Source organism: Pimephales promelas, chromosome 2 (genome assembly GCF_988280905.1).
Source record: "Pimephales promelas chromosome 2, fPimPro1.hap1.1, whole genome shotgun sequence".
Lineage (NCBI taxonomy): Eukaryota > Metazoa > Chordata > Actinopteri > Cypriniformes > Leuciscidae > Pimephales > Pimephales promelas.
In genome coordinates this window covers 22,366,869-22,438,957 of record NC_142770.1, presented here as the reverse complement: position 1 = coordinate 22,438,957, position 72,089 = coordinate 22,366,869, and the positions used below count along the sequence as shown (strand labels likewise).

At 43.4% G+C, this 72,089-nt stretch overlaps 2 long non-coding RNA genes and 1 pseudogene across 2 annotated transcripts; 1 reads left to right on the top strand and 2 right to left on the bottom strand.

Moving 5' to 3' along the window:
• Positions 1-26,204: 26,204 nt before the first annotated feature.
• Positions 26,205-59,994, top strand: LOC148995852 (uncharacterized). The gene is made up of 2 exons (XR_016145784.1): positions 26,205-26,502; positions 58,606-59,994. It is a non-coding gene; the product is annotated as an uncharacterized LOC148995852 (long non-coding RNA).
• LOC148995853 (uncharacterized) lies at positions 46,965-48,134 on the bottom strand (annotated as a pseudogene).
• Positions 59,995-62,827: 2,833 nt separating the features above from the next.
• On the bottom strand, positions 62,828-68,094 carry LOC120476553 (uncharacterized). Its single transcript, XR_005622172.2, has 4 exons — positions 67,884-68,094; positions 67,218-67,318; positions 66,900-67,062; positions 62,828-64,544 (listed from the first exon to the last, which is right to left on the bottom strand). It is a non-coding gene; the product is annotated as an uncharacterized LOC120476553 (long non-coding RNA).
• Between the last annotated feature and the right edge of the window lie 3,995 nt (positions 68,095-72,089).

The window sequence follows — 72,089 nt, the reverse complement described above, 5'->3', positions numbered from 1 at the left end:
TCTAGGACACATTTGGACATGTGTGAGGAGGAGCTCAAAGAAAGTTTCAAAAATCTCTCACTACAGGCCACTAAAGTCATGGAAGCAAATGAGGACGTGGAGGCTGCCTTGATCGCAGAGGCTGAGCTGGATGAAGAGGATGAGCCAGCATTAAATCCGCAACAAAAGGCTGACCTAGAGAAGACGGCAAGTGAATGTGACCAGAGACTGAGGGAGGGAAAAGCTCTAATTTTGAAAACACTCTGGGCTAGTTTTGGGGATCCCCAAACGTCCCTGGCTTTTCAAGTGGCAGAGACGGAGTGTGACCGGGTCCTTTCTGTTCAATCTTGTGCAAACCTGGAAGCATATGACTTCATGCTCAACCACCTGGGAGAATTGGTTAAAGCTGCAAGAGAAGCGCACGTCCGGTGGAATCGTTGGGCACCTTCTGCTGAGCAAAAAGACCTTAAAAGCCGTCTGAGGGAGCTTGAGGTTTGTCTACCAAAGCTGGTTTCCAGAAAGGCTGAATTCATTCAGGCAAAAGTCGAACAGGATTCCGAGAGAGCTGGTGCAGCCCATAGTTCTCCAAGGCCAGCCATCAAGTTGAAGCCTACTTCCCTTCCCAAGTTTGCTGGAAGTAAACGGGATTTTCATCGCTGGAGAAAGGAGTGGGAAGCTCTGCAAAAGCAAGGTGAACCTACTGGATCAAAAGAGGTGAAGAAATTTCAGCTCCTGGACAGTCTCGATGATAAAGTGGCCAGAGAGTTTCGACTTGCAGCTTATAATACAGCAGAAGAAATATTCCGTGTCCTGGAGAATCGCTTTGGGAATAAAGCCACTATTGCCTTGGAAATTGCAGAAGAGTTGCAAGCAATGCCACCAGTAAGAGGTCACCAAGCCAGGAAAATAGTGGAATTGATTCAAATGATTAAAAAAAACCCTTTATGATCTAGGTGAGCTTGGAGACACTGGTGCCATGAAAAACCCCTTGGTGACAAAATCCATTGAGAGCAAACTCCCTGAGTCACTGAAGAAGGAATGGTTGGTTTATATTGCTGATGAGAAGAATGCTGGTGTACAACAAGCTCGTTTCGACAAACTTCTCGAATTCCTCAAAACCCAGGAGGCAATATATGAGCAGCTGGAACAGTTAAGAGAAGATGAGCCCAGCAGGAAGGAGTCCAGGTCTGACCCAAGGCATGCCAGGACAAGAGCCACCGAATTGAGCAGTGATCCAGCAGGTTGTATTGTCTGTGGAGACAGCAAACACAAGAAGAAACTGTATTTCTGCAAGAAATTTAGGACCCTGAAACCTTCAGAGAAAGAGAATGTGATGAGGAGGCTCAGAGCATGCAAAAGATGTCTGGAAATCCATGAAGGAGCTGCATATTGCAAATCCACTTACTTGTGCAGGAATCTGGAGTGCAAAGACCAGCAGACCCCCGAGCATCATTATTACCTGTGTCCATATGCTGAAACCAGAAGGACACCCCAAGAAAGAACAAAAACTGGTTCGGTGGGAGGTGGAAAGTGCACAGAGTCTCAGGAGGAATTCCTCTCCAAGCTGTCACCTGAGTTGGCTCAGCAGTGTCGAGATGCATTCTGCAATTCAGCATTCAGGACCCTCAACTCTGGGGCACGCGAGCAGGGGCTACTGACAGAAAGTGGTTTGCAAGAATTTCCAGTTATCATGATGCTTCAATAGGTAACGGCTAATGCTGGACAAAAGGTTGGAACCTTGATTGATCTGGCCTCAGATACAAACTACATAACTCATAGAGTAGCAAATAAATTGAACCTTCGAAGTGAAGACGTTACTCTGGTGGTCCATGGAGTCGGTGGTATGAAGGTATCAGTTAAAACCAAGAGGTACCTGCTGAAGATCAGAGTTAGTACTCCCCGAGGCACTCTTAAGTCACACCAGTTAGTGTGTTATGGACTTGACAGTATTGCAGAGATCCATCGACATGTGACGGCCAAGAAGCTGCAAAGAATATTCCCTGATGTTCCACTGCATGAGCTGGTAAGACCCAGAGAAATCCAACTCCTGATAAGTCATAGGGAAGGACAGCTGGTGCCCCAGAAGATTCGTGCAGTTGGAGACCTTGTCCTCTGGGACGGCCCGCTGGGGAAAACTATCGGAGGTAGTCACCCTGACCTTTTTGAAGAGCTTGCTGTAACTGCACATATGTCAAAAACTCATTTTGCACGCTCAATGAGGACTGCAGCAGTTAAGTACGAAGAATTCACCTGTAAAAGTCCAGCTGATCATCAGTCTCCCATGTGTTCTGTTGCTCATTCTAGCACTGCAGCCCTCAAGCGAGATATCCTGGAATGGTGGAAGTGGGACGGCATTGGGGCCGCTTGCGAGCCCAAGTGCGGTGGTTGTCGCTGCGGGAATTGCCAGCCAGGGGGCAAAGAGATGACACTTGCTGAGGAAAGAGAGGCAGAAATGGTTAAAAATGGCTTGACGTACGTGAATGGAGATGAGCACTGTGAGGAACCACACTGGCATGTTAGATATCCATGGAGAGAGGATCCGGTTTCCTTGCCAAACAACAGAGGGGCTGTTGAAGCGACATTCCTCAGGACAGAAAAACAGCTGGCAAAGGAACCAGAATGGAAAGTTGCCTACGCAGCGCAAGTGCATGACATGGTCCATCGCAAAGCTGCAGTAAAGTTGTCAAATGAGGTGTTAAAGAGCTGGACCGGGCCAGTTTGGTACATCAGTCACCTAATCGCTCCAAATCCTCACTCAGTCACAACCCCAGTAAGGCTTGTCTGGAATAGCAGCCAAAAGTTTAGAGGTTTGAGCTTGACTGATCTGCTGTTCAAAGGTCCTGACGTGCTCAACCCCATTCGTGCTGTTCTGTTGAGGTTCCGTGCTGGAGTCTTTGCCGCCTTGGGCGATATACGGAAAATGTATAACTCTGTCTGGCTGGAAGAACGAGAAGTCCATCTGCACCGATTCCTCTGGCGTGATTCTGCAGGAGATGAGATTGAAGAATATGCTATAACAAGGGTAAATATTGGAGACAAACCGGCAGGCTGCCTTGCTCAACTGGCTATGCGGGAGACCGCAAACTTAGCCATATTCAGTCACTTCAAGGAAGAGCGACGTGTGCTGCAAGAAGATGTTTATGTCGATGACATCCTGACTTCCCACAACAGCATGGACCAACTGAAACTCATCACGTCTAATGTCGAGCAGATCTTAAAAACTGGTGGATTCCACATCAAGCCCTGGCTATACTCCGATCAAAGTGGGAGGAAAGAGTCCAGAGACAAAGAGACTGAGCCACAGACTGTGTTCTTACCAAATCAGCTGACAGAAGAGGACAATAAAGCCCTTGGCCTGGGACACACAGTAAAAGATGACAAGCTTCATGTCGTGATTGCTGTAAACTTCTCAAAGAAGAAGAAAAAGATGAGACTTGGCCAAAATTTGTTGAAGGAGGAGGTAAGATCACAAACGCCAAATCCACTCACCAGAAGAGAACTTCTAAGTCAAGTCTCAGGGCTCTATGATCCACTAGGCTTGGTGACCCCTGCTAAGCAAAAAGGTGCAATTCTGGTGCGAAGAGCATTTCAAGAGGCAAAAGTTAACTATGGCCTAAGCGAGAATACCTGGGATGCAGCTTTGTCAGAAGGGCTCCGGGAGGATGCAATCAAGCTTCTGGAAGAGTATTCTGAGCTTGGGCAAGTACAATTTGTCAGATCCCTGACACCCCCAGATGCCGCCGCTGAACCCTTTGGCATCACCTTCTCCGATGGCAGTGAACAAGCATATGGAGCAGTATTGTATTTGCGTTGGAGCTGCAGTCAAGACATTACTGTGAGGCTCGTCGAATCCAAGGCCAAACTAACCCCCCTTGACCACAAGGGCGACGCCGTAAAAGCGGAGGTGTGCGGAGCTGTATTTGCTGCCCGGTTAAAGAAATATTTCCAAAGGCATTGCAGGATTCAAGTTGAGAAGTGGTACCATCTTGTTGATAGCCAGACCATCTTGGGAGCAATACAGCGTGAAAGTTATGGTTACCAAACCTTTTTTGCGAATCGAATTGGAGAGATTCAAAGCAGCACTAACGTGCAGGATTGGTGGTGGGTTCCAGGGCCAATGAATATTGCAGACATTATCACGAGAGGGGCTGGCCCAAAAGATTTGGATAATGATTCTGAGTGGCAGTCAGGTCCGAAGTTCATCAGTCAACCAGTAAACGAGTGGCCAATTAGATCGGCTAAAGATGTTGCTGCGGCAGCCAGAGAAAACCTCACCAAGAGCCAAAAGAAAGCGTTTGTTGCTGCGCTTACCAGAGCTCAGCTGAAGAAACAAGAGCCAGTGGAAAACCAGAGTTCAACCCGGATGGAGCCAAGTAGACCACCTGGTGGAATAACAGTTCAAAAGTTAATTGATGTGAAGAGATTCAGCAATCTAACACGGCCGATCAAGACAGTGGCATTGGTCTGGAGAGCTGCAAAGAAGTTCCTTCGAGTCAAGACAATGGACAAACTAAAGTGGGAGGCGGTATCTTCAGTTGGTATCATCACTCTCCAAGAGAGAAGAGATGCATTTAGGGACCTCTGCCTAGCAGTTCAAGAAGGTGTGACCTTCTCAAACACCACAATGGATCGACGGGTTGTGTACAGAGACATGGCAACTGGACTTCTGGTGTGTGGTGGCAGAGTTCAAGCCTTCCAGGAGGATCTCAAAGCTGTTCCCCTCGTACCCTTTGATGCCTGGATTTCAACCTTGTTGGCTCGTGAAGCTCATGATGAGGGGCATGATGGAGTGGCGGGCACCTTACTGAGGATGGGTAAAAGGGCATGGGTTTTGAGAGGAAGAAGGGTTGCTCAAAGAGTCGTTAACCGATGCGTCTCCTGCAAAGAGGCAAGAGTTAAAACATGTCAACAAGTAATGGGCAAGCTACCTGAAGAGAGAACGAGACCTTGTGCACCATTTGAGTTCACCGCCATCGATCTGTTTGGACCTTACCAAGTAAAGGACGATGTCAAGAGAAGAGCATCAATGAAAGTATGGGGAGTTGTCTTTTCCTGTATGGCAAGTAGAGCTATTCATACAGAGCTGGCTAATACGCTATCTACAGAGAGCTTCCTATTGGCATACCAGAGGTTTACTGCACTCAGAGGTCACCCCCGAAAGGTCTGGTCCGATCCAGGAACCAATTTCATTGGTGCAAAACCTGTACTGAAAGATCTGTATGGCTTCCTGGAAAGTCAAGACAAAGGAACCCTGGAAGAGTATGCAGTTAAGAATGGAACACAGTTTGTCTGGAAATTTCATCCAGCCGACTCACCACATCGGAACGGAGCTGCGGAAGCTGCAGTGCGTATTACAAAGAGAGCGCTCCAGAGTCTTGGAAAAGGGTCAGACCTCACTTTCAGTGAGTTTTTAACAGCACTTCAACTTGCAGCAAATCTTGCAAATGAACGTCCCATTGATGCAAGAGTTCAGAGCCGGGAGGGCTGCATACAATATGTTACGCCAAACACACTTTTGCTTGGTCGAGCCACACAGACAGGGGACTCCAAGACATTCGATTTTGCTAGCTATCCCTATAAGAGGTTACGAGAGATAACAACTCAAGTCAATTACTTTTGGAGATCCTGGAGCCAACTTGCTGGTCCAAATCTGTTTGTTCGGAACAAGTGGCATACAGCAGAGAGGAACGTCGCTGTTGGAGACATCGTCTGGCTATGCGATCAAAATGCACTAAGGGGACAGTTTAAGCTCGGGAGGGTCATTAGTGTAAACTCTGATCCAAGGGGCATCGTAAGGGATGTGAATGTTCGAGTTTCTCCAAACCATTGTGTCCCTGTCCAGAGGTCAACTGTCAGAGAATCTGCATCTTCTGATAGGAAGAGGGTCTGTCAGGGTACTGTGCTGCACAGGGACGTTAGACGACTTGTTGTTCTTCTCCCAATTGAAGAGCAGATGGAGAAAGAGTAAAGGCTACAAACAAAGCGGTTGCCTAGCTGTGCGATCTTCACAGAGAACTATGAAAGATCGAGTGGGAGGTGTTGCGGCAAACGGCGCGTCACTCCGCATTCCCTCATTAGTACCAGGTGAAGCTAATCTGAAATCAGTTGCGCGTGCACAGGCTGGATAAGGCAACACGCCGCTTCTATTGTTTGCGTGCACTGGGAACTAATGCTACGGCAGACAGCAGCGCTGGCTCAAGAAGTAGAGCTTGGTGTCTGTTTTGAACACTGTGCGGGACTGGGTACTCACCAAAAGAACTCTGGAGTGACAGCCGGTTTTTTACCTACAAGTAAATAAATGGATGGAAAAAATTCAAAGGCCTAATCATGGAGTGGAATCCAGTTTATAGCTTCAGATAGTGAGAAGAACCTATCTCTTTCAAGTGTGGGGAAAACGCACAGTCACATAAACGCTTGACAGTAAAAAACCGCCAGGATTGGAGGACCTTGAAACTCACCTGGAGGCCTGGGAGAAGAAAAGTAAACTGCTCTAGCATTATCCCAAAGTGTGCATTATTGTTCTGTTGATACAGCCGAAGGATATGGCGGAGACAAAGTCGTTAGAGCAGCTCAAAGCTGAAAGAACCAGTGCAAAAAGACTCTTTTCTCGGCTTGCCAATTCAGTTTCTAGGACACATTTGGACATGTGTGAGGAGGAGCTCAAAGAAAGTTTCAAAAATCTCTCACTACAGGCCACTAAAGTCATGGAAGCAAATGAGGACGTGGAGGCTGCCTTGATCGCAGAGGCTGAGCTGGATGAAGAGGATGAGCCAGCATTAAATCCGCAACAAAAGGCTGACCTAGAGAAGACGGCAAGTGAATGTGACCAGAGACTGAGGGAGGGAAAAGCTCTAATTTTGAAAACACTCTGGGCTAGTTTTGGGGATCCCCAAACGTCCCTGGCTTTTCAAGTGGCAGAGACGGAGTGTGACCGGGTCCTTTCTGTTCAATCTTGTGCAAACCTGGAAGCATATGACTTCATGCTCAACCACCTGGGAGAATTGGTTAAAGCTGCAAGAGAAGCGCACGTCCGGTGGAATCGTTGGGCACCTTCTGCTGAGCAAAAAGACCTTAAAAGCCGTCTGAGGGAGCTTGAGGTTTGTCTACCAAAGCTGGTTTCCAGAAAGGCTGAATTCATTCAGGCAAAAGTCGAACAGGATTCCGAGAGAGCTGGTGCAGCCCATAGTTCTCCAAGGCCAGCCATCAAGTTGAAGCCTACTTCCCTTCCCAAGTTTGCTGGAAGTAAACGGGATTTTCATCGCTGGAGAAAGGAGTGGGAAGCTCTGCAAAAGCAAGGTGAACCTACTGGATCAAAAGAGGTGAAGAAATTTCAGCTCCTGGACAGTCTCGATGATAAAGTGGCCAGAGAGTTTCGACTTGCAGCTTATAATACAGCAGAAGAAATATTCCGTGTCCTGGAGAATCGCTTTGGGAATAAAGCCACTATTGCCTTGGAAATTGCAGAAGAGTTGCAAGCAATGCCACCAGTAAGAGGTCACCAAGCCAGGAAAATAGTGTAATTGATTCAAATGATTAAAAAAAACCCTTTATGATCTAGGTGAGCTTGGAGACACTGGTGCCATGAAAAACCCCTTGGTGACAAAATCCATTGAGAGCAAACTCCCTGAGTCACTGAAGAAGGAATGGTTGGTTTATATTGCTGATGAGAAGAATGCTGGTGTACAACAAGCTCGTTTCGACAAACTTCTCGAATTCCTCAAAACCCAGGAGGCAATATATGAGCAGCTGGAACAGTTAAGAGAAGATGAGCCCAGCAGGAAGGAGTCCAGGTCTGACCCAAGGCATGCCAGGACAAGAGCCACCGAATTGAGCAGTGATCCAGCAGGTTGTATTGTCTGTGGAGACAGCAAACACAAGAAGAAACTGTATTTCTGCAAGAAATTTAGGACCCTGAAACCTTCAGAGAAAGAGAATGTGATGAGGAGGCTCAGAGCATGCAAAAGATGTCTGGAAATCCATGAAGGAGCTGCATATTGCAAATCCACTTACTTGTGCAGGAATCTGGAGTGCAAAGACCAGCAGACCCCCGAGCATCATTATTACCTGTGTCCATATGCTGAAACCAGAAGGACACCCCAAGAAAGAACAAAAACTGGTTCGGTGGGAGGTGGAAAGTGCACAGAGTCTCAGGAGGAATTCCTCTCCAAGCTGTCACCTGAGTTGGCTCAGCAGTGTCGAGATGCATTCTGCAATTCAGCATTCAGGACCCTCAACTCTGGGGCACGCGAGCAGGGGCTACTGACAGAAAGTGGTTTGCAAGAATTTCCAGTTATCATGATGCTTCAATAGGTAACGGCTAATGCTGGACAAAAGGTTGGAACCTTGATTGATCTGGCCTCAGATACAAACTACATAACTCATAGAGTAGCAAATAAATTGAACCTTCGAAGTGAAGACGTTACTCTGGTGGTCCATGGAGTCGGTGGTATGAAGGTATCAGTTAAAACCAAGAGGTACCTGCTGAAGATCAGAGTTAGTACTCCCCGAGGCACTCTTAAGTCACACCAGTTAGTGTGTTATGGACTTGACAGTATTGCAGAGATCCATCGACATGTGACGGCCAAGAAGCTGCAAAGAATATTCCCTGATGTTCCACTGCATGAGCTGGTAAGACCCAGAGAAATCCAACTCCTGATAAGTCATAGGGAAGGACAGCTGGTGCCCCAGAAGATTCGTGCAGTTGGAGACCTTGTCCTCTGGGACGGCCCGCTGGGGAAAACTATCGGAGGTAGTCACCCTGACCTTTTTGAAGAGCTTGCTGTGACTGCACATATGTCAAAAACTCATTTTGCACGCTCAATGAGGACTGCAGCAGTTAAGTACGAAGAATTCACCTGTAAAAGTCCAGCTGATCATCAGTCTCCCATGTGTTCTGTTGCTCATTCTAGCACTGCAGCCCTCAAGCGAGATATCCTGGAATGGTGGAAGTGGGACGGCATTGGGGCCGCTTGCGAGCCCAAGTGCGGTGGTTGTCGCTGCGGGAATTGCCAGCCAGGGGGCAAAGAGATGACACTTGCTGAGGAAAGAGAGGCAGAAATGGTTACAAATGGCTTGACGTATGTGAATGGAGATGAGCACTGTGAGGAACCACACTGGCATGTTAGATATCCATGGAGAGAGGATCCGGTTTCCTTGCCAAACAACAGAGGGGCTGTTGAAGCGACATTCCTCAGGACAGAAAAACAGCTGGCAAAGGAACCAGAATGGAAAGTTGCCTACGCAGCGCAAGTGCATGACATGGTCCATCGCAAAGCTGCAGTAAAGTTGTCAAATGAGGTGTTAAAGAGCTGGACCGGGCCAGTTTGGTACATCAGTCACCTAATCGCTCCAAATCCTCACTCAGTCACAACCCCAGTAAGGCTTGTCTGGAATAGCAGCCAAAAGTTTAGAGGTTTGAGCTTGAATGATCTGCTGTTCAAAGGTCCTGACGTGCTCAACCCCATTCGTGCTGTTCTGTTGAGGTTCCGTGCTGGAGTCTTTGCCGCCTTGGGCGATATACGGAAAATGTATAACTCTGTCTGGCTGGAAGAACGAGAAGTCCATCTGCACCGATTCCTCTGGCGTGATTCTGCAGGAGATGAGATTGAAGAATATGCTATAACAAGGGTAAATATTGGAGACAAACCGGCAGGCTGCATTGCTCAACTGGCTATGCGGGAGACCGCAAACGTACCCATATTCAGTCACTTCAAGGAAGAGCGACGTGTGCTGCAAGAAGATGTTTATGTCGATGACATCCTGACTTCCCACAACAGCATGGATCAACTGAAACTCATCACGTCTAATGTCGAGCAGATCTTAAAAACTGGTGGATTCCACATCAAGCCCTGGCTATACTCCGATCAAAGTGGGAGGAAAGAGTCCAGAGACAAAGAGACTGAGCCACAGACTGTGTTCTTACCAAATCAGCTGACGGAAGAGGACAATAAAGCCCTTGGCCTGGGATACACAGTAAAAGATGACAAGCTTCATGTCATGATTGCTGTAAACTTCTCAAAGAAGAAGAAAAAGATGAGACTTGGCCAAAATTTGTTGAAGGAGGAGGTAAGATCACAAACGCCAAATCCACTCACCAGAAGAGAACTTCTAAGTCAAGTCTCAGGGCTCTATGATCCACTAGGCTTGGTGACCCCTGCTAAGCAAAAAGGTGCAATTCTGGTGCGAAGAGCATTTCAAGAGGCAAAAGTTAACTATGGCCTAAGCGAGAATACCTGGGATGCAGCTTTGTCAGAAGGGCTCCGGGAGGATGCAATCAAGCTTCTGGAAGAGTATTCTGAGCTTGGGCAAGTACAATTTGTCAGATCCCTGACACCCCCAGATGCCGCCGCTGAACCCTTTGGCATCACCTTCTCCGATGGCAGTGAACAAGCATATGGAGCAGTATTGTATTTGCGTTGGAGCTGCAGTCAAGACATTACTGTGAGGCTCGTCGAATCCAAGGCCAAACTAACCCCCCTTGACCACAAGGGCGACGCCGTAAAAGCGGAGGTGTGCGGAGCTGTATTTGCTGCCCGGTTAAAGAAATATTTCCAAAGGCATTGCAGGATTCAAGTTGAGAAGTGGTACCATCTTGTTGATAGCCAGACCATCTTGGGAGCAATACAGCGTGAAAGTTATGGTTACCAAACCTTTTTTGCGAATCGAATTGGAGAGATTCAAAGCAGCACTAACGTGCAGGATTGGTGGTGGGTTCCAGGGCCAATGAATATTGCAGACATTATCACGAGAGGGGCTGGCCCAAAAGATTTGGATAATGATTCTGAGTGGCAGTCAGGTCCGAAGTTCATCAGTCAACCAGTAAACGAGTGGCCAATTAGATCGGCTAAAGATGTTGCTGCGGCAGCCAGAGAAAACCTCACCAAGAGCCAAAAGAAAGCGTTTGTTGCTGCGCTTACCAGAGCTCAGCTGAAGAAACAAGAGCCAGTGGAAAACCAGAGTTCAACCCGGATGGAGCCAAGTAGACCACCTGGTGGAATAACAGTTCAAAAGTTAATTGATGTGAAGAGATTCAGCAATCTAACACGGCCGATCAAGACAGTGGCATTGGTCTGGAGAGCTGCAAAGAAGTTCCTTCGAGTCAAGACAATGGACAAACTAAAGTGGGAGGCGGTATCTTCAGTTGGTATCATCACTCTCCAAGAGAGAAGAGATGCATTTAGGGACCTCTGCCTAGCAGTTCAAGAAGGTGTGACCTTCTCAAACACCACAATGGATCGACTAGTTGTGTACAGAGACATGGCAACTGGACTTCTGGTGTGTGGTGGTGGCAGAGTTCAAGCCTTCCAGGAGGATCTCAAAGCTGTTCCCCTCGTACCCTTTGATGCCTGGATTTCAACCTTGTTGGCTCGTGAAGCTCATGATGAGGGGCATGATGGAGTGGCGGGCACCTTACTGAGGATGGGTAAAAGGGCATGGGTTTTGAGAGGAAGAAGGGTTGCTCAAAGAGTCGTTAACCGATGCGTCTCCTGCAAAGAGGCAAGAGTTAAAACATGTCAACAAGTAATGGGCAAGCTACCTGAAGAGAGAACGAGACCTTGTGCACCATTTGAGTTCACCGCCATCGATCTGTTTGGACCTTACCAAGTAAAGGACGATGTCAAGAGAAGAGCATCAATGAAAGTATGGGGAGTTGTCTTTTCCTGTATGGCAAGTAGAGCTATTCATACAGAGCTGGCTAATACGCTATCTACAGAGAGCTTCCTATTGGCATACCAGAGGTTTACTGCACTCAGAGGTCACCCCCGAAAGGTCTGGTCCGATCCAGGAACCAATTTCATTGGTGCAAAACCTGTACTGAAAGATCTGTATGGCTTCCTGGAAAGTCAAGACAAAGGAACCCTGGAAGAGTATGCAGTTAAGAATGGAACACAGTTTGTCTGGAAATTTCATCCAGCCGACTCACCACATCGGAACGGAGCTGCGGAAGCTGCAGTGCGTATTACAAAGAGAGCGCTCCAGAGTCTTGGAAAAGGGTCAGACCTCACTTTCAGTGAGTTTTTAACAGCACTTCAACTTGCAGCAAATCTTGCAAATGAACGTCCCATCGATGCAAGAGTTCAGAGCCGGGAGGGCTGCATACAATATGTTACGCCAAACACACTTTTGCTTGGTCGAGCCACACAGACAGGGGACTCCAAGACATTCGATTTTGCTAGCTATCCCTATAAGAGGTTACGAGAGATAACAACTCAAGTCAATTACTTTTGGAGATCCTGGAGCCAACTTGCTGGTCCAAATCTGTTTGTTCGGAACAAGTGGCATACAGCAGAGAGGAACGTCGCTGTTGGAGACATCGTCTGGCTATGCGATCAAAATGCACTAAGGGGACAGTTTAAGCTCGGGAGGGTCATTAGTGTAAACTCTGATCCAAGGGGCATCGTAAGGGATGTGAATGTTCGAGTTTCTCCAAACCATTGTGTCCCTGTCCAGAGGTCAACTGTCAGAGAATCTGCATCTTCTGATAGGAAGAGGGTCTGTCAGGGTACTGTGCTGCACAGGGACGTTAGACGACTTGTTGTTCTTCTCCCAATTGAAGAGCAGATGGAGAAAGAGTAAAGGCTACAAACAAAGCGGTTGCCTAGCTGTGCGATCTTCACAGAGAACTATGAAAGATCGAGTGGGAGGTGTTGCGGCAAACGGCGCGTCACTCCGCATTCCCTCATTAGTACCAGGTGAAGCTAATCTGAAATCAGTTGCGCGTGCACAGGCTGGATAAGGCAACACGCCGCTTCTATTGTTTGCGTGCACTGGGAACTAATGCTACGGCAGACAGCAGCGCTGGCTCAAGAAGTAGAGCTTGGTGTCTGTTTTGAACACTGTGCGGGACTGGGTACTCACCAAAAGAACTCTGGAGTGACAGCCGGTTTTTTACCTACAAGTAAATAAATGGATGGAAAAAATTCAAAGGCCTAATCATGGAGTGGAATCCAGTTTATAGCTTCAGATAGTGAGAAGAACCTATCTCTTTCAAGTGTGGGGAAAACGCACAGTCACATAAACGCTTGACAGTAAAAAACCGCCAGGATTGGAGGACCTTGAAACTCACCTGGAGGCCTGGGAGAAGAAAAGTAAACTGCTCTAGCATTATCCCAAAGTGTGCATTATTGTTCTGTTGATACAGCCGAAGGATATGGCGGAGACAAAGTCGTTAGAGCAGCTCAAAGCTGAAAGAACCAGTGCAAAAAGACTCTTTTCTCGGCTTGCCAATTCAGTTTCTAGGACACATTTGGACATGTGTGAGGAGGAGCTCAAAGAAAGTTTCAAAAATCTCTCACTACAGGCCACTAAAGTCATGGAAGCAAATGAGGACGTGGAGGCTGCCTTGATCGCAGAGGCTGAGCTGGATGAAGAGGATGAGCCAGCATTAAATCCGCAACAAAAGGCTGACCTAGAGAAGACGGCAAGTGAATGTGACCAGAGACTGAGGGAGGGAAAAGCTCTAATTTTGAAAACACTCTGGGCTAGTTTTGGGGATCCCCAAACGTCCCTGGCTTTTCAAGTGGCAGAGACGGAGTGTGACCGGGTCCTTTCTGTTCAATCTTGTGCAAACCTGGAAGCATATGACTTCATGCTCAACCACCTGGGAGAATTGGTTAAAGCTGCAAGAGAAGCGCACGTCCGGTGGAATCGTTGGGCACCTTCTGCTGAGCAAAAAGACCTTAAAAGCCGTCTGAGGGAGCTTGAGGTTTGTCTACCAAAGCTGGTTTCCAGAAAGGCTGAATTCATTCAGGCAAAAGTCGAACAGGATTCCGAGAGAGCTGGTGCAGCCCATAGTTCTCCAAGGCCAGCCATCAAGTTGAAGCCTACTTCCCTTCCCAAGTTTGCTGGAAGTAAACGGGATTTTCATCGCTGGAGAAAGGAGTGGGAAGCTCTGCAAAAGCAAGGTGAACCTACTGGATCAAAAGAGGTGAAGAAATTTCAGCTCCTGGACAGTCTCGATGATAAAGTGGCCAGAGAGTTTCGACTTGCAGCTTATAATACAGCAGAAGAAATATTCCGTGTCCTGGAGAATCGCTTTGGGAATAAAGCCACTATTGCCTTGGAAATTGCAGAAGAGTTGCAAGCAATGCCACCAGTAAGAGGTCACCAAGCCAGGAAAATAGTGGAATTGATTCAAATGATTAAAAAAAACCCTTTATGATCTAGGTGAGCTTGGAGACACTGGTGCCATGAAAAACCCCTTGGTGACAAAATCCATTGAGAGCAAACTCCCTGAGTCACTGAAGAAGGAATGGTTGGTTTATATTGCTGATGAGAAGAATGCTGGTGTACAACAAGCTCGTTTCGACAAACTTCTCGAATTCCTCAAAACCCAGGAGGCAATATATGAGCAGCTGGAACAGTTAAGAGAAGATGAGCCCAGCAGGAAGGAGTCCAGGTCTGACCCAAGGCATGCCAGGACAAGAGCCACCGAATTGAGCAGTGATCCAGCAGGTTGTATTGTCTGTGGAGACAGCAAACACAAGAAGAAACTGTATTTCTGCAAGAAATTTAGGACCCTGAAACCTTCAGAGAAAGAGAATGTGATGAGGAGGCTCAGAGCATGCAAAAGATGTCTGGAAATCCATGAAGGAGCTGCATATTGCAAATCCACTTACTTGTGCAGGAATCTGGAGTGCAAAGACCAGCAGACCCCCGAGCATCATTATTACCTGTGTCCATATGCTGAAACCAGAAGGACACCCCAAGAAAGAACAAAAACTGGTTCGGTGGGAGGTGGAAAGTGCACAGAGTCTCAGGAGGAATTCCTCTCCAAGCTGTCACCTGAGTTGGCTCAGCAGTGTCGAGATGCATTCTGCAATTCAGCATTCAGGACCCTCAACTCTGGGGCACGCGAGCAGGGGCTACTGACAGAAAGTGGTTTGCAAGAATTTCCAGTTATCATGATGCTTCAATAGGTAACGGCTAATGCTGGACAAAAGGTTGGAACCTTGATTGATCTGGCCTCAGATACAAACTACATAACTCATAGAGTAGCAAATAAATTGAACCTTCGAAGTGAAGACGTTACTCTGGTGGTCCATGGAGTCGGTGGTATGAAGGTATCAGTTAAAACCAAGAGGTACCTGCTGAAGATCAGAGTTAGTACTCCCCGAGGCACTCTTAAGTCACACCAGTTAGTGTGTTATGGACTTGACAGTATTGCAGAGATCCATCGACATGTGACGGCCAAGAAGCTGCAAAGAATATTCCCTGATGTTCCACTGCATGAGCTGGTAAGACCCAGAGAAATCCAACTCCTGATAAGTCATAGGGAAGGACAGCTGGTGCCCCAGAAGATTCGTGCAGTTGGAGACCTTGTCCTCTGGGACGGCCCGCTGGGGAAAACTATCGGAGGTAGTCACCCTGACCTTTTTGAAGAGCTTGCTGTAACTGCACATATGTCAAAAACTCATTTTGCACGCTCAATGAGGACTGCAGCAGTTAAGTACGAAGAATTCACCTGTAAAAGTCCAGCTGATCATCAGTCTCCCATGTGTTCTGTTGCTCATTCTAGCACTGCAGCCCTCAAGCGAGATATCCTGGAATGGTGGAAGTGGGACGGCATTGGGGCCGCTTGCGAGCCCAAGTGCGGTGGTTGTCGCTGCGGGAATTGCCAGCCAGGGGGCAAAGAGATGACACTTGCTGAGGAAAGAGAGGCAGAAATGGTTAAAAATGGCTTGACGTACGTGAATGGAGATGAGCACTGTGAGGAACCACACTGGCATGTTAGATATCCATGGAGAGAGGATCCGGTTTCCTTGCCAAACAACAGAGGGGCTGTTGAAGCGACATTCCTCAGGACAGAAAAACAGCTGGCAAAGGAACCAGAATGGAAAGTTGCCTACGCAGCGCAAGTGCATGACATGGTCCATCGCAAAGCTGCAGTAAAGTTGTCAAATGAGGTGTTAAAGAGCTGGACCGGGCCAGTTTGGTACATCAGTCACCTAATCGCTCCAAATCCTCACTCAGTCACAACCCCAGTAAGGCTTGTCTGGAATAGCAGCCAAAAGTTTAGAGGTTTGAGCTTGACTGATCTGCTGTTCAAAGGTCCTGACGTGCTCAACCCCATTCGTGCTGTTCTGTTGAGGTTCCGTGCTGGAGTCTTTGCCGCCTTGGGCGATATACGGAAAATGTATAACTCTGTCTGGCTGGAAGAACGAGAAGTCCATCTGCACCGATTCCTCTGGCGTGATTCTGCAGGAGATGAGATTGAAGAATATGCTATAACAAGGGTAAATATTGGAGACAAACCGGCAGGCTGCCTTGCTCAACTGGCTATGCGGGAGACCGCAAACTTAGCCATATTCAGTCACTTCAAGGAAGAGCGACGTGTGCTGCAAGAAGATGTTTATGTCGATGACATCCTGACTTCCCACAACAGCATGGACCAACTGAAACTCATCACGTCTAATGTCGAGCAGATCTTAAAAACTGGTGGATTCCACATCAAGCCCTGGCTATACTCCGATCAAAGTGGGAGGAAAGAGTCCAGAGACAAAGAGACTGAGCCACAGACTGTGTTCTTACCAAATCAGCTGACAGAAGAGGACAATAAAGCCCTTGGCCTGGGACACACAGTAAAAGATGACAAGCTTCATGTCGTGATTGCTGTAAACTTCTCAAAGAAGAAGAAAAAGATGAGACTTGGCCAAAATTTGTTGAAGGAGGAGGTAAGATCACAAACGCCAAATCCACTCACCAGAAGAGAACTTCTAAGTCAAGTCTCAGGGCTCTATGATCCACTAGGCTTGGTGACCCCTGCTAAGCAAAAAGGTGCAATTCTGGTGCGAAGAGCATTTCAAGAGGCAAAAGTTAACTATGGCCTAAGCGAGAATACCTGGGATGCAGCTTTGTCAGAAGGGCTCCGGGAGGATGCAATCAAGCTTCTGGAAGAGTATTCTGAGCTTGGGCAAGTACAATTTGTCAGATCCCTGACACCCCCAGATGCCGCCGCTGAACCCTTTGGCATCACCTTCTCCGATGGCAGTGAACAAGCATATGGAGCAGTATTGTATTTGCGTTGGAGCTGCAGTCAAGACATTACTGTGAGGCTCGTCGAATCCAAGGCCAAACTAACCCCCCTTGACCACAAGGGCGACGCCGTAAAAGCGGAGGTGTGCGGAGCTGTATTTGCTGCCCGGTTAAAGAAATATTTCCAAAGGCATTGCAGGATTCAAGTTGAGAAGTGGTACCATCTTGTTGATAGCCAGACCATCTTGGGAGCAATACAGCGTGAAAGTTATGGTTACCAAACCTTTTTTGCGAATCGAATTGGAGAGATTCAAAGCAGCACTAACGTGCAGGATTGGTGGTGGGTTCCAGGGCCAATGAATATTGCAGACATTATCACGAGAGGGGCTGGCCCAAAAGATTTGGATAATGATTCTGAGTGGCAGTCAGGTCCGAAGTTCATCAGTCAACCAGTAAACGAGTGGCCAATTAGATCGGCTAAAGATGTTGCTGCGGCAGCCAGAGAAAACCTCACCAAGAGCCAAAAGAAAGCGTTTGTTGCTGCGCTTACCAGAGCTCAGCTGAAGAAACAAGAGCCAGTGGAAAACCAGAGTTCAACCCGGATGGAGCCAAGTAGACCACCTGGTGGAATAACAGTTCAAAAGTTAATTGATGTGAAGAGATTCAGCAATCTAACACGGCCGATCAAGACAGTGGCATTGGTCTGGAGAGCTGCAAAGAAGTTCCTTCGAGTCAAGACAATGGACAAACTAAAGTGGGAGGCGGTATCTTCAGTTGGTATCATCACTCTCCAAGAGAGAAGAGATGCATTTAGGGACCTCTGCCTAGCAGTTCAAGAAGGTGTGACCTTCTCAAACACCACAATGGATCGACGGGTTGTGTACAGAGACATGGCAACTGGACTTCTGGTGTGTGGTGGCAGAGTTCAAGCCTTCCAGGAGGATCTCAAAGCTGTTCCCCTCGTACCCTTTGATGCCTGGATTTCAACCTTGTTGGCTCGTGAAGCTCATGATGAGGGGCATGATGGAGTGGCGGGCACCTTACTGAGGATGGGTAAAAGGGCATGGGTTTTGAGAGGAAGAAGGGTTGCTCAAAGAGTCGTTAACCGATGCGTCTCCTGCAAAGAGGCAAGAGTTAAAACATGTCAACAAGTAATGGGCAAGCTACCTGAAGAGAGAACGAGACCTTGTGCACCATTTGAGTTCACCGCCATCGATCTGTTTGGACCTTACCAAGTAAAGGACGATGTCAAGAGAAGAGCATCAATGAAAGTATGGGGAGTTGTCTTTTCCTGTATGGCAAGTAGAGCTATTCATACAGAGCTGGCTAATACGCTATCTACAGAGAGCTTCCTATTGGCATACCAGAGGTTTACTGCACTCAGAGGTCACCCCCGAAAGGTCTGGTCCGATCCAGGAACCAATTTCATTGGTGCAAAACCTGTACTGAAAGATCTGTATGGCTTCCTGGAAAGTCAAGACAAAGGAACCCTGGAAGAGTATGCAGTTAAGAATGGAACACAGTTTGTCTGGAAATTTCATCCAGCCGACTCACCACATCGGAACGGAGCTGCGGAAGCTGCAGTGCGTATTACAAAGAGAGCGCTCCAGAGTCTTGGAAAAGGGTCAGACCTCACTTTCAGTGAGTTTTTAACAGCACTTCAACTTGCAGCAAATCTTGCAAATGAACGTCCCATTGATGCAAGAGTTCAGAGCCGGGAGGGCTGCATACAATATGTTACGCCAAACACACTTTTGCTTGGTCGAGCCACACAGACAGGGGACTCCAAGACATTCGATTTTGCTAGCTATCCCTATAAGAGGTTACGAGAGATAACAACTCAAGTCAATTACTTTTGGAGATCCTGGAGCCAACTTGCTGGTCCAAATCTGTTTGTTCGGAACAAGTGGCATACAGCAGAGAGGAACGTCGCTGTTGGAGACATCGTCTGGCTATGCGATCAAAATGCACTAAGGGGACAGTTTAAGCTCGGGAGGGTCATTAGTGTAAACTCTGATCCAAGGGGCATCGTAAGGGATGTGAATGTTCGAGTTTCTCCAAACCATTGTGTCCCTGTCCAGAGGTCAACTGTCAGAGAATCTGCATCTTCTGATAGGAAGAGGGTCTGTCAGGGTACTGTGCTGCACAGGGACGTTAGACGACTTGTTGTTCTTCTCCCAATTGAAGAGCAGATGGAGAAAGAGTAAAGGCTACAAACAAAGCGGTTGCCTAGCTGTGCGATCTTCACAGAGAACTATGAAAGATCGAGTGGGAGGTGTTGCGGCAAACGGCGCGTCACTCCGCATTCCCTCATTAGTACCAGGTGAAGCTAATCTGAAATCAGTTGCGCGTGCACAGGCTGGATAAGGCAACACGCCGCTTCTATTGTTTGCGTGCACTGGGAACTAATGCTACGGCAGACAGCAGCGCTGGCTCAAGAAGTAGAGCTTGGTGTCTGTTTTGAACACTGTGCGGGACTGGGTACTCACCAAAAGAACTCTGGAGTGACAGCCGGTTTTTTACCTACAAGTAAATAAATGGATGGAAAAAATTCAAAGGCCTAATCATGGAGTGGAATCCAGTTTATAGCTTCAGATAGTGAGAAGAACCTATCTCTTTCAAGTGTGGGGAAAACGCACAGTCACATAAACGCTTGACAGTAAAAAACCGCCAGGATTGGAGGACCTTGAAACTCACCTGGAGGCCTGGGAGAAGAAAAGTAAACTGCTCTAGCATTATCCCAAAGTGTGCATTATTGTTCTGTTGATACAGCCGAAGGATATGGCGGAGACAAAGTCGTTAGAGCAGCTCAAAGCTGAAAGAACCAGTGCAAAAAGACTCTTTTCTCGGCTTGCCAATTCAGTTTCTAGGACACATTTGGACATGTGTGAGGAGGAGCTCAAAGAAAGTTTCAAAAATCTCTCACTACAGGCCACTAAAGTCATGGAAGCAAATGAGGACGTGGAGGCTGCCTTGATCGCAGAGGCTGAGCTGGATGAAGAGGATGAGCCAGCATTAAATCCGCAACAAAAGGCTGACCTAGAGAAGACGGCAAGTGAATGTGACCAGAGACTGAGGGAGGGAAAAGCTCTAATTTTGAAAACACTCTGGGCTAGTTTTGGGGATCCCCAAACGTCCCTGGCTTTTCAAGTGGCAGAGACGGAGTGTGACCGGGTCCTTTCTGTTCAATCTTGTGCAAACCTGGAAGCATATGACTTCATGCTCAACCACCTGGGAGAATTGGTTAAAGCTGCAAGAGAAGCGCACGTCCGGTGGAATCGTTGGGCACCTTCTGCTGAGCAAAAAGACCTTAAAAGCCGTCTGAGGGAGCTTGAGGTTTGTCTACCAAAGCTGGTTTCCAGAAAGGCTGAATTCATTCAGGCAAAAGTCGAACAGGATTCCGAGAGAGCTGGTGCAGCCCATAGTTCTCCAAGGCCAGCCATCAAGTTGAAGCCTACTTCCCTTCCCAAGTTTGCTGGAAGTAAACGGGATTTTCATCGCTGGAGAAAGGAGTGGGAAGCTCTGCAAAAGCAAGGTGAACCTACTGGATCAAAAGAGGTGAAGAAATTTCAGCTCCTGGACAGTCTCGATGATAAAGTGGCCAGAGAGTTTCGACTTGCAGCTTATAATACAGCAGAAGAAATATTCCGTGTCCTGGAGAATCGCTTTGGGAATAAAGCCACTATTGCCTTGGAAATTGCAGAAGAGTTGCAAGCAATGCCACCAGTAAGAGGTCACCAAGCCAGGAAAATAGTGTAATTGATTCAAATGATTAAAAAAAACCCTTTATGATCTAGGTGAGCTTGGAGACACTGGTGCCATGAAAAACCCCTTGGTGACAAAATCCATTGAGAGCAAACTCCCTGAGTCACTGAAGAAGGAATGGTTGGTTTATATTGCTGATGAGAAGAATGCTGGTGTACAACAAGCTCGTTTCGACAAACTTCTCGAATTCCTCAAAACCCAGGAGGCAATATATGAGCAGCTGGAACAGTTAAGAGAAGATGAGCCCAGCAGGAAGGAGTCCAGGTCTGACCCAAGGCATGCCAGGACAAGAGCCACCGAATTGAGCAGTGATCCAGCAGGTTGTATTGTCTGTGGAGACAGCAAACACAAGAAGAAACTGTATTTCTGCAAGAAATTTAGGACCCTGAAACCTTCAGAGAAAGAGAATGTGATGAGGAGGCTCAGAGCATGCAAAAGATGTCTGGAAATCCATGAAGGAGCTGCATATTGCAAATCCACTTACTTGTGCAGGAATCTGGAGTGCAAAGACCAGCAGACCCCCGAGCATCATTATTACCTGTGTCCATATGCTGAAACCAGAAGGACACCCCAAGAAAGAACAAAAACTGGTTCGGTGGGAGGTGGAAAGTGCACAGAGTCTCAGGAGGAATTCCTCTCCAAGCTGTCACCTGAGTTGGCTCAGCAGTGTCGAGATGCATTCTGCAATTCAGCATTCAGGACCCTCAACTCTGGGGCACGCGAGCAGGGGCTACTGACAGAAAGTGGTTTGCAAGAATTTCCAGTTATCATGATGCTTCAATAGGTAACGGCTAATGCTGGACAAAAGGTTGGAACCTTGATTGATCTGGCCTCAGATACAAACTACATAACTCATAGAGTAGCAAATAAATTGAACCTTCGAAGTGAAGACGTTACTCTGGTGGTCCATGGAGTCGGTGGTATGAAGGTATCAGTTAAAACCAAGAGGTACCTGCTGAAGATCAGAGTTAGTACTCCCCGAGGCACTCTTAAGTCACACCAGTTAGTGTGTTATGGACTTGACAGTATTGCAGAGATCCATCGACATGTGACGGCCAAGAAGCTGCAAAGAATATTCCCTGATGTTCCACTGCATGAGCTGGTAAGACCCAGAGAAATCCAACTCCTGATAAGTCATAGGGAAGGACAGCTGGTGCCCCAGAAGATTCGTGCAGTTGGAGACCTTGTCCTCTGGGACGGCCCGCTGGGGAAAACTATCGGAGGTAGTCACCCTGACCTTTTTGAAGAGCTTGCTGTAACTGCACATATGTCAAAAACTCATTTTGCACGCTCAATGAGGACTGCAGCAGTTAAGTACGAAGAATTCACCTGTAAAAGTCCAGCTGATCATCAGTCTCCCATGTGTTCTGTTGCTCATTCTAGCACTGCAGCCCTCAAGCGAGATATCCTGGAATGGTGGAAGTGGGACGGCATTGGGGCCGCTTGCGAGCCCAAGTGCGGTGGTTGTCGCTGCGGGAATTGCCAGCCAGGGGGCAAAGAGATGACACTTGCTGAGGAAAGAGAGGCAGAAATGGTTAAAAATGGCTTGACGTACGTGAATGGAGATGAGCACTGTGAGGAACCACACTGGCATGTTAGATATCCATGGAGAGAGGATCCGGTTTCCTTGCCAAACAACAGAGGGGCTGTTGAAGCGACATTCCTCAGGACAGAAAAACAGCTGGCAAAGGAACCAGAATGGAAAGTTGCCTACGCAGCGCAAGTGCATGACATGGTCCATCGCAAAGCTGCAGTAAAGTTGTCAAATGAGGTGTTAAAGAGCTGGACCGGGCCAGTTTGGTACATCAGTCACCTAATCGCTCCAAATCCTCACTCAGTCACAACCCCAGTAAGGCTTGTCTGGAATAGCAGCCAAAAGTTTAGAGGTTTGAGCTTGAATGATCTGCTGTTCAAAGGTCCTGACGTGCTCAACCCCATTCGTGCTGTTCTGTTGAGGTTCCGTGCTGGAGTCTTTGCCGCCTTGGGCGATATACGGAAAATGTATAACTCTGTCTGGCTGGAAGAACGAGAAGTCCATCTGCACCGATTCCTCTGGCGTGATTCTGCAGGAGATGAGATTGAAGAATATGCTATAACAAGGGTAAATATTGGAGACAAACCGGCAGGCTGCATTGCTCAACTGGCTATGCGGGAGACCGCAAACTTACCCATGTTCAGTCACTTCAAGGAAGAGCGACGTGTGCTGCAAGAAGATGTTTATGTCGATGACATCCTGACTTCCCACAACAGCATGGATCAACTGAAACTCATCACGTCTAATGTCGAGCAGATCTTAAAAACTGGTGGATTCCACATCAAGCCCTGGCTATACTCCGATCAAAGTGGGAGGAAAGAGTCCAGAGACAAAGAGACTGAGCCACAGACTGTGTTCTTACCAAATCAGCTGACAGAAGAGGACAATAAAGCCCTTGGCCTGGGATACACAGTAAAAGATGACAAGCTTCATGTCATGATTGCTGTAAACTTCTCAAAGAAGAAGAAAAAAGATGAGACTTGGCCAAAATTTGTTGAAGGAGGAGGTAAGATCACAAACGCCAAATCCACTCACCAGAAGAGAACTTCTAAGTCAAGTCTCAGGGCTCTATGATCCACTAGGCTTGGTGACCCCTGCTAAGCAAAAAGGTGCAATTCTGGTGCGAAGAGCATTTCAAGAGGCAAAAGTTAACTATGGCCTAAGCGAGAATACCTGGGATGCAGCTTTGTCAGAAGGGCTCCGGGAGGATGCAATCTCCTGGAAGAGCTTCTGGAAGAGTATTCTGAGCTTGGGCAAGTACAATTTGTCAGATCCCTGACACCCCCAGATGCCGCCGCTGAACCCTTTGGCATCACCTTCTCCGATGGCAGTGAACAAGCATATGGAGCAGTATTGTATTTGCGTTGGAGCTGCAGTCAAGACATTACTGTGAGGCTCGTCGAATCCAAGGCCAAACTAACCCCCCTTGACCATAAGGGCGACGCCGTAAAAGCGGAGGTGTGCGGAGCTGTATTTGCTGCCCGGTTAAAGAAATATTTCCAAAGGCATTGCAGGATTCAAGTTGAGAAGTGGTACCATCTTGTTGATAGCCAGACCATCTTGGGAGCAATACAGCGTGAAAGTTATGGTTACCAAACCTTTTTTGCGAATCGAATTGGAGAGATTCAAAGCAGCACTAACGTGCAGGATTGGTGGTGGGTTCCAGGGCCAATGAATATTGCAGACATTATCACGAGAGGGGCTGGCCCAAAAGATTTGGATAATGATTCTGAGTGGCAGTCAGGTCCGAAGTTCATCAGTCAACCAGTAAATGAGTGGCCAATTAGATCGGCTAAAGATGTTGCTGCGGCAGCCAGAGAAAACCTCACCAAGATCCAAAAGAAAGCGTTTGTTGCTGCGCTTACCAGAGCTCAGCTGAAGAAACAAGAGCCAGTGGAAAACCAGAGTTCAACCCGGATGGAGCCAAGTAGACCACCTGGTGGAATAACAGTTCAAAAGTTAATTGATGTGAAGAGATTCAGCAATCTAACACGGCCGATCAAGACAGTGGCATTGGTCTGGAGAGCTGCAAAGAAGTTCCTTCGAGTCAAGACAATGGACAAACTAAAGTGGGAGGCGGTATCTTCAGTTGGTATCATCACTCTCCAAGAGAGAAGAGATGCATTTAGGGACCTCTGCCTAGCAGTTCAAGAAGGTGTGACCTTCTCAAACACCACAATGGATTGACTGGTTGTGTACAGAGACATGGCAACTGGACTTCTGGTGTGTGGTGGCAGAGTTCAAGCCTTCCAGGAGGATCTCAAAGCTGTTCCCCTCGTACCCTTTGATGCCTGGATTTCAACCTTGTTGGCTCGTGAAGCTCATGATGAGGGGCATGATGGAGTGGCGGGCACCTTACTGAGGATGGGTAAAAGGGCATGGGTTTTGAGAGGAAGAAGGGTTGCTCAAAGAGTCGTTAACCGATGTGTCTCCTGCAAAAAGGCAAGAGTTGAAACATGTCAACAAGTAATGGGCAAGCTACCTGAAGAGAGAACGAGACCTTGTGCACCATTTGAGTTCACCGCCATCGATCTGTTTGGACCTTACCAAGTAAAGGACGATGTCAAGAGAAGAGCATCAATGAAAGTATGGGGAGTTGTCTTTTCCTGTATGGCAAGTAGAGCTATTCATACAGAGCTGGCTAATACGCTATCTACAGAGAGCTTCCTATTGGCATACCAGAGGTTTACTGCACTCAGAGGTCACCCCCGAAAGGTCTGGTCCGATCCAGGAACCAATTTCATTGGTGCAAAACCTGTACTGAAAGATCTGTATGGCTTCCTGGAAAGTCAAGACAAAGGAACCCTGGAAGAGTATGCAGTTAAGAATGGAACACAGTTTGTCTGGAAATTTCATCCAGCCGACTCACCACATCGGAACGGAGCTGCGGAAGTCAAGTCAAGTCAAGTCACATTTATTTATATAGCGCTTTTCACAATACAGATTGTATCAAAGCAGCTTCACAGTGATAACATGTAAGTAGCACAACACAGATCAACAACATTGCTAAACACTAAATAAATAACCCCAACTGAGCAAGCTCAAAGCAAGCCAAAAGCAAGGCGACAGTGGCAAGGAACCAAAACTCCATCAGATTGGATGGAGAAAAAACCTTGGGAGAACCCAGGCTCAGTCGGGGGCCAGTTCTCCTCTGGCTTACATTCATATTGTTTAAATATAAATATTAAATATAAATATTGTTTATGAATCAAACGGCGCCATAACATATCGCAGGCGTTGAGTCGTCTCATCACAGGCGTTGAGTCGTCTCATCACAGGCGTTGGGGCATCCGAAATCCCCGTGAGAGGCTGGACACAAAACTGGACCTGACGAACGCCATTTTTCTCGGGACAAGCGTCCCGAGATAACAGCAGAAAGGCAGATGGGAAATAATTAGCATAGCTGATGTTCATAATAATTTCCGTTATAACTCACAAACTCTCCGTAACCCGAACTCTCCGCAACCCAACCATACGCGCCGACCCGTTTGTCTAAAAGGCTGTCGAGCCCCACTGGTGCGTTAAGCAGTTTCAGTGGCAAACGGTTCCGTATGGCATAACAGAGGACTAGAAGGTAAGCATTATGTGAATGCTTGACTAAAGAGATGCGTCTTTAATCTAGTTTTGAACTGTGTCAGCGAGTCAGAGGCTCGGACCGTATCGGGAAGGCCATTCCAGAGTTTTGGAGCTAAATGCGAGAACGCCCTCCCTCCTTTACTGGACTTCGATATCCTAGGAATGACCAGAAGCCTTGAATTTAGTGATCTTAAGGAACGCGGTGGATTGTAGGGCGAAAGAAGGTCCGTTAAGTACGTAGGTGCTAAACCATTTAGGGCTTTATAGGTCAGTAGTAGTATTTTGTAGTTGATGCGGAACTTAATAGGTAACCAGTGTAGAGATGATAAAATCGGTGTTATATGATCATATTTTCTTGACCTAGTAAGAACTCTAGCAGCTGCATTTTGTACTAACTGTAGCTTGTTTATTGAGGATGCAGGACAACCAGCTAATAAAGCATTACAGTAATCTAGTCTCGAGGTCATGAATGCGTGAACTAATTTTTCTGCATCAGAAATAGATAGCATGTTACGTAGCTTAGCAATGTTTCTAAGGTGGAAAAAGGCTGTTCTTGTAACATATGAAATATGATTTTCGAACGACAAGTTGCGGTCTAGTATAACACCCAGGTCTTTTACTGTTGTGGATAAAGTAACAGGACATCCGTCTATATTAAAGTTGTATTGTGAGAGGTTTTGTGAGTAGTTTTTTGGACCAATAAGTAATACCTCCGTTTTATCTGAATTTAATAGCAGGAAATTACGCGTCATCCAGCATTTTATATCTTTGAGACACTCTGTCATTTTAGATGAGTTAGTGTTTTCATCTGGTCGTGATGAAATATATAATTGAGTGTCGTCAGCGTAACAGTGGAAATTAATTCCATGTTTTCTTATAATATTACCAAGTGGCAGCATATATATTGAGAATAGCAGAGGGCCTAAAACTGATCCTTGCGGTACTCCATAGTCTACTGACGTTATCTTTGATTTTTTCCCATTTAAACAGACAAAATGAGAACGGTCCGATAAGTACGATCTAAACCAGCTTAATGCCTGTCCCTGGACACCGGTGAAGTTTTGTAGTCGATCCAAGAGTATTATATGATCTATAGTGTCGAACGCAGCGCTAAGATCAAGCAGGACTAGTATTGAGATACAGCCTTGGTCAGAAGCTAAAAGTAAATCATTTGTAATTTTAACTAGCGCAGTTTCTGTACTATGATGCGGTCTGAATCCTGACTGGAATTTTTCACAGATATCATTTTCTTGCAAAAAAGAGCATAATTGAGCGGACACTACTTTTTCAAGTATTTTGGACATAAATGGAAGATTTGAAATGGGTCTGTAATTTGCCAAGTTATTTGGATCTAATTGCGGTTTCTTAATGAGCGGTTTTATTACAGCCAGCTTGTATATTTTTGGGACATGACCTAAAGATAAAGACGAGTTAATAATATTGAGGAGACGCTCTTCCACTACAGGTAATAGTTCTTTCAGTAGTTTAGTGGGTATTGGATCTAATAAACAAGTTGTTGGTTTAGATGCAATGATAAGTTTATTTAGCTCCTCCTGTCCTATCGTTGTAAAGCGGTTTAGTTGTTCTAGAGGGTCCATAATTGAAGCTGAATCATAAGACACCATAGCGGATTGTACATTTATAATTTTGTTTCGGATGCTTTCTATTTTCGCATTGAAGTAATTCATAAAATCATTACTACTAAACTGTAAAGGTATATTTTGCTCTGGTGATGTCTGTTTATTTGTTAGTCTAGCCACGGTGTTAAATAAAAACCTTGGATTATTTTGGTTATTTTCGATTAGTTTGCGGAGATGCTCAGCCCTGGCTGTTTTTAGTGTCTTTTTATAACGTGACATACTGTCTTTCCACGCGATTCTAAAGACCTCTAAATTAGTTTGTTTCCATTTACGCTCTAAGTTGCGAGTTTCTCTCTTGATAGCATGTGTAGCACTGTTGTACCACGGTGCTTTAATTTTCTCTCGAACCTTTTTTAATCTAATTGGCGCAACAATATCTAATGTACTAGTAAGAATGGTGCTTAAACTGCTAGTCATTTCCTCTAATTCATCTGTTTGTTTGGGTTCACTTAGCAGCTTAGATAGATCAGGTAAGCTTTTTGAAAATCCATCTATAGTGGTTGGAAGGATTGTTCTGCCTGGTCTATAACGTGGCGCAACATGACATATTTCAGCAGTACGTATTATGCAAGTCACCATGTAATGATCAGTGACATCATCGCTTTGCGGTATAATATCTATATCAGTTGGATCGGTTCCATATGATATAATTAAATCTAGTGTATGATTTAGACGATGAGTGGGACCACTGACGTTTTGTTTGACCCCAAAGGAGTTTAATAAATCTGTAAACGCAGCCCCTAAAGCATCATTTGTATTATCTACGTGTATGTTAAAATCTCCAGCAATTATTGCTTTATCGACATTTACCAATAGATCCGAGAGAAAGTCTGCGAACTCTTTTAGGAATTCAGCATATGGCCCTGGAGGTCTATATACAGTAGCCAGGGCTAGAGATAATATAGATTTCCTTCTTACATCTAAGAGCGTAACATTTAGCACAAGTACTTCAAATTAATTAAACCTGTGACCTGTTTTCTGAGTAATATTAAAAATATCTTTATAGATTGTTGCAACACCGCCGCCACGACCGATCAGACGAGGCTCATGTTTATAACAGTATCCTGGCGGAGTAGATTCGTTTAGACCGAAATACTCATTTGGTTTAAGCCAGGTTTCAGTAAGGCACAGAACATCGAAGTTATTGTCTGTGACCATTTCATTTACGATAACCGCCTTAGGTGTGAGCGATCTAATGTTTAGGAGACCTAGCTTTAGAAATTGTTTTTGTTGACTGATATTTAGATTTTCTGGTTTAATTACAATACGATTTTTGCTAGATCCTACACTAGATTTATTGTTTGGCTTCACTAAACGAGGAATAGACACAGTTTCTATATAATGTTCCACACTATGCTTATTAGTTAAGTTTGGACCGCAAAGGCTGTAATTTGGACTTTGACTCATTAGTCATCTGGTGCGTAATGTCTTGGAAATGTTGTCCGACAGCACAGCCGCTCCGATTCGGCTGGGATGGAGACCATCTGTGCTGTACAGCCTCGGTCTTTCCCAAAACAGATGCCAGTTATTTACAAAGTGCAGCCCCTGTTCATTACACAATGACATTAACCATTCATTTAATGCAAAAAGTCTACTGAACCTTTCCTGTCCTTGTCTGTACGTGGGAAGCGGTCCAGACACGATGATCGCTGCTTTAGGCGCTGTGCTGCGTACCGTCTCGATCAGGCTCCTGTAGTCCTTCTTCAGAACCTCCGTCTGCCGCAGCCTAATGTCGTTCGCTCCCGCGTGCAGCACAACAGCTCCGACGCGCTCGTCCCCGTTCAGGATCTCGGGAACCTGTGCAGCAACATCAAGAACACGAGCACCAGGAAAGCAGTGAGTGCGCACTTTACCTTTATCCGAATTAGCGCGGACATGGCGGACTATGGATGTGCCGATGATCACGGCGTCATCGCGTTCCGGCTCGCGAAGAGGGGAGAAGCGGTTCCGGGTGGAGATCTCGAAGACCGGGAGGGGCGGAGAGGCAGCTCTGGCTCGAGTCTTCCGCTGTGTGATCCATGGTCCATGTTGTTTCGGTGCCGGAGTGAATGAAGCCTTAGATGATCGCATCTTCCTCGGCAGAGTAACGTACGGCGTAGATGAACTCGGAGTCAAAGAGTGATTTGATTTGTTAGCGTCGGCGCGTGATGCTTCAAGCGTTGAGCGCCTTCACCAGCAGACCGCGGATCTGTTTCTCGACGTATTCCAGCTCCTGCTTCACCGTGAAGAGCTCGAATGTGTCTTCATCTGCACTCAAAGGTAATGTTAGACACGCATCTGATATGTTCGCCATTATAACGGATGATCAGTAAATTAGTAGTGATACTACAACTATCACTACTAATTTAGGATTGAAATGTCGGAAATAACCAGGATTCAGTGAAACGGGTGTAAAATGAGACGATCAATAGGCGAGAGGGCACGCGTGGAATGCTAGCGGGCTAAAGGCTAGTAGCCAGGATTTAGGGAGGTTGGATATAAGTAGCGATATCAAAGCAATCCAATTGTTTTTTATAAGGAATACTATCGAGGATAAGTTCACATAATATAAAAATAGAAAGTGCTTGTTTATAAATAAGTGGTAAAGAAGAAAATCAAGGATTTGTGAAGAAATTCTCCGGAGCTACAAACACAAACAACTGATCGCTCGCGCACGCGCAGTGGTCTCTGTACGTTCAGTATGTTCCAATAACCAATACATTAGACCTTGCAGGTCTAATGGAAGCTGCAGTGCGTATTACAAAGAGAGCGCTCCAGAGTCTTGGAAAAGGGTCAGACCTCACTTTCAGTGAGTTTTTAACAGCACTTCAACTTGCAGCAAATCTTGCAAATGAACGTCCCATTGACGCAAGAGTTCAGAGCCGGGAGGGCTGCATACAATATGTTACGCCAAACACACTTTTGCTTGGTCGAGCCACACAGACAGGGGACTCCAAGACATTCGATTTTGCTAGCTATCCCTATAAGAGGTTACGAGAGATAACAACTCAAGTCAATTACTTTTGGAGATCCTGGAGCCAACTTGCTGGTCCAAATCTGTTTGTTCGGAACAAGTGGCATACAGCAGAGAGGAACGTCGCTGTTGGAGACATCGTCTGGCTATGCGATCAAAATGCACTAAGGGGACAGTTTAAGCTCGGGAGGGTCATTAGTGTAAACTCTGATCCAAGGGGCATCGTAAGGGATGTGAGTGTTCGAGTTTCTCCAAACCATTGTGTCCCTGTCCAGAGGTCAACTGTCAGAGAATCTGCATCTTCTGATAGGAAGAGGGTCTGTCAGGGTACTGTGCTGCACAGGGACGTTAGACGACTTGTTGTTCTTCTCCCAATTGAAGAGCAGATGGAGAAAGAGTAAAGGCTACAAACAAAGCGGTTGCCTAGCTGTGCGATCTTCACAGAGAACTATGAAAGATCGAGTGGGAGGTGTTGCGGCAAACGGCGCGTCACTCCGCATTCCCTCATTAGTACCAGGTGAAGCTAATCTGAAATCAGTTGCGCGTGCACAGGCTGGATAAGGCAACACGCCGCTTCTATTGTTTGCGTGCACTGGGAACTAATGCTACGGCAGACAGCAGCGCTGGCTCAAGAAGTAGAGCTTGGTGTCTGTTTTGAACACTGTGCGGGACTGGGTACTCACCAAAAGAACTCTGGAGTGACAGCCGGTTTTTTACCTACAAGTAAATAAATGGATGGAAAAAATTCAAAGGCCTAATCATTGAGTGGAATCCAGTTTATAGCTTCAGATAGTGAGAAGAACCTATCTCTTTCAAGTGTGGGGAAAACGCACAGTCACATAAACGCTTGACAGTAAAAAACCGCCAGGATTGGAGGACCTTGAAACTCACCTGGAGGCCTGGGAGAAGAAAAGTAAACTGCTCTAGCATTATCCCAAAGTGTGCATTATTGTTCTGTTGATACAGCCGAAGGATATGGCGGAGACAAAGTCGTTAGAGCAGCTCAAAGCTGAAAGAACCAGTGCAAAAAGACTCTTTTCTCGGCTTGCCAATTCAGTTTCTAGGACACATTTGGACATGTGTGAGGAGGAGCTCAAAGAAAGTTTCAAAAATCTCTCACTACAGGCCACTAAAGTCATGGAAGCAAATGAGGACGTGGAGGCTGCCTTGATCGCAGAGGCTGAGCTGGATGAAGAGGATGAGCCAGCATTAAATCCGCAACAAAAGGCTGACCTAGAGAAGACGGCAAGTGAATGGGACCAGAGACTGAGGGAGGGAAAAGCTCTAATTTTGAAAACACTCTGGGCTAGTTTTGGGGATCCCCAAACGTCCCTGGCTTTTCAAGTGGCAGAGACGGAGTGTGACCGGGTCCTTTCTGTTCAATCTTGTGCAAACCTGGAAGCATATGACTTCATGCTCAACCACCTGGGAGAATTGGTTAAAGCTGCAAGAGAAGCGCATGTCCGGTGGAATCGTTGGGCACCTTCTGCTGAGCAAAAAGACCTTAAAAGCCGTCTGAGGGAGCTTGAGGTTTGTCTACCAAAGCTGGTTTCCAGAAAGGCTGAATTCATTCAGGCAAAAGTCGAACAGGATTCTGAGAGAGCTGGTGCAGCCCATAGTTCTCCAAGGCCAGCCATCAAGTTGAAGCCTACTTCCCTTCCCAAGTTTGCTGGAAGTAAACGGGATTTTCATCGCTGGAGAAAGGAGTGGGAAGCTCTGCAAAAGCAAGGTGAACCTACTGGATCAAAAGAGGTGAAGAAATTTCAGCTCCTGGACAGTCTCGATGATAAAGTGGCCAGAGAGTTTCGACTTGCAGCTTATAATACAGCAGAAGAAATATTCCGTGTCCTGGAGAATCGCTTTGGGAATAAAGCCACTATTGCCTTGGAAATTGCAGAAGAGTTGCAAGCAATGCCACCAGTAAGAGGTCACCAAGCCAGGAAAATAGTGGAATTGATTCAAATGATTGAAAAAGCCCTTTATGATCTAGGTGAGCTTGGAGACACTGGTGCCATGAAAAACCCCTTGGTGACAAAATCCATTGAGAGCAAACTCCCTGAGTCACTGAAGAAGGAATGGTTGGTTTATATTGCTGATGAGAAGAATGCTGGTGTACAACAAGCTCGTTTCGACAAACTTCTCGAATTCCTCAAAACCCAGGAGGCAATATATGAGCAGCTGGAACAGTTAAGAGAAGATGAGCCCAGCAGGAAGGAGTCCAGGTCTGACCCAAGGCATGCCAGGACAAGAGCCACCGAATTGAGCAGTGATCCAGCAGGTTGTATTGTCTGTGGAGACAGCAAACACAAGAAGAAACTGTATTTCTGCAAGAAATTTAGGACCCTGAAACCTTCAGAGAAAGAGAATGTGATGAGGAGGCTCAGAGCATGCAAAAGATGTCTGGAAATCCATGAAGGAGCTGCATATTGCAAATCCACTTACTTGTGCAGGAATCTGGAGTGCAAAGACCAGCAGACCCCCGAGCATCATTATTACCTGTGTCCATATGCTGAAACCAGAAGGACACCCCAAAAAAGAACAAAAACTGGTTCGGTGGGAGGTGGAAAGTGCACAGAGTCTCAGGAGGAATTCCTCTCCAAGCTGTCACCTGAGTTGGCTCAGCAGTGTCGAGATGCATTCTGCAATTCAGCATTCAGGACCCTCAACTCTGGGGCACGCGAGCAGGGGCTACTAACAGAAAGTGGTTTGCAAGAATTTCCAGTTATCATGATGCTTCAATAGGTAACGGCTAATGCTGGACAAAAGGTTGGAACCTTGATTGATCTGGCCTCAGATACAAACTACATAACTCATAGAGTAGCAAATAAATTGAACCTTCGAAGTGAAGACGTTACTCTGGTGGTCCATGGAGTCGGTGGTATGAAGGTATCAGTTAAAACCAAGAGGTACCTGCTGAAGATCAGAGTTAGTACTCCCCGAGGCACTCTTAAGTCACACCAGTTAGTGTGTTATGGACTTGACAGTATTGCAGAGATCCATCGACATGTGACGGCCAAGAAGCTGCAAAGAATATTCCCTGATGTTCCACTGCATGAGCTGGTAAGACCCAGAGAAATCCAACTCCTGATAAGTCATAGGGAAGGACAGCTGGTGCCCCAGAAGATTCGTGCAGTTGGAGACCTTGTCCTCTGGGACGGCCCGCTGGGGAAAACTATCGGAGGTAGTCACCCTGACCTTTTTGAAGAGCTTGCTGTAACTGCACATATGTCAAAAACTCATTTTGCACGCTCAATGAGGACTGCAGCAGTTAAGTACGAAGAATTCACCTGTAAAAGTCCAGCTGATCATCAGTCTCCCATGTGTTCTGTTGCTCATTCTAGCACTGCAGCCCTCAAGCGAGATATCCTGGAATGGCGGAAGTGGGACGGCATTGGGGCCGCTTGCGAGCCCAAGTGCGGTGGTTGTCGCTGCGGGAATTGCCAGCCAGGGGGCAAAGAGATGACACTTGCTGAGGAAAGAGAGGCAGAAATGGTTAAAAATGGCTTGACGTACGTGAATGGAGATGAGCACTGTGAGGAACCACACTGGCATGTTAGATATCCATGGAGAGAGGATCCGGTTTCCTTGCCAAACAACAGAGGGGCTGTTGAAGCGACATTCCTCAGGACAGAAAAACAGCTGGCAAAGGAACCAGAATGGAAAGTTGCCTACGCAGCGCAAGTGCATGACATGGTCCATCGCAAAGCTGCAGTAAAGTTGTCAAATGAGGTGTTAAAGAGCTGGACCGGGCCAGTTTGGTACATCAGTCACCTAATCGCTCCAAATCCTCACTCAGTCACAACCCCAGTAAGGCTTGTCTGGAATAGCAGCCAAAAGTTTAGAGGTTTGAGCTTGAATGATCTGCTGTTCAAAGGTCCTGACGTGCTCAACCCCATTCGTGCTGTTCTGTTGAGGTTCCGTGCTGGAGTCTTTGCCGCCTTGGGCGATATACGGAAAATGTATAACTCTGTCTGGCTGGAAGAACGAGAAGTCCATCTGCACCGATTCCTCTGGCGTGATTCTGCAGGAGATGAGATTGAAGAATATGCTATAACAAGGGTAAATATTGGAGACAAACCGGCAGGCTGCATTGCTCAACTGGCTATGCGGGAGACCGCAAACGTACCCATATTCAGTCACTTCAAGGAAGAGCGACGTGTGCTGCAAGAAGATGTTTATGTCGATGACATCCTGACTTCCCACAACAGCATGGATCAACTGAAACTCATCACGTCTAATGTCGAGCAGATCTTAAAAACTGGTGGATTCCACATCAAGCCCTGGCTATACTCCGATCAAAGTGGGAGGAAAGAGTCCAGAGACAAAGAGACTGAGCCACAGACTGTGTTCTTACCAAATCAGCTGACGGAAGAGGACAATAAAGCCCTTGGCCTGGGATACACAGTAAAAGATGACAAGCTTCATGTCATGATTGCTGTAAACTTCTCAAAGAAGAAGAAAAAGATGAGACTTGGCCAAAATTTGTTGAAGGAGGAGGTAAGATCACAAACGCCAAATCCACTCACCAGAAGAGAACTTCTAAGTCAAGTCTCAGGGCTCTATGATCCACTAGGCTTGGTGACCCCTGCTAAGCAAAAAGGTGCAATTCTGGTGCGAAGAGCATTTCAAGAGGCAAAAGTTAACTATGGCCTAAGCGAGAATACCTGGGATGCAGCTTTGTCAGAAGGGCTCCGGGAGGATGCAATCAAGCTTCTGGAAGAGTATTCTGAGCTTGGGCAAGTACAATTTGTCAGATCCCTGACACCCCCAGATGCCGCCGCTGAACCCTTTGGCATCACCTTCTCCGATGGCAGTGAACAAGCATATGGAGCAGTATTGTATTTGCGTTGGAGCTGCAGTCAAGACATTACTGTGAGGCTCGTCGAATCCAAGGCCAAACTAACCCCCCTTGACCATAAGGGCGACGCCGTAAAAGCGGAGGTGTGCGGAGCTGTATTTGCTGCCCGGTTAAAGAAATATTTCCAAAGGCATTGCAGGATTCAAGTTGAGAAGTGGTACCATCTTGTTGATAGCCAGACCATCTTGGGAGCAATACAGCGTGAAAGTTATGGTTACCAAACCTTTTTTGCGAATCGAATTGGAGAGATTCAAAGCAGCACTAACGTGCAGGATTGGTGGTGGGTTCCAGGGCCAATGAATATTGCAGACATTATCACGAGAGGGGCTGGCCCAAAAGATTTGGATAATGATTCTGAGTGGCAGTCAGGTCCGAAGTTCATCAGTCAACCAGTAAAGGAGTGGCCAATTAGATCGGCTAAAGATGTTGCTGCGGCAGCCAGAGAAAACCTCACCAAGATCCAAAAGAAAGCGTTTGTTGCTGCGCTTACCAGAGCTCAGCTGAAGAAACAAGAGCCAGTGGAAAACCAGAGTTCAACCCGGATGGAGCCAAGTAGACCACCTGGTGGAATAACAGTTCAAAAGTTAATTGATGTGAAGAGATTCAGCAATCTAACACGGCTGATCAAGACAGTGGCATTGGTCTGGAGAGCTGCAAAGAAGTTCCTTCGAGTCAAGACAATGGACAAACTAAAGTGGGAGGCGGTATCTTCAGTTGGTATCATCACTCTCCAAGAGAGAAGAGATGCATTTAGGGACCTCTGCCTAGCAGTTCAAGAAGGTGTGACCTTCTCAAACACCACAATGGATCGACTGGTTGTGTACAGAGACATGGCAACTGGACTTCTGGTGTGTGGTGGCAGAGTTCAAGCCTTCCAGGAGGATCTCAAAGCTGTTCCCCTCGTACCCTTTGATGCCTGGATTTCAACCTTGTTGGCTCGTGAAGCTCATGATGAGGGGCATGATGGAGTGGCGGGCACCTTACTGAGGATGGGTAAAAGGGCATGGGTTTTGAGAGGAAGAAGGGTTGCTCAAAGAGTCGTTAACCGATGTGTCTCCTGCAAAAAGGCAAGAGTTAAAACATGTCAACAAGTAATGGGCAAGCTACCTGAAGAGAGAACGAGACCTTGTGCACCATTTGAGTTCACCACCATCGATCTGTTTGGACCTTACCAAGTAAAGGACGATGTCAAGAGAAGAGCATCAATGAAAGTATGGGGAGTTGTCTTTTCCTGTATGGCAAGTAGAGCTATTCATACAGAGCTGGCTAATACGCTATCTACAGAGAGCTTCCTATTGGCATACCAGAGGTTTACTGCACTCAGAGGTCACCCCCGAAAGGTCTGGTCCGATCCAGGAACCAATTTCATTGGTGCAAAACCTGTACTGAAAGATCTGTATGGCTTCCTGGAAAGTCAAGACAAAGGAACCCTGGAAGAGTATGCAGTTAAGAATGGAACACAGTTTGTCTGGAAATTTCATCCAGCCGACTCACCACATCGGAACGGAGCTGCGGAAGCTGCAGTGCGTATTACAAAGAGAGCGCTCCAGAGTCTTGGAAAAGGGTCAGACCTCACTTTCAGTGAGTTTTTAACAGCACTTCAACTTGCAGCAAATCTTGCAAATGAACGTCCCATTGATGCAAGAGTTCAGAGCCGGGAGGGCTGCATACAATATGTTACGCCAAACACACTTTTGCTTGGTCGAGCCACACAGACAGGGGACTCCAAGACATTCGATTTTGCTAGCTATCCCTATAAGAGGTTACGAGAGATAACAACTCAAGTCAATTACTTTTGGAGATCCTGGAGCCAACTTGCTGGTCCAAATCTGTTTGTTCGGAACAAGTGGCATACAGCAGAGAGGAACGTCGCTGTTGGAGACATCGTCTGGCTATGCGATCAAAATGCACTAAGGGGACAGTTTAAGCTCGGGAGGGTCATTAGTGTAAACTCTGATCCAAGGGGCATCGTAAGGGATGTGAATGTTCGAGTTTCTCCAAACCATTGTGTCCCTGTCCAGAGGTCAACTGTCAGAGAATCTGCATCTTCTGATAGGAAGAGGGTCTGTCAGGGTACTGTGCTGCACAGGGACGTTAGACGACTTGTTGTTCTTCTCCCAATTGAAGAGCAGATGGAGAAAGAGTAAAGGCTACAAACAAAGCGGTTGCCTAGCTGTGCGATCTTCACAGAGAACTATGAAAGGTCGAGTGGGAGGTGTTGCGGCAAACGGCGCGTCACTCCGCATTCCCTCATTAGTACCAGGTGAAGCTAATCTGAAATCAGTTGCGCGTGCACAGGCTGGATAAGGCAACACGCCGCTTCTATTGTTTGTGTGCACTGGGAACTAATGCTACGGCAGACAGCAGCGCTGGCTCAAGAAGTAGAGCTTGGTGTCTGTTTTGAACACTGTGCGGGACTGGGTACTCACCAAAAGAACTCTGGAGTGACAGCCGGTTTTTTACCTACAAGTAAATAAATGGATGGAAAAAATGCAAAGGCCTAATCATTGAGTGGAATCCAGTTTATAGCTTCAGATAGTGAGAAGAACCTATCTCTTTCAAGTGTGGGGAAAACGCACAGTCACATAAACGCTTGACAGTAAAAAACCGCCAGGATTGGAGGACCTTGAAACTCACCTGGAGGCCTGGGAGAAGAAAAGTAAACTGCTCTAGCATTATCCCAAAGTGTGCATTATTGTTCTGTTGATACAGCCAAAGGATATGGCGGAGACAAAGTCGTTAGAGCAGCTCAAAGCTGAAAGAACCAGTGCAAAAAGACTCTTTTCTCGGCTTGCCAATTCAGTTTCTAGGACACATTTGGACATGTGTGAGGAGGAGCTCAAAGAAAGTTTCAAAAATCTCTCACTGCAGGCCACTAAAGTCATGGAAGCAAATGAGGACGTGGAGGCTGCTTTGATCGCAGAGGCTGAGCTGGATGAAGAGGATGAGCCAGCATTAAATCCGCAACAAAAGGCTGACCTAGAGAAGACGGCAAGTGAATGTGACCAGAGACTGAGGGAGGGAAAAGCTCTAATTTTGAAAACACTCTGGGCTAGTTTTGGGGATCCCCAAACGTCCCTGGCTTTTCATGTGGCAGAGACGGAGTGTGACCGGGTCCTTTCTGTTCAATCTTGTGCAAACCTGGAAGCATATGACTTCATGCTCAACCACCTGGGAGAATTGGTTAAAGCTGCAAGAGAAGCGCACGTCCGGTGGAATCGTTGGGCACCTTCTGCTGAGCAAAAAGACCTTAAAAGCCGTCTGAGGGAGCTTGAGGTTTGTCTACCAAAGCTGGTTTCCAGAAAGGCTGAATTCATTCAGGCAAAAGTCGAACAGGATTCTGAGAGAGCTGGTGCAGCCCATAGTTCTCCAAGGCCAGCCATCAAGTTGAAGCCTACTTCCCTTCCCAAGTTTGCTGGAAGTAAACGGGATTTTCATCGCTGGAGAAAGGAGTGGGAAGCTCTGCAAAAGCAAGGTGAACCTACTGGATCAAAAGAGGTGAAGAAATTTCAGCTCCTGGACAGTCTCGGTGATAAAGTGGCCAGAGAGTTTCGACTTGCAGCTTATAATACAGCAGAAGAAATATTCCGTGTCCTGGAGAATCGCTTTGGGAATAAAGCCACTATTGCCTTGGAAATTGTAGAAGAGTTGCAAGCAATGCCACCAGTAAGAGGTCACCAAGCCAGGAAAATAGTGGAATTGATTCAAATGATTGAAAAAGCCCTTTATGATCTAGGTGAGCTTGGAGACACTGGTGCCATGAAAAACCCCTTGGTGACAAAATCCATTGAGAGCAAACTCCCTGAGTCACTGAAGAAGGAATGGTTGGTTTATATTGCTGATGAGAAGAATGCTGGTGTACAACAAGCTCGTTTCGACAAACTTCTCGAATTCCTCAAAACCCAGGAGGCAATATATGAGCAGCTGGAACAGTTAAGAGAAGATGAGCCCAGCAGGAAGGAGTCCAGGTCTGACCCAAGGCATGCCAGGACAAGAGCCACCGAATTGAGCAGTGATCCAGCAGGTTGTATTGTCTGTGGAGACAGCAAACACAAGAAGAAACTGTATTTCTGCAAGAAATTTAGGACCCTGAAACCTTCAGAGAAAGAGAATGTGATGAGGAGGCTCAGAGCATGCAAAAGATGTCTGGAAATCCATGAAGGAGCTGCATATTGCAAATCCACTTACTTGTGCAGGAATCTGGAGTGCAAAGACCAGCAGACCCCCGGGCATCATTATTACCTGTGTCCATATGCTGAAACCAGAAGGACACCCCAAAAAAGAACAAAAACTGGTTCGGTGGGAGGTGGAAAGTGCACAGAGTCTCAGGAGGAATTCCTCTCCAAGCTGTCACCTGAGTTGGCTCAGCAGTGTCGAGATGCATTCTGCAATTCAGCATTCAGGACCCTCAACTCTGGGGCACGCGAGCAGGGGCTACTGACAGAAAGTGGTTTGCAAGAATTTCCAGTTATCATGATGCTTCAATAGGTAACGGCTAATGCTGGACAAAAGGTTGGAACCTTGATTGATCTGGCCTCAGATACAAACTACATAACTCATAGAGTAGCAAATAAATTGAACCTTCGAAGTGAAGACGTTACTCTGGTGGTCCATGGAGTCGGTGGTATGAAGGTATCAGTTAAAACCAAGAGGTACCTGCTGAAGATCAGAGTTAGTACTCCCCGAGGCACTCTTAAGTCACACCAGTTAGTGTGTTATGGACTTGACAGTATTGCAGAGATCCATCGACATGTGACGGCCAAGAAGCTGCAAAGAATATTCCCTGATGTTCCACTGCATGAGCTGGTAAGACCCAGAGAAATCCAACTCCTGATAAGTCATAGGGAAGGACAGCTGGTGCCCCAGAAGATTCGTGCAGTTGGAGACCTTGTCCTCTGGGACGGCCCACTGGGGAAAACTATCGGAGGTAGTCACCCTGACCTTTTTGAAGAGCTTGCTGTAACTGCACATATGTCAAAAACTCATTTTGCACGCTCAATGAGGACTGCAGCAGTTAAGTACGAAGAATTCACCTGTAAAAGTCCAGCTGATCATCAGTCTCCCATGTGTTCTGTTGCTCATTCTAGCACTGCAGCCCTCAAGCGAGATATCCTGGAATGGTGGAAGTGGGACAGCATTGGTGCCGCTTGCGAGCCCAAGTGCGGTGGTTGTCGCTGCGGGAATTGCCAGCCAGGGGGCAAAGAGATGACACTTGCTGAGGAAAGAGAGGCAGAAATGGTTACAAATGGCTTGACGTATGTGAATGGAGATGAGCACTGTGAGGAACCACACTGGCATGTTAGATATCCATGGAGAGAGGATCCGGTTTCCTTGCCAAACAACAGAGGGGCTGTTGAAGCGACATTCCTCAGGACAGAAAAACAGCTGGCAAAGGAACCAGAATGGAAAGTTGCCTACGCAGCGCAAGTGCATGACATGGTCCATCGCAAAGCTGCAGTAAAGTTGTCAAATGAGGTGTTAAAGAGCTGGACCGGGCCAGTTTGGTACATCAGTCACCTAATCGCTCCAAATCCTCACTCAGTCACAACCCCAGTAAGGCTTGTCTGGAATAGCAGCCAAAAGTTTAGAGGTTTGAGCTTGAATGATCTGCTGTTCAAAGGTCCTGACGTGCTCAACCCCATTCGTGCTGTTCTGTTGAGGTTCCGTGCTGGAGTCTTTGCTGCCTTGGGCGATATACGGAAAATGTATAACTCTGTCTGGCTGGAAGAACGAGAAGTCCATCTGCACCGATTCCTCTGGCGTGATTCTGCAGGAGATGAGATTGAAGAATATGCTATAACAAGGGTAAATATTGGAGACAAACCGGCAGGCTGCATTGCTCAACTGGCTATGCGGGAGACCGCAAACTTACCCATATTCAGTCACTTCAAGGAAGAGCGACGTGTGCTGCAAGAAGATGTTTATGTCGATGACATCCTGACTTCCCACAACAGCATGGATCAACTGAAACTCATCACGTCTAATGTCGAGCAGATCTTAAAAACTGGTGGATTCCACATCAAGCCCTGGCTATACTCCGATCAAAGTGGGAGGAAAGAGTCCAGAGACAAAGAGACTGAGCCACAGACTGTGTTCTTACCAAATCAGCTGACAGAAGAGGACAATAAAGCCCTTGGCCTGGGATACACAGTAAAAGATGACAAGCTTCATGTCGTGATTGCTGTAAACTTCTCAAAGAAGAAGAAAAAGATGAGACTTGGCCAAAATTTGTTGAAGGAGGAGGTAAGATCACAAACGCCAAATCCACTCACCAGAAGAGAACTTCTAAGTCAAGTCTCAGGGCTCTATGATCCACTAGGCTTGGTGACCCCTGCTAAGCAAAAAGGTGCAATTCTGGTGCGAAGAGCATTTCAAGAGGCAAAAGTTAACTATGGCCTAAGCGAGAATACCTGGGATGCAGCTTTGTCAGAAGGGCTCCGGGAGGATGCAATCAAGCTTCTGGAAGAGTATTCTGAGCTTGGGCAAGTACAATTTGTCAGATCCCTGACACCCCCAGATGCCGCCGCTGAACCCTTTGGCATCACCTTCTCCGATGGCAGTGAACAAGCATATGGAGCAGTATTGTATTTGCGTTGGAGCTGCAGTCAAGACATTACTGTGAGGCTCGTCGAATCCAAGGCCAAACTAACCCCCCTTGACCATAAGGGCGACGCCGTAAAAGCGGAGGTGTGCGGAGCTGTATTTGCTGCCCGGTTAAAGAAATATTTCCAAAGGCATTGCAGGATTCAAGTTGAGAAGTGGTACCATCTTGTTGATAGCCAGACCATCTTGGGAGCAATACAGCGTGAAAGTTATGGTTACCAAACCTTTTTTGCGAATCGAATTGGAGAGATTCAAAGCAGCACTAACGTGCAGGATTGGTGGTGGGTTCCAGGGCCAATGAATATTGCAGACATTATCACGAGAGGGGCTGGCCCAAAAGATTTGGATAATGATTCTGAGTGGCAGTCAGGTCCGAAGTTCATCAGTCAACCAGTAAATGAGTGGCCAATTAGATCGGCTAAAGATGTTGCTGCGGCAGCCAGAGAAAACCTCACCAAGATCCAAAAGAAAGCGTTTGTTGCTGCGCTTACCAGAGCTCAGCTGAAGAAACAAGAGCCAGTGGAAAACCAGAGTTCAACCCGGATGGAGCCAAGTAGACCACCTGGTGGAATAACAGTTCAAAAGTTAATTGATGTGAAGAGATTCAGCAATCTAACACGGCTGATCAAGACAGTGGCATTGGTCTGGAGAGCTGCGAAGAAGTTCCTTCGAGTCAAGACAATGGACAAACTAAAGTGGGAGGCGGTATCTTCAGTTGGTATCATCACTCTCCAAGAGAGAAGAGATGCATTTAGGGACCTCTGCCTAGCAGTTCAAGAAGGTGTGACCTTCTCAAACACCACAATGGATCGACTGGTTGTGTACAGAGACATGGCAACTGGACTTCTGGTGTGTGGTGGCAGAGTTCAAGCCTTCCAGGAGGATCTCAAAGCTGTTCCCCTCGTACCCTTTGATGCCTGGATTTCAACCTTGTTGGCTCGTGAAGCTCATGATGAGGGGCATGATGGAGTGGCGGGCACCTTACTGAGGATGGGTAAAAGGGCATGGGTTTTGAGAGGAAGAAGGGTTGCTCAAAGAGTCGTTAACCGATGTGTCTCCTGCAAAAAGGCAAGAGTTAAAACATGTCAACAAGTAATGGGCAAGCTACCTGAAGAGAGAACGAGACCTTGTGCACCATTTGAGTTCACCGCCATCGATCTGTTTGGACCTTACCAAGTAAAGGACGATGTCAAGAGAAGAGCATCAATGAAAGTATGGGGAGTTGTCTTTTCCTGTATGGCAAGTAGAGCTATTCATACAGAGCTGGCTAATACGCTATCTACAGAGAGCTTCCTATTGGCATACCAGAGGTTTACTGCACTCAGAGGTCACCCCCGAAAGGTCTGGTCCGATCCAGGAACCAATTTCATTGGTGCAAAACCTGTACTGAAAGATCTGTATGGCTTCCTGGAAAGTCAAGACAAAGGAACCCTGGAAGAGTATGCAGTTAAGAATGGAACACAGTTTGTCTGGAAATTTCATCCAGCCGACTCACCACATCGGAACGGAGCTGCGGAAGCTGCAGTGCGTATTACAAAGAGAGCGCTCCAGAGTCTTGGAAAAGGGTCAGACCTCACTTTCAGTGAGTTTTTAACAGCACTTCAACTTGCAGCAAATCTTGCAAATGAACGTCCCATTGATGCAAGAGTTCAGAGCCGGGAGGGCTGCATACAATATGTTACGCCAAACACACTTTTGCTTGGTCGAGCCACACAGACAGGGGACTCCAAGACATTCGATTTTGCTAGCTATCCCTATAAGAGGTTACGAGAGATAACAACTCAAGTCAATTACTTTTGGAGATCCTGGAGCCAACTTGCTGGTCCAAATCTGTTTGTTCGGAACAAGTGGCATACAGCAGAGAGGAACGTCGCTGTTGGAGACATCGTCTGGCTATGCGATCAAAATGCACTAAGGGGACAGTTTAAGCTCGGGAGGGTCATTAGTGTAAACTCTGATCCAAGGGGCATCGTAAGGGATGTGAATGTTCGAGTTTCTCCAAACCATTGAGTCCCTGTCCAGAGGTCAACTGTCAGAGAATCTGCATCTTCTGATAGGAAGAGGGTCTGTCAGGGTACTGTGCTGCACAGGGACGTTAGACGACTTGTTGTTCTTCTCCCAATTGAAGAGCAGATGGAGAAAGAGTAAAGGCTACAAACAAAGCGGTTGCCTAGCTGTGCGATCTTCACAGAGAACTATGAAAGATCGAGTGGGAGGTGTTGCGGCAAACGGCGCGTCACTCCGCATTCCCTCATTAGTACCAGGTGAAGCTAATCTGAAATCAGTTGCGCGTGCACAGGCTGGATAAGGCAACACGCCGCTTCTATTGTTTGTGTGCACTGGGAACTAATGCTACGGCAGACAGCAGCGCTGGCTCAAGAAGTAGAGCTTGGTGTCTGTTTTGAACACTGTGCGGGACTGGGTACTCACCAAAAGAACTCTGGAGTGACAGCCGGTTTTTTACCTACAAGTAAATAAATGGATGGAAAAAATTCAAAGGCCTAATCATTGAGTGGAATCCAGTTTATAGCTTCAGATAGTGAGAAGAACCTATCTCTTTCAAGTGTGGGGAAAACGCACAGTCACATAAACGCTTGACAATGCGTATTTCGTGTTGTGCTAAAATTTTGCCACTTGAGCCTGTGTTGCTTCTAAAGGATGTTGCTAAGCTAAACACATGCTATTCTATATGGCATTATAATACCAAGCAAAAAAATATTTACACAGTCTACTATCTTTCATACAGGACCTCAGTAGGACCTATGAATTTTACCCTATATATGCACACAATTTTCAACTGTCTTTCTTTTATTATCTTTGTATCATTTTTCATTTGGAATGAATTTAGTCCTAGACATATTCTTGACTTCTTAACATTTTGTCAACACACAAATGCTCAACTATTTTCATTTTCATTATACTACTTTGGATAGACTGCACGTTCTCTGAATGTCACAAACACATATGGAAATGCACATACTTGTAAACAAATTATGTGTATCTCCAAGTATAATTAATGATCTAATTGTATGGCAAGCCATTTTAGCTTTTAGCTTTATTATATTTTCACTAGTGAAATGTCTCCATAGGCTGCCATTCAAAACCAATTGTTGATATCAAGAATTGATTTCTTACTAGTTGAAATTCCAATTTCACAGATCAGAAATACAATTCTTACTAGTAAAAACCTTTATTTTTGATATCAAGAATTAAATTGTTACTAGTTGAAATGTTATTCTTGATATCAACAATTGAATTGCTACTAGTAACAATGTTCATTTTTGATATCAATAATTTAATTTTTACTAGTGGCAATTTTAATTTCTGATATCATGAATGTAATTGTTACTGGTAAGAAAGCCATTTTAGATATCTGAAATAATATTGATATCAGAAATACATTTTCAGATATCAAAAATGGTAATTTTTACTAGTAACAATTGAATTGTTCATATCAAGAATAGACATTTCAACTAGCGACAATTTAATTATTGATATCATAAATAAAGGTTGTTAGTAAGAATTGTATTTCTGATCTGTGAAATTGGAATTTCAACTAGTAAGAAATCAATTCTTGATATCAACAATTGGTTTTGAATGGCAGCCTATGGGGACATTTCACTAGTGAAAATACAATTGTTGATATCAAGATTTTAATTGTTGATATCAAAAAATGTAATTGTTGATATCAAGAATGTAATTGTTGATATCAAGAATTCATATCCTGGAAATGAATAAAAGCTAAACCACTAAAAGAGCTAAGAGTGTGTGAACAACACCACTAAAAAAGCTAAGAGTGTGTGAACTAGACCACTAAAAGAGCTAAGAGTGTGTGAACTAGACCACTAAAAGAGCTAAGAGTGTGTGAACTAGACCACTAAAAGAGCTAAGAGTGTGTGAACTAGACCACTAAAAGAGCTAAGAGTGTGTGAACAACACCACTAAGAGTGTGTGAACAACACCACTAAAAGACCTAAGAGTGTGTAAACTAGACCACTAAAAGAGCTAAGAGTGTGTGAACAACACCACTAAAAGAGCTAAGAGTGTGTGAACTAGACCAAAAGAGCTAAGAGTGTGTGAACTAGACCACTAAAAGAGCTAAGAGTGTGTGAACAAGACTAAGTGAATAAGGCTAAAAGAGCTAAGAGTGTGTGAACAAGACTAAGTGAACAAGACTAAAAGAGCTATGAGTGTGTGTACAAGACTAAAAGAGCTAAGAGTGTGTGAACAAGACTAAAAGAGCTAAGAGTGTGTGAACAAGACTAAAAGAGCTAAGAGTGTGTGAACTAGACTAAAAGAGCTAAGAGTGTGTGAACTAGACTAAAAGAGCTAAGAGTGTGTGAAAAAGACTAAAAGAGTCTTGTGAGTGTGTGAACAAGACTAAGTGAACAAGACTAAAAGAGCTAAGAGTGTGTGAACAAGACTAAAAGAGCTAAGAGTGTGTGAACAAGACTAAAAGAGCTAAGAGTGTGTGAACTAGACTAAAAGAGCTAAGAGTGTGTGAACAAGACTAAAAGAGCTAAGAGTGTGTGAACAAGACTAAAAGAGCTAAGAGTGTGTGAACAAAAAAAAAAAAGGACTTAGGTGTCATACCTTTGAAGAAACTCCAATGTGCAACAAGCCTCCTCTTGATACTGCAGGTTGAAGACGTAGTACACAGCAAAAAGTGTTGAAAGAGCAGTCAAAAATGATGACTGGACACACTCACAAATAACACGGCCTTCAAGACTTATCATCCATCGTACAGCATGTCTGCTCTCCCGTACCTAAAATAAAAACAGCAAAAACAAAGAAAAACATATAACAATAATGAAAACATTGGCACAACTCATTTAAAGATCTGCCTTTGAGAAAACTTCATTGTAAATGGATATGGATAGTTCACCCAAAAATGTAATTCTGTCTTAACTTACTGAACACAAAAGAATATATTTGGAAGCATGTTTGTAACCCAACAGTTGTGAGGCACCATTGCCTTCCATAGTAGGAAAAAACAACAACAGTTTGGAGTATTCAGCAGAGCAAATTAATTTATACAGGTTTGGAACATGTGGGTAAGTAAATGATGACTGAAGTTTCTTCTCAACATCTCAACATTCTTCTCAACTTCTCAGACGCAGCAACCTGAAGAGGACACAATACACAATTCAGAATACATATCATCACTTAAAGGAGAACTCCCGTCAATAGGGTGCAAATTTTAAAAAGAGGATAACACAGTGATTTTTGTTGTTCTCTGTACTGACAGCACTCCAAATTTACAAAAAAAAAAAAATGAGCTCAATGTTAAAATTGACCAGAGTTCTCCTTTAACAAAGTAGAAAGAAGAAAACAAAATACTCACATCTGCATGCAACACCAGTCCATCTTCATGTTCCTGAAAATGGGACATTAGAAGCTTGATATGCAGGTGTGCCATCTCTGTGTTTTCAGGCTGGGACAGGACATCCTTCATCTTCTCATTCTTTGATTTGCACTTGAAGTACTCAACGATAGCCTTTTCGCATTCTTTCATGGACATGTCAAAGGCATTCAGCACATCAATGTCAGTTAGCAACTTGAAGTGGGCACAAACAGACTTCTGGTGGAAGAGGTATGGCCACTGGCTCCTAATGTCTTCTACTGAAGGTGCTGGTATGGAATTTAGTTTCTGACGCAAAAGACAGAATGTAGCCTCCATAAGAGTCTTTACTTCTGCTCTCTCTACACAGTCTTTGACGTTTGGACTCTATTGTCTCTGCAGTCTCTTCAGGGGGAAGGTGCGGTTCAAATCTCACACAGCCATAGGTGTCCGTTGGTCCTCTTTTGCATCCTGAGTTTGGCTTTGCTCGATGACAGACAAAGCTGCTCTCACGGTTCAAATTTTCAACCCTCGTCTTCACTTGAATTAGGAGTGATGTATATCCCGCTCCTATTAATGAGCCATTTGGAAATTTGTCTCCAAAAGTGGTAGGGTTCTCCCTTACAATCTTTTTACAGATTGTAAGACACTGTGCTCGTGTTGGGCAAAGTTCAAACTTGCGCATTTCGTCAACCAGAACTCGAACCATCTGGCGCCTTTCTGCAGGTTTCGGCCTTTTTCCTGTAGAGATTGCCGTTCGGATTTCAGGAGGCATGTTGTCCCAAGGGACTTTAAAAGTTTCAGCCCACGTCTTGGAAATGTTGGGCATTTGTGTGAAGGTCAGGCTTGGCCTGGAAGCCTCTAAGTGAGATGTAAGGCAAGACAGGCTGTTTGTTGCAGTTGATGGAGAAGATGAACACACTGATGGAGCTGGTAGTACTTCTAAATTCAGAGTAACCATCTCTGTTTCTGAAAGGGTTTCAAATATCGCAGCATAGAGAAAAAGCAATAAGGATTTGAAAAGAGATTAAAATAATTAAGTTATATTTCTGTTTAGCTTCAAAATATGCTGAAAGTACAAGAAGAAATGTATACATGACCAATTCCACTAAAATATTTCAACGGCTCAAACTATATACAATAATTTAGTTGATGTATTTTGTTGGAAAAATGCTGTACACTACAATTTAAAAGATTCTTATTAAAGGGTTAGTTCACACAAAAATGAAAATTAAGTCATTAATTACTCACCCCCATGCTGTACCAACCCCGTAAGACCTTCGTTCGTCTTCGGAACACGAATGAAGATATTTTTGATTAAATTTGAGAGCTGTATAACTACCACATAGGCTCCTAAAGGACTGCCTCTTGACAGCCCAGAAAGTCAATGAAGAAAATGTTTAAATATCCCAAGTGACTACCGTGGCTCAACTATATGTTTATCAAGCGACGAGAATACTTTTTGTGCACACTTTTCTGGGCCGTCAAGAGGCAGCCAATGTGGTAGTTATACAGCTCTCAAATTTAATCAAAAATATCTTCATTCGTGTTCCGAAGACGAACGAAGGTCTTACGGGATTGGTACAGCATGGGGGTGAGTAATTAATGACTTAATTTTCATTTTTGGGTGAACTAACCCTTTAAGTTTAGATTCAGATTAAAATGTAATCATACCTGTTTTAAAAATGTGAAGAAGCTTTCTGATTTGAATGACAGGTAAAATGCCCTTAAGGTCTTCTTGCTGAACATATGAGGTCTTCTTTGCATTCTAGTCCTGAGCTTTGAAGACTGGAAATGATCTGGTGGAGAATGTCAGGAGACAGGCTGGGCAATGCCTGAAGAATTAAATGTTTAACCTCCTCAAACCAGGTAGACATTTTTCTACAGAAAGAGAAAAGAGTGGTGCAGAATTAGTACAGGCATGCCACATACAGTGTACTCAAGCAATGTGTAATAATCCAAAATATTCCTTAGATCTACGCAGCATGTTCTTTCTGCTGGTGTAATTCTGTAAACACCCATGTTTGGAAGGCGAACAGCCTGATATTCCTGAGCAACAAAATGTAAAGACACACCTTGATGAATGAGAATTAGCTTTATCTTTCCAACTACAAGCCCCTCATCAGAGTCACTGATCAATACAAACTAGGGGTGCAACGGTACAGAGATAGCCCACGGTACGGTCCGTACCTCGGTTTTTGGGCCACGGTCTCGGTTCGGTTTCGGTACATGTTTTGTGCAGAAAGAGACTGCTATTTAATCCCGAAAATATGTTTTTTTTTTCTTATGAGCATAAACAGAATGTCACAGTAGGAAGAACATCAATGTGTATGGAATAAATTAACACTCTAGTCTGTACTGAACAACACTGAGCAATACAACCTCTTCAAATACCACTTATGATATACAAAATGTAAACGAGCACACTTTAAAATATTCAAGTGGATCCCAATTCCAAACCTTGATAACTGGTAAATGAAGTGATCAATGTGAAAGAAAAAGTGCACTTTTACCTTTAACAAAAATTAGCTTGTGGTTTGAATAAAAAGAGCAGAGCAAAATAATATAATAAAAAAAATACTGCATTCAGGATACAAAGTGCAATGTTACTAATCCACTTTTGAGAGATTCTTGTGCAAAAATATACTGCAGTCAAACATTTGACTGGGTTTGCGTTATGCATCCACTATGTGCTGGGAATGTAGAGAGTAGGCTACGGAGCCGGAGGTGAGGCGTTTATTTAGTAAGCGTGAGCGCGCTGGGGCGGGCACGTAACTTACATTCGCAGCCTGACTCATATTATTCAATGTGCGGCGGCTCACTAACAACAGTTGGCTGTTTTGAATGAGACGACCCGTGTGAACGGGGAGCGCTTTATGAACATCTGTGACGCGCGAGCAGCGCCGGTCTGTTCGTGTGTCTGTTAGAGTGAGCGCTCGTGAGCGACACACACATAACCTGATTTATACGAGGTTGAACTGGCCGTGTGACAAAGCGGGCATAAGCTGGACACGAGCGCGAGTTCGCGGGCGAATTTAATCCGTATATGATATGGATCTAATATAAGGCACACTGTTGTTTTTTGAGAAGATTAAAGGCTTTTAAGTGCGCCTTTTATAGTGCGGAAAATACGGTTAAAGGATCAGCACGAACTCTATGGCAGAACCGAAGTCCCGCGGGACACGAGGTTAGATTGTCCCGTGCAGGGCTGACCGAACGGTCCGGGATTTTACCGTGTACCGTTGCATCCCTAATACAAACATGTTCTTTTTGTATTTTGTGCCTCTCACTGTAACATCACTGGCCACCTCAGTGTTCATAGGCTCAAAGTTCATATTTGAAACTGAGCGTCTGATGTCTTCATTGTAATCACCTGGGCAAAACTCTGTGCTTTTCTATACTTCACTGTCTTGTGGGAAGTAGCTCCCAGCATACAGATATGCCTGAAGAAGCTGATGCTTCTCAGCGAGTGTTCGACACAAATTCTTAAAGTTATGTGATTTGCGAGCACACTGTTTAAAATAGGAGTGTTTGCTCTCAAATCGCAGTGTCCACAAACGAATTAGAGGGCCAAAGTGAAAAATCAGGTCAGGATAGTGACTGATGTAATGGTGTTTTGGTCTGAGGGGATGATTGGGAAAAGACTGCCATCGAGTATGCAAATACTCATCAATTAGAACCTGTAAGTAAGCTATCTGACCAGTGGACACAGCTTGGGCACATACAAGTTCTACTAGGCCACCCTTAAAAATATTCTTGTTTGCCGTAACCCGACCGACCCTGTCAATTTAGGGCCGACCCAATTTTTTATTTTTTTTCCCTTTTGGTCCGACCGACTTGCCGGTTGTAACTTGCGTTCAGACCGACCGATTTTTTTTTTTACTCAAACGACTAATTCAAATTCAATAAAATAATATTAATTATATTTTAGTTAGTAGGCTATTGTGGAAGTTGCTTATGTCTACATACAAACGTAGCCAGGCTACGTTCTTTCTTTTAAATAAAAACCCGTGGCGTCATTATGTTTACACTATTGGTTTACGCGTGTCACACTGGCTTGTACGTTCGCTTCGTTTCATTCAGTGTTCCCGCTTGGTAAACCCGGTATTAAACGGGCAACGGGGCTGAATATCAAACATTTCTATATATAATATTAAACAATTTGTCTGTGATGCAATTTTGCTATTCGCAGTCCAGAAGAGAGAGAGCGATCTCTCACCCGGAGCCACAGCGCGGACAACACGACAGCCCTGCTTATGAGTGACAATGAGGACAGAACGTGTTACACTTAGATCTGGGATATTATACTAATTGTATTTTAGATTTCCGCTTTCAAAGATTATAAAAAGAAGATATTTGAGATGAAACAATTACAGACGCGTCTAGCGTAACTTCCTTCCCTTCACAGCGTTGCGCTGTCATTTCTTCCTAAAGCCCAAACGTACCGTCAGAATCAGCACGACCGGTAATTGTTGTAAAATGCAGTCTGTACTGTTGCTAAACTGCGGACGCGTTCAATCATTAAAAGAGCTATTAAAAGCACAAAAGTCTGCGCAAGAGACGCGGTTCACAAGGCTGCACTGCAACGAGACAAGAAAAGTAGGCTATAGCCTCATTTTGGGCTTCATGTGCGCAGCTAAACAATCAAATATACATAAAATATAAAATGACCTGCTCTGAGATTCATTTAAACAGTTTATGTCTTAAATGGACGTAAATAGTTGGGAGTAAATGATGGTGCGTCAGTCATCTATTCTATTTGATCCGCATTCGGTCTTAAAGGGGCAGTAGTCTAATAAACATGTGACGATTGAGCCAGTAATGCGAATCAAACAACAAAAGGCAGAGAAAAATCACTCGCAGCTCTTGAATGAATAACTTAAACTTTAATAAGCGTTAATCTAACTATGATGAGCCATGCAGTGTCATTTTACATTTGATTACTAAATTAAATTTATTTTCAGACAGAGCGACACACTTAACTGAAAAGTAGATAATTTAAGACCTTCCTGAAATTAAAGCACTGTGTATATAGGCTAATGTATTGTACCATGTATTTGTACTTGTTTTTGCTTATATCTCATGTATATATATAGGTTATATATATATATATATATATATATAAAAGCCTGCACACTGCTGCATAACAAACAGATATTTTATTCATTTTGTGATTGGCCTAAAACGTAACCGGTTGTAGGTTGCATTGACACCTAGCAGTGGATGCACAGTTTGAAGACCCAGTCAGTGACATCACAATATGCAATTTTTTAAAAATTCATGATCACCATGACCAAAATTGTACTTTTTTTTTTTCACTGAATCTTGAAAAAAAAAATATTGACCTACCTACCGACCCTTTAAAAAAAAATTTTTGCTGTTACTGCAAACCAAAATATTTTTAAGGATGGCCCTATTTCTCGTAGTTGCAAAACCAGCTGCAAAGTCTCATTTTCAGATGGGTTTACAATTTTGTCTCCAATCAATCCTGGCAACATCCTAAGAAAATACCAATTTTGAACCGCATGGCCAGAAAGTTTGTCACTCCCTGGAACAACATCACTGGGTTTGTTGTTTGCATCATTACCAAAGTACGTTAAATGATTTATTCGTCGACTTAACTCCTGGTAAGTGAACAGCTTCTCCACTGTGACAAAATTCTTAATGTACAATGCTAAATCATATGATGCAACACCTTCAAAAATATCATGTCCCAGACAAACATGAAAGTAACGTAGTCCATTAAACACAGAGTCAAATTTGACACCTCCAGTGGCATTGGATGTGGCATTACTTGTCTGACTTTGAACAAGATCCCTATACGACTGTAAAGTACGTTTACTTGCTTTGAACAAGGGATGTCTTTCTTTTTTGATCAGTTTTAAGTTTTTGTGAATTACAAGTCTCAAAGAGATTTTCACTGTGCAAAATTTCCAAAATAGCATTTATGTCTGCTTCTGCAACCGCCAATGCACTCAATTTTTCTCTCAATTTAAAAAGTAGGTGCGAGTGACTCATTTCATGAATTTCCTGAAGGTGATCAACAATTATTTGAACAGTGGAGGATGGAATCAGACATTTTGACTGCAATTTGAGATCAAATAGAACTAGATGTCTCAAAAACTGATCTTCGTCTACACTTTCATCAAAGGTGTCTTGTTCCACACCATCAGTATCAGTATCACTGCAAAGAAAGTCCTGTGGCATGTCATGATGCTGTTCAGAGCACGCATGTATGCTATGAGGAAGTGCAACTGAATCAATCAGGTTTACCTCTGAACAATCATAGTGTTTTCTGTAAAAGTGGACACAATTGAAAAAGACTTGTCACATTGCTGAAATGGACAATGAAACGCTTCTCCCCTCTCTAATGTGAGCTTTAAGATGCTGATAAAACGTACTCATAGTGTCACACCTGACTTGACACAAGTCAACATGACACGTTAACTCAAATGAAGTCAATGGCATAGATTTGAGCTTAGATTTCCCCTCTTTGTGTCGATAACAGTGAGTTTTGAAAGCTGAAAACTTTTTGAAACTCTTATTACAAGCAGGCAATGCACAATTAAACCTGACATTCGCAACATGAATATGAATGCGCATGTGTCTCACAAATGCAGTTAAAGTACAGCATGTGTGTGCACAAAGTTTGCAAGTAAACATTTTACACTATGGAAGAGCACAATCCAGCTATCAAAACACAGACATGCGTTTTTTAACTTTGAGGAACAAGTTCAAATTAAAACTTAAGTGAATGGCCCCCGTTATATCGACGACTTAATGTACTTAACGTTAGTTGGAGTAAATTTATAGAGTCCGAAAGTATTCTGTTAAAATGATTGTGCTCATATACTGTACAAAGCCAAAATAATAACCCTGACATTTAATAAGTTCATATAACTTCAAATGAGACAGTGGGCAATTCACTCGAACTACAGAACCTAACGTTTGCTATTCCACCATCCCCCACCGCGTAAAAAAAACATACTGGAGAAAGGCGGCAAACTAAAAACCCAACGGTACTTAATAAAAGAATCCAACAAACGCACTTTCCCCTCTATATTAGGGTAACTTGTACAATGAAAGAACAAAAATATATATATGCTGCGAGCGCGGACACGGACACACGGGGACACACACACGCGCGCGCGCGCTTAACTTTGAGGAACGATATCCACTATCTTAAACTGTGAAATTATTAAGATTAAAAGTGAACACAGTTATTTTAGATTCACCCGTGGTCTGGTACCTGCAGTTGAAATGAGCTTCAATATGAAAGCTGTGCTTCCACCGATAGAGACGTGTCAGTCACTCTTGCCAACTGCCAAAGTATAGGCTACGTCGCTCGCGGACGCGGTTCCTTCCCTCCCCCACAGATCACGGCGGTAAACTAAAAACCCTAAAACCCTACGGTACTTAAATGAATCCAACGAACGCACTTTTCCCTCTATATTAGGGTAACTTGTACAATGAAAGAACAAATATATATATATATATATGCTGCGAGCGCGGACACGGACACACGGACACACACACACACACACCTTTGAGGAACGATATCCACTATCTTAAACTGTGAAATTATTAAGATTAAAAGTGAACACAGTTATTTTAGATTCACCCGTGGCCTGGTACCTGCAGTTGAAATGAGCTTCAATATGAAAGCTGTGCTTCCACCGATAGAGACGTGTGTCAGTCACTCTTGCCAACTGCCAAAGTATAGGCTACGTCGCTCGCGGACGCGGTTCCTTCCCTCCCCCACAGATCACGGCGGTAAACTAAAAACCCTAAAACCCTACGGTACTTAAATGAATCCAACGAACGCACTTTTCCCTCTATATTAGGGTAACTTGTAGAAAGAACAAAAAAAAAAAATGCTGCACTATGGAATGCCAAAGCTGACTTAATTAAAAATAAATATATACATAAATAAATATACGAAGAAATGTAAAAAAGAAAAATTACAAAAATAAATACATAAATAAATATAAGAAGAAATGTAAAAAAGTACCAATAAATGAGTATTTATACTTTTATTTCCATATTTATGTATAATTTTCACACATTTATTTATTTATTTATTTATTTATTTCTACATTTATTCATTTATTTATTTCCACTTTTATTTATTTCCAAATTAATTTATATATTTATGTTTTTATGTCTACATTTATTTATTTTCACATTTATTTTTTTCTACATTTATTTATTTCCACATTTATTTATTCCAACATTTCTTCCTCCGTATTCTAATGAGGGGAGCGTGTTTTAACACAGACATCAGCAATCGAGCTCAGAGTGGCAGTGCTGAAGCTTTGAGGCCACACAGTGACACCTTGTGGTGTTTGACCAAACGAAACGCAAGAGCTTTGCAGGCAATATCACATTTTAAGTCATGTTTATCACCCTAACTGTAGCCTATGTAGGGTAGGCTATATTAACACACATAGCACACATGAACATAAACTGCACTTCAACGGGTCTGATAGCAGATACTTGGACATGAAAGCACGTGAAAGTATCCACTATTTATAACAATGTAAATGCGGTGGATAGGGCTGATAGCTTGCGTTTGGCTTGCGTTTATTGTCGATGAGACTCGCGCACAAAACGCGACTCAAAACGCAGTTTACATTCGTTTCCTCATTTTGTATGCATAACTGCGTAAGGAAACGCGAATGTAAATTGTAAATAATTGTGCTGCACGCGGGAGCGAACGACATTAGGCTGCGGCAGACGGAGGTTCTGAAGAAGGACTACAGGAGCCTGATCGAGACGGTACGCAGCACAGCGCCTAAAGCAGCGATCATCGTGTCTGGACCGCTTCCCACGTACAGACAAGGACAGGAAAGGTTCAGTAGACTATTTTCATTAAATGAATGGTTAATGTCATTGTGTAATGAACAGAGGCTGCACTTTGTAAATAACTGGCATCTGTTTTGGGAAAGACCGAGGCTGTACAGTACAGATGGTCTCCATCCCAGCCGAATCGGAGCGGCTGTGCTGTCGGACAACATTTCCAAGACACTACGCACCAAATGACTAATGAGTCAAAGTCCAAATTACAGCCTTTGCGGTCCAAACTTAACTAATAAGCATAGTGTGGAACATTATATAGAAACTGTGTCTATTCCTCGTTTAGTGAAGCCAAACAATAAATCTAGAGTAGGATCTAGCACAAATCTTATTGTAATTAAACCAGAAAATCTAAATATCAGTGAACAAAAACAATTTCTAAAGCTAGGTCTCCTAAACATTAGATCGCTCACACCTAAGGCGGTTATTGTAAATGAAATGGTAACAGATAATAACTTCGATGTTTTGTGCCTTACTGAAACCTGGCTTAAACCAAATGAGTATTTCGGTCTAAACGAATCTACTCCGCCAGGATACTGTTATAAACATGAGCCTCGTCTGATCGGTCGTGGCGGCGGTGTTGCAACAATCTATAAAGATATTTTTAATATTACTCAGAAAACAGGTCACAGGTTTAATTCATTTGAAGTACTTGTGCTAAATGTTACGCTCTTAGATGTAAGAAGGAAATCCATATTATCTCTAGCCCTGGCTACTGTATATAGACCTCCAGGGCCATATGCTGAATTCCTAAAAGAGTTTGCAGACTTTCTCTCGGATCTATTGGTAAATGTCGATAAAGCAATAATTGCTGGAGATTTTAACATACACGTAGATAATACAAACGATGCTTTAGGGGCTGCGTTTACAGACTTATTAAACTCCTTTGGGGTCAAACAAAACGTCAGTGGTCCCACTCATCGTCTAAATCATACACTAGATTTAATTATATCATATGGAACCGATCCAACTGATATAGATATTATACCGCAAAGCGATGATGTCACTGATCATTACATGGTGACTTGCATAATACGTACTGCTGAAATATGTCATGTTGCGCCACGTTATAGACCAGGCAGAACAATCCTTCCAACCACTATAGATGGATTTTCAAATAGCTTACCTGATCTATCTAAGCTGCTAAGTGAACCCAAACAAACAGATGAATTAGAGGAAATGACTAGCAGTTTAAGCACCATTCTTACTAGTACATTAGATATTGTTGCGCCAATTAGATTAAAAAAGGTTCGAGAGAAAATTAAAGCACCATGGTACAAGAGTGCTACGCATGCTATCAAGAGAGAAACTCGCAACTTAGAGCGTAAATGGAAACAAACTAATTTAGAGGTCTTTAGAATCGCGTGGAAAGACAGTACGTCACGTTATAAAAAGGCCCTAAAAACAGCCAGGGCTGAGCATCTCCGCAAACTAATCGAAAATAACCAAAATAATCCAAGGTTTTTATTTAACACCGTGGCTAGACTAACAAATAAACAGACATCACCAGAGCAAAATATACCGTTACAGTTTAGTAGTAATGATTTTATGGATTACTTCAATGCGAAAATAGAAAGCATCCGAAACACAATTATAAATGTACAATCCGCTATGGTGTCTTATGATTCAGCTTCAATTATGGACCCTCTAGAACAACTAAACCGCTTTACAACGATAGGACAGGAGGAGCTAAATAAACTTATCATTGCATCTAAACCAACAACATGTTTATTAGATCCAATACCCACTAAACTACAGAAAGAACTATTACCTGTAGTGGAAGAGCCTCTCCTCAATATTATTAACTCGTCTTTATCTTTAGGTCATGTCCCAAAAATATTCAAGCTGGCAGTAATAAAACCTCTCATTAAGAAACCGCAATTAGATCCAAATAACTTGGCAAATTGCAGACCCATTTCAAATCTTCCATTTATGTCCAAAATACTTGAAAAAGTAGTGTCCGCTCAATTGTGCTCTTTTTTGCAAGAAAATGATATCTATGAAAAATTCCAGTCAGGATTCAGACCGCATCACAGTACAGAAACTGCGCTAGTTAAAATTACAAATGATTTACTTTTAGCTTCTGACCAAGGCTGTATTTCAATACTAGTCCTACTTGATCTTAGCGCTGCGTTCGACACTATAGATCATAAAATACTCTTGGATCGACTACAAAACTTCACCGGTGTCCAGGGACAGGCATTAAGCTGGTTTAGATCGTACTTATCGGACCGTTCTCATTTTGTCTGTTTAAATGGGAAAAAATCAAAGATAACGTCAGTAGACTATGGAGTACCGCAAGGATCGGTTTTAGGCCCACTGCTATTCTCAATATATATGCTGCCACTTGGTAATATTATAAGAAAACATGGAATTAATTTCCACTGTTACGCTGACGACACTCAATTATATATTTCATCACGACCAGATGAAAACACTAACTCATCTAAAATGACAGAGTGTCTCAAAGATATAAAATGCTGGATGACGCGTAATTTCCTGCTATTAAATTCAGATAAAACAGAGGTATTACTTATTGGTCCAAAAAACTACTCACAAAACCTCTCACAATACAACTTTAATATAGACGGATGTCCTGTTACTTTATCCACAACAGTAAAAGACCTGGGTGTTATACTAGACCGCAACTTGTCGTTCGAAAATCATATTTCATATGTTACAAGAACAGCCTTTTTCCACCTTAGAAACATTGCTAAGCTACGTAACATGCTATCTGTTTCTGATGCTGAAAAATTAGTTCACGCATTCATGACCTCGAGACTAGATTACTGTAATGCTTTACTAGCCGGTTGTCCTGCATCCTCAATAAACAAGCTACAGTTAGTACAAAATGCAGCTGCTAGAGTTCTTACTAGGTCAAGAAAATATGATCATATAACACAGATTTTATCATCTCTACACTGGTTACCTATTAAGTTCTGCATCAACTACAAAATACTACTACTGTACTGACCTATAAAGCCCTAAATGGTTTAGCTCCTATGTACTTAACGGACCTTCTTTCACCCTACAATCCACCGCGTTCCTTAAGATCACTAAATTCAAGGCTTCTGGTCATTCCTAGGATATCGAAGTCCAGTAAAGGAGAGAGGGCGTTTCCGCATTTAGCTCCAAAACTCTGAAATGGCCTTCCCGATACGGTCCGAGCCTCTGACTCGCTCACACAGTTTAAAACTAGATTAAAGACGCTTCTCTTTAGTCAAGCATTCACGTAATGCTTACCTTCTAGTCCTCTGTTATGCCATACGGAACCGTTTGCCACTGAAACTGCTTAACGCACCAGTGGGGCTCGACAGCCTTTTAGACAAACGGGTCGGCGCGTATGGTTGGGTTGCGGAGAGTTCAGGTTACGGAGAGTTTGTGAGTTATAACGGAAATCATTATGAACATCAGCTATGCTAATTATTTCCCATCTGCCTTTCTGCTGTTATCTCGGGACGCTTGTCCCGAGAAAAATGGCGTTCGTCAGGTCCAGTTTCGTGTCCAGCCTCTCACGGGGATTTCGGATGCCCCAACGCCTGTGATGAGACGACTCAACGCCTGTGAAGAGACGACTCAACGCCTGCGATATGTTATGGCGCCGTTTTATTCATAAACAATATTTATATTTAATATTTATATTTAAACAATATGAATGTAAGCCAGAGGAGAACTGGCCCCCGACTGAGCCTGGGTTCTCCCAAGGTTTTTTCTCCATCCAATCTGATGGAGTTTTGGTTCCTTGCCACTGTCGCCTTGCTTTTGGCTTGCTTTGAGCTTGCTCAGTTGGGATTATTTAGTGTTTAGCAATGTTGTTGATCTGTGTTGTGCTACTTTCATGTTATCACTGTGAAGCTGCTTTGATACAATCTGTATTGTGAAAAGCGCTATATAAATAAATGTGACTTGACTTGACTTTAAAGTTGATCTGACTAAATCCCTAGGAGGAGTTCGTTAAAGTACGTAATGAGTAAATCATCAAAAAATGGCGGTAAAATTAGAAATTGCTGACTTCCTGTTGAGTTTAGGGTGTCACTCCAAGAGACTTTTCCGTGCATCTGGACATTAAAGATGTACCACAGAAATTTCAAACATGTCGGTCAAACATGCGGCGGGGGCTGCTTTGTTAAAGGTCACTTCCTGTTGCCAGCAGATGGCACTATGACTGTGGGTGAATGTCGGCATGTAGATTTGTTCAGAGCAAGTCTTTTGTCAAATTTGTGAAATTTTGTGCAGATCTGAGCATTTATAGGCAAGTTAATACAACTTCCTGTTTCATGGCGAATCATCGACGCCACGGACACGCCCATCGACGAAAACGCACAGATAGCACAACTTTACATCGTCAATGCCTTTAGAAGGTACAGCAGAAATTTGAAGTTGATCCGACTAAATCCCTAGGAGGAGTTCGTTAAAGTACGGAGTGTGTAAATCGTCCCAAATAGGTCGCCAAATTCAAAATGGCGGACATCCTGACGAGTTTAGGGTATGGGTTCTTGAGGCTTTTTTGTGCGTCTTGAAATGGTACACGTCCCCACCAAATTTCGTGCATGTAGGTTGAACGTGGACGAGGGGCTAATTTTTTCCAATTTTCTAGGTGGAGCTAGCGAGCCACTTTGCCCCGCACATCCGCGAAACCCACAAAATACGAAATTTTTCACCAGTCCTGACATGCGTGCCAAATTTGGTGAGTTTTTGAGCATGCTGCGACCCCGAAAATGGCGCTTACTTTGCAGAAAAAAGAAAAAAAATTAATGCTCCAAGCAGCGATGGGCGGGCCCTCGCACCTGTAGCACGTCGGGGTCTGAGGCGGCCGTGTTGCATTTTCTGCAGCTCAGCCAGTGCGGATGTGCATTTGCTACGCTGCTTCGTTAAAGGTCACTTCCTATTGCCAGGAGGTGGCGCTATGACTGTGGGTGAATGTCGGCATGTAGATTTGTTCAGGGCGGGACTCTTGTCAAACGTGTTAAATTTCGTGCAGATCTGGGCATTTACAGCCAAGTTACTACAACTTTCTGTTTCATGGCGAATCATCGATGCCACGGACACGCCCATCGACGAAAACATGCAGATAGCACAACTTTACATCGTCAATGCCTTTAGAAGGTACAGCAGAAATTTGAAGTTGATCCGACTAAATCCCTAGGAGGAGTTCGTTAAAGTACGGAGTGTGTAAATCGTCCCAAATCGGTCGCCAAATTCAAAATGGCGGACTTCCTGACGAGTTTAGGTTATGGATTCTTAAGGCTTTTTTGTGCGTCTGGACATGGTAGATGTACCAGAGAAATTTCGTACATGTCGGTCAAACGTGCGGCGGGGGCTGCTTCGTTAAACGTCACTAGGTAGCGCTATGAATGTGGGTGAATGTTGGCATGTAGATTTGTTCAGGGCGGGACTCTTGTCAAATGTGTTAAATTTCGTGCAGATCTGGGCATTTACAGCCAAGTTACTACAACTTCCTGTTTCATGGCGAATCATCTACGCCACGGACACGCCCATCAACGAAAACACGCAGATAGCACAACTTTACATCGTCAATGCCTTTAGAAGGTACAGCAGAAATTTGAAGTCGATCCGACTAAATCCCTAGGAGGAGTTCGTTAAAGTTCGGAGTGTGTAAATCGTCCCAAATCGGTCGCCAAATTCAAAATGGCGGACTTCCTGACGAGTTTAGGGTATGGGTTCTTAAGGCTTTTTTGTGCGTCTGGACATGGTAGATGTACCAGAGAAATTTCGTACATGTCGGTCAAACGTGCGGCGGGGACTGCTTCGTTAAACGTCACTTCCTGTTGCCACTAGGTAACGCTATGAATGTGGGTGAATGTTGGCATGTAGATTTGTTCAGGGCGGGACTCTTGTCAAATGTGTTAAATTTCGTGCACACTGCAAAAAATCGACATACAAAAATAAGAAAAAAAAATTAAATTAAGAAAAAAAACCTAAAAACAAGCAAAATTATCTGCCAATGGGGTGAGAAAATTTTACTTGATAAGACTTCTTGAAACAAGACAAATAAACTTGTGATAAAAAAGCTCTTAAAATCTTAAAACAAGAAAAAAATGAAGTAAATTTAGATATGTTAACTTGATTCAAGCACTAAAAATATCTTGAAACCAATGCAAAAATAGTAAAATCTAGTATTTTTTTCTTGTTTTGTTTGTGGTTAGTTGTAAATACTCTTGGTGAAAATATCTTGATATAAGAATATATATACACATTTTAAGGGTTTCAGGCTTATTTTGAGAGAAAGGTTTGTTTTAAATTATCTTGATTTAAGAATATATACACATTTTAAGGGTTTCAGGCTTATTTTGAGAGAAAAGTTAGGTTTAAATTATCTTAATATAAGAATATACACACATTGTAATGGTTTCGAGCTTATTTTTAGGGACAGGTTTGGTTTAAAATATCTTGATATAAGAATATATATACACATTTTAAGGGTTTCAGACTTATTTTGAGAGAAAAGTTTGGTTTAAATGATCTTGATATAAGAATATATATACACATTTTAAGGGTTTCGGGCTTATTTTTAGGGAAAGGTTTGGTTTAAAATATCTTGATTTAAGAATATATATATACATTATAAGAGTGTCAGGCTTATTTTAAATGAAAGGTTTGGTTTAAAATAAGTATTTAAAGTATTAAAATAAGTAACTAAGAACTAACATGGATGTCTCAATCGTGACTATTTCTAAAAATAAGCTCTGAAACGGAGATACATTTAATAAATCCGGTACAACAAACATGCTCTTAATATTGCTTTATTAACTCCAAATGCAAAAGGAAAGCAAACGATTGTTACAAAAATTACAGCAATGCATCACATCACAGCAGTTGGTAAGCATATTAAAACAAAGCTGTAAAATTCAATTAGTAAACTTGAAAAAAGCATGCAAACCAATTGCCTTGAAAAAAACTGAGTAAAGTGAAATAGGAATGTGCATGTCTAGTAGTGTACACTTACATGATAGCTCCAGTAACTTAAAACTAATTTCATTTAGTTTAGATGTACTCATTTATGCTAGTTGAGTTTACTTTACTTCAAAAGCAATCCAGTTTACTTGTTAAAACCACGCAAACTGATTGCCTTAAAAATAGCAAGTAAGCTTTACTCTAATAAATTAAGTAATAATGTTAGTTAATAATAATGTTCATGTTAGTTCACAGTGCATTAACTAATGTTAACCAATACAATCATTGGTTTTAATGTTTTAGGAAATGTTTAACTAATTAACCTTATTGTAAGTGTTACCCAAAAACATTTAAGTACAACAACATATTTTTTAAAATATAAAATCTGAATAAAAATAAATATATTTGAGACCATACCCTGACTAACACATCCTCAACAAACAGTAATTCAATAAATAACAATTAATCACTTTAATCAATAACACTTCGGAGACCAAACTTGGTATATAAAATTGTAAAAAATTAAACAATGGAAAAGCAATGTCTCTGTCACACATGTACATTAGAACTGAATATGCCGACAGCATCTTAAAGGGATAGTTCACCCGAAAAATTTCTGTCAGTAATTACTCGCCCTCACGCCGTTCCAAACCCCTAAGACATTCGTTCATCTTCGGAACACAAATAAAGATATTTTTGATGAAATCTGAGAGCTTTCGGTCCCTCCATTGACTACAACGTCATTGCAAATTAATAAAAATAATCCAACTAATGGGTTGATGTAGTGTAAACAGCCCAGTGTTTCTGGGTTCTACGGACATTCTTCAGACATTCATTCTTCAGAACGCTCTCTCACTATTGGCCAACGCTAGTCATGTGTGATGCTGGCCAATAATAAGCCTACGCTCTGACGTAGAACCCAGAAGCACTGGGCTGTTTACACTACATCAACAGTGTAGGAGAATGACATTGAAGAGAAGAGATCATAATATTACTCATAAAGATCATAAAGAGACTCGCTTCATAATATTAAGGCTGAACTACTGTAGTCACATGGACTATTTTTACAATGTTTTTACTACCTTTCTGGGCCTTGCAACTTGCAATGATGTTGTGGTCATGACATGTTGCCATGATAGTGAGTTGCTAAAGGCTATGCCTGGGTTTATCTGTGGTTATGATCTAATAGCATGATACTGGGTGACCAATGGTTCAGCCTAGGCATCTAGCACTTTAAAGCCCAAGAAAGGTAAGAAAGACAAAGTAATTTTTCAGAGATTGCCGTTTTGTTGGGAGTTTGTTTTGTCCCAAACCAAGCATCAATTTCTGAATGAAGTTAAAAGTGTTTATTTCTTTTGCGAAATCCAAATTTAAAGCATAAGACTGACCAAAATAGATGCAAATTGCCTGAGGCAGGTTCTGCAGATTATCCATTACAATACCTCTCTCATGAATGATGGCAGTAGACAGAGAGTTAGAGAGAGAGAAGTTCTTCATCAATGACAGTCCCCAACAGATACTTGTGCCCAGGCTTCATCAACATCACATACCTGAATGAAACCAAACAACAAAAAAATATTACAACAGGGAAAAGTGAAAAGGCATGAATAATCATCAGTTAGCTGCCCTGCATACACTGCCTTTAATCCATGTATTAGTTTATATCATTTATCTTTTTTTTCTTTCTTTTTATTAAGGGATAGTTTACCCAAAAATGAAATTAAGCCCATGATTTACTCTTCCTTAAGCAGGGCTGGGCGATAAAACGATAATTATCATAATATTTTTTCTTGATAAAACGATATCAAGAGTTCAATTAATGTTTGTGCGTCAAAAGCGGAACAAAACCCATTTGAACCGCGCGCCACACGCACCATTTATCCACTCAGCTCAAAGTCCAAATGGCAGCGCAAGTTCACTAGAGCAGAGGCGTTTACTCTGATCGTCTCGCTCACGAGATCCAGTGAGAAGCGCTTGAATTCAGTGGAGAACACACGTCTCAGTTGTTTAAACCAATTTAAAGGCAGATGAAACAACACTGACAAACAGGAGAAACACTGTGCGCAGAATACAGGCGGAATCTGAGGGATACTCCACTTTTTTTGGAAATATGCTTATTTTACTTTATGCTTATCCCCCAGAGTTACATTCGAAAACGGTGAAACTCAACTGTTTAACTCTGGGTGAGTTGTAAAATGAGCCTATTTCAAAAAAAAAAATTGGACTATCCCTTTAAGTGGAGAAGTGACTATTAAGATTACAGTTAAAGGGTTTATCAACAAAATCACACAACACTCTGATGGTCTTCGGGGTCTGTTAGACCCCAAATGAATTTTGCTTGAATTAAAAAAAATGTTCTCTTTTTCCAAATGGTATGAAACTTGCTACGGCTCTCAACACTGTCAAGATCTACAAAAAAAAAATTAAAATGGAATTCTATCTGTTTTTATGTAGGCGTGACAAAAAATAGTCACACTCGTGGTCTTCGGGGTCCATTGGACCCCAAAAAATACCATTTAATTTTGTAACAGAACAATAGTTTTTTTTTTGTATACAAATATTATTTTACTGTTTATTAATGTTTTTACTCAACATTTGTGCAGTTTTTGGAGGATTTATGATATCTTTTAAATATCTATAAATTAATAAATAAATATTTATTTATCATTGGACTCAAAATAGACACAATTCATCATCAAAATCAGAAATAACGCAGAAACACAGACAGAAATGACAGAAATTGAGTGGCACACTTTCAACAATGCAAAAAACATCCACAATCCAAAATTATCATGCTCACACACATGCACACACACACAAACACACACATATAGAGGAATGCAATATACAGGAATACATACAGACTATAAAAACTATTCGCTTATCATTTGTAAAATAAAATACTCTAAAATGCAGAACCACTGCAAAAATAAATTGGTAACACTAAGACACATTGAAAATGTGCACACACACACACAGGAATACATTTGTAAGGCTATAAAAAAATAAAAGAGATGAGACCATCTGTTCTATTGTTCCAAACTATTGTTCCTAGTTATTCTATTTTTTACCCAATTTACTTTTTTTTTTTTTTAAATATTTTATTTTTACTGCTTTATTTGCTAATTTGTTATTGCTGTTCAGTTGAAATAAATGATCAAATCTTAAGACTCCAACATTTCTCTTTGTAACATGTTCAGGTTTGATTCTAATCATAATGTAACATTATTGAAAAACTGTTGTTTTTTCAGTACAAAAACAAAGGCTAAACTTTGACAAAAAAGTATTTTATTTTTGTTATAAGTGTGCTTTTACAATATTTAGATATGAATCCAACTTTAGAAACTATATCTTTCCATAAATTCAAATAGTTATAGGCCTAGTGAAGCTCTATAGCCATCTAGTGGAGCTCTATAGCCATCTAGTGGATAAAGTGACTTATTACAAATTTTAACCTGTTTTTTCCAAAAATTAGGCAAAAAATCTTACATTCAACCTTGTAAAATTATCCATGGTATCCCCAGGAATGAAAGTTAGAAATCTGGGTCTTTTATAAAGTTTATTTAACATAAAATGCTGTTTTTTTGTAAAAATCCTATTTAAATAAATATTTATTTATTTATTTATAGAAATAAATAAAAAAATCATAAATCCTCCAACAACTACACAAATGTTGAGTAAAAACATTAATAAACAGAGTAAAATTATATTTGTTAAAAAAAAAAAAATACTATTCTGTTACAAAATTAAATATTTTTGTCTGGGGTCCAATAGACCCCGAAGACTGGAATTGTTACTTTTTTTGAAGACCATCAGAGGGTTAAGTAAACAGCTAGATAGATCGTAAGCAAAACCATGATCAACTCAGAATAATAATAAAAAAATGAAGGCGGCAGTAAACTCACCTCTGTATTAATTTGCTGCATAAGCCCATCCAATTTCTCTCCAATGCTTCTTGAAGACTTGAAGATTGTGACAAAGTGTGGTGTGTAGAGATCCACAGCACCATTAAAGTTACTCTGCTGTCTGCAGATCTGTGGTGACTATCCTGTCAAACTCTGCAAACACCTATAACACAGGCACACACACACACACACAAGGCATGGGACAGTGTGGACATTGTTCAATGCATGGTCAGGCCTACAGGCCAATTCTAAAGCAAACCTAAACAGAATGTGGTTTCTCATTGTGGAAAACGGGATATGCATAAGTACTTAACTTACTTGTCTCTCTGTAAAAAGAGCTCCACTGCTCCATCTGCCCACAATCTCATGTCTTCGCATTGAGAAGGTCTGCTCCATCTTTGACGCAATGAGAGGTTCCACTAAGATAACATCAGTAGGGATAACATCACTTAACATTAAGTTTTTCATATTGTTAAAAAATGGCTCATTTTATCAGCAATGATAAAGCAGTTGAGTTTGAGAAAATAAAATCACTTTTACATTGCATGCTTCACATTCTGAATTTACTTTATTTAAAAATCAAGTATAAAGTATAATTATAGAGTATAATGCCGTTGTGAAATCACAAATACTGTCAAAACTTATCACAAACGTCATCTGTGCATAAGCTGCACGTTAACGGTAACGTTATGTGCGCCATTTCACCAGATTTGTAACATTAACCTTAATAATTTACAAACCTATGCCAACAGAGGAGAATGCATCAGTGAAAGTGGTGAAATAGGAAACCATAATTCTTACATTTGGGACAAATAAATCGTTTTTTAGGCATTCAGGAGCTGTTAAGTTAACTTAGCTACCAGAAAAAAAACAGGCCACACCAAGGCATATTCTTCAAGCTCCTAATATCACAGTAAAATATATCGACATACAGTAAAAAAAAATCATTCACACAAAAGTCGCAAGCTTGATTTGATTACTCACCTTATTATTAACTTACTCCAAAAACGTAGCGAGGCTCCAGATAAAAATGTAGTCACTCTGTCAACGAACGTTAGTTTCCACATCTGCAAAACTGGCGCCTATCGAGAATGCTCTCACGTCACGAGTGCCGCTTCTTCTTCTTTGTTTTTTTTTTTTTCTTCTGCGCATTAGGCACGCTTTAATGCAGTGCTGCCTCTCACTGGTTTAGTAACGTCATTGCGTCCTTTATTGTTACTTGCTTGTAAAACCTAGTAAAAATGATGTATTTTTTATTTCTGAGTAAAGTTAACACATACATCAAGGTTACACATACATCACTGAGAAATTGAATAAAATAATAAAATAAAGTATAAATAATATATATAAAATAAAGAGAGAAATTATTTTAAATTATTGTAATTTAAGCAACTGCTGTCTATAAGAACCTGATGAAAACAACTGCTGTCAACAATTAGTGATCAAAAGACCTTTGCTAACTTTTTCACTACTTCACTACTTTTTCCCCAATTAACTTAAAAATGAAAATTTCCTGATAATTTACTCACCCAAAATGCCATCCAAGATGTGTGTCTTTTCAGTGGAAATTTTCAGTAGATGTTAATTAGATTTGATTGGTAGATTTGATTCAACATTTTGGTTGCCATTCAAGTCCATTGTGTGTAGAAAAATCCTAAAATGTTTTCCTCAAAAAAGTTCATTTCCATTCCACTGAAGAAAGAAAGACATGAACATCTTGGATGGCAGTGGGGTGAGTAAATTATCAGGAAATTTTCATTTTGGGGGGAAAAATCTTTTAAAATGAAGTTACTGCTAGGTTGATGTACAAGATATTGACAGTTGTCAGCACTGAAAAAAAAATGTTATGGTCCAAACTAAATAATGTTTAATTCACTGAATTGGCTTTATCACTCTCTCTCTCTCCTCTCCACTATAGTGTGTGGTGAGCACACTGGTGCTGTGGCTGCCGTCGCATCATCCCAGTAGATGATGAACACTGGTGGTGGTTGAGGAGAGATCCCCTGACATGATTGCAAAGCACTTTGGGTGGACAGTAGTTCATATGAAAGCGCTAAAAGCCTCATGCATTCATTCAATGTAAAGTTGGAAACAATTTAAAAAATATATATATTTGTGTCTGAATGTGCTAACGTTGTTTTCTAAAAATAAGAAACCTTGTGCTCTTAAAATAAGAACATATGTCTTGAAATTGGAATTGGACACATTGGAGTGTGTCAAAATATACCATTCACTTTAAAAAGATACTTAATTAAATGAAAGAAATCACCAAAATTGGCATTTTTTTCTAAGTAAGAAAATTTAAGTAAAATTTTCTCAAAACAAGCAAAATAATCTTTGGCTTTTAGTTCTAGGCTAGTTAATTTATCTTAGAAGAAAAAAAAGAAGAATTCTTGCCTTATTTTAAGATTTTTTAGCTCGGCAAGATTTCATTTTTTGCAGATCTGGGCATTTACAGCCAAGTTACTACAACTTCCTGTTTCATGGCGAATCATCGACGCCACGGACACGCCCATGGACGAAAACGCGCAGATAGCACAACTTTACATCGTCAATGCCTTTAGAAGGCACAGCAGAAATTTGAAGTCGATCCGACTAAATCCCTAGGAGGAGTTCGTTAAAGTACGGAGTGTGTAAATCGTCCCAAAACGGGCGCCAAATTCAAAATGGCCGACTTCCTGTTGAGTTTAGGGTATGGGTTCTTGAGGCTTTTGTGTGCATCTTGAAATGATACACATCCCCACCAAATTTCGTGCTTGTAGGTTGAACTTGGACGAGGGGCTAATTTTTTGCAATTTTCTAGGTGGCGCTAGGGAGCCATTTTGCCACGCCCATCCGCGAAACCCACAAAATACGAAATTTTTCGCCAGTCCTGACATGCGTGCCAAATTTGGTGAGTTTTTGAGCATGTTGTGGCCCGAAAATGGCGCTTACTTTGCAGAAAAAAGAAAAAAGAAAAAAAAAACGAGGGGCTAATTTTTTCCAATTTTCTAGGTGGCGCTAGGGAGCCATTTTGCCACGCCCATCCTCGAAACCCACAAAATACGAAATTTTTCACCAGTCCTGACATGCGTGCCAAATTTGGTGAGTTTTTGAGCATGTTGAGGCCCCGAAAATGGCACTTACTTTGCAGAAAAAAGAAAAAAGAAAAAAAATAACCCTAACAGTTTCAATAGGGTCCTCGCACTGTTAGTGCTCGGGCCCTAATTAAAGCTGCAAGCAGCGATGGGCGGGCCCTCGCACCTGTAGCACGTCGGGGTGTGAGGCGGCCGCGTTGCATATTCTGGAGCTCAGCCGGTGCGGCTGTGAATTTGCTACGCATCCAAATCACCCAAATATTGACGTAAAATTCAAAATGGTCACTTCCTGTTGCCAGCAGGTGACGCTTTGACTGTGGTCTAATTTCGGCATGTACATGTGTTCAGGGCAGGACTGTTGTATATCGTATAAAATTTTGCGCAGGTCTGAGGATGTACACTGAAGTTACAATAAAATCCTGTTTCATGGCGAATCATGGACACCACGGACACGCCCATCGACGAAAACGCGCAGATAGCACAACTTTACATCGTCAATGCCTTTAGAAGGCACAGCAGAAATGTGAAGTCGATCCGACTAAATCCCTTGGAGGAGTCTGTTAAAGTACGTAGTGAGTAAATCATCCCAAAATGGCAGTAAAATTAGAAATGGCCGACTTCCTGTTGAGTTTAAGGCGTCGCTCCAAGAGACTTTTCTGTGCGTCTGGCCATGGTAGATGTACCACAAAAATTTCGTACATGTCGGTCAAACATGCGGCGGGGGCTGCTTCGTTAAAGGTCACTTCCTGGCCCTAATGAAGTGCTGAATGATTACCTTCAGCAGGGTATTGTCGAAGATGTTGTGGAGAATGGATCATCTTCAAACGCTGTAAAGTTAGTATTACATACCTCAATTTGGGTTCCATCATTAAATGACTGTCTACTAGATCTGCTTGGCATACTGATTCAATTCAGACTGAATGAGATTACTTTTACGCACATCAACTCCATGTGTTCTGTGACGCAAGCCAGAAAGCTTATAGCACTGTTGCTTACCTGCTTCGAGTAGCTGATGATGGAACAAAACCAACATGGCTCGTTAAAGCAAGATCAGCAGATTGTGGTGCAACTCAGTAGCGGCAGTGAAAAACGAGTAAAGGACCCTGTTGTGGACTTAATGAAGTACGGTAAGCTGAAGCGAGTTTCTGCAAGTTACCGCTTGGATTAAGTGGTTTGTGCATAATGCCAGATCAAACTCCAAGATACTGCAGATGAAATGTTTGGAGCAGAGAAGTATTGGATCAACTTCACACAAGAAAGAAGCTTCAGTCCTGAAATCAAGTCGCTGAAAGCCGGTAAGACACTGAACGCAGACTCCTTTTCTGGACCAAGACGAAAAGGTCTTAATTCTTCTCTTAATTCTTAATTCTGCTCTGTGTTGGGGGCAGACTCCGACAGTCAGACTTCAGCTATAGAGAGAAACATCCATGGATTCTGTGTGCAAAAGATTCGAGGCCAAGCCCAAGGGACAGAGTATCTGAGAAACCACCATTTGAAGTGACTGGCATAGACTTTGCAGGACCGCTGATCGTGCATTATGCAAGGCTTATGTCGCTCTGTTCACATGCTGTCACGAGAGAACTGGTTTCAAGTCAGTCGACAGAGAGTTTCTTGTTAGCACTCAAGGCATCCATTCATCCATTCGGACAACGCCAAAACCTTTAAGAGAGCAAACCAAGACCTTAATGAGCTGTTTAAAGCCATCAAAGATCCGCAAATCCTTAACTTGGCGTTTCGTTGTAGACCGAGCCGCCTGGTGGGGTGGATTTTGGGAAAGACTTGTAAGGTCTGTGAAAATGAGCATGAGGAAAGGCATCGCTCACATTTGAAGAAATGCTTCTTGTCAATGTCAATATGCCGAGACAAACCTGGAAATTGGGAAGGAATGAAGAGCTGTTTCTAGGCAGAGATGGCAAAGTTAGATCCTGTGCTTTGCGTACATCCACAGGGACTGTTTTGAAGAGACCTGTTCAATTGCGAGATTTAAGTTGATTTTAAATTAGAATAGAAATGTCAAATTGTTATCTTTAATAATACAGAAACAGTTTTGCTTTTGGGGTTGTTCAGCTTTAAGAGAATTCTACCAATAATGCATCAGACTCCCAGTCACGGT